The 71,265-nt window shown below is 48.1% G+C and overlaps 1 protein-coding gene, 1 long non-coding RNA gene and 1 pseudogene across 3 annotated transcripts; 1 reads left to right on the top strand and 2 right to left on the bottom strand.

Moving 5' to 3' along the window:
* Positions 1-16,027: 16,027 nt before the first annotated feature.
* PXDC1 (PX domain containing 1) lies at positions 16,028-45,409 on the bottom strand. Its single transcript, XM_002746262.6, has 5 exons — positions 44,831-45,409; positions 31,665-31,756; positions 30,387-30,504; positions 20,891-21,002; positions 16,028-17,139 (listed from the first exon to the last, which is right to left on the bottom strand). The coding sequence occupies exons 1-5, from the start codon at positions 45,084-45,086 to the stop codon at positions 17,022-17,024; spliced, it is 696 nt and encodes a 231-aa protein (XP_002746308.1). The 5' UTR covers positions 45,087-45,409; the 3' UTR covers positions 16,028-17,021.
* A 121-nt stretch (positions 45,410-45,530) lies between these two features.
* On the top strand, positions 45,531-57,721 carry LOC103792313 (FUN14 domain-containing protein 1 pseudogene; annotated as a pseudogene). Its single transcript, XR_618995.6, has 2 exons — positions 45,531-50,071; positions 57,492-57,721. The product of XR_618995.6 is annotated as an FUN14 domain-containing protein 1 pseudogene (transcript).
* A 783-nt stretch (positions 57,722-58,504) lies between these two features.
* Positions 58,505-59,485, bottom strand: LOC103792312 (uncharacterized). Its single transcript, XR_618994.5, has 3 exons — positions 59,360-59,485; positions 58,866-59,030; positions 58,505-58,735 (listed from the first exon to the last, which is right to left on the bottom strand). It is a non-coding gene; the product is annotated as an uncharacterized LOC103792312 (long non-coding RNA).
* Between the last annotated feature and the right edge of the window lie 11,780 nt (positions 59,486-71,265).

Below are 71,265 nucleotides of genomic sequence, written 5' to 3'. Positions count from 1 at the left end.
AAATGTCAGGTGACCATCAGGTGATGGTTTGGCAGTTGCCATACTACCTCTCTAAAAATGAAAATTGGCAGACAGCACCAGGGAAAGGCAATTTCCAGATGGCCCACCGTTGTCACACTAAAGTGATAATTGGTTAGAGGCACTAGGGAGAGGCAATTTTCCAGTATATAAAAGCACTTGAAATTGGGAGTCAGAAGCTTCCAATAAAATCTCAGGAATCAGGCAAGTGAACTTGGGCATGCGCATTAAGAGACATGACCTTTGGGGGCATTCCAGCAGAAAGGGAAGAAAGTCTCAGATAAGCAAGCATACAACTCTAGTCAACACACTGCGCATGCTCACCTCCCAAGCATCAGGAGGGTGCCACACATGCAGGTAGCCCACACTAAAAAAACAAAAATGAAGAAAGGCCGGGCGCAGTGGCTCACGCCTATAATCCCAGCATTTTGGGAGGCCAAGGCAGGCAGATCACAAGGTCAAAAGATAGAGACCATCCTGGCCAACATGGTGAAACATGTCTCTACTAAAAATACAAAAATTAACCAGGTGTGGTGGTGAGTGCTTGTAGTCCCAGCTACTTGGGAGGCTGTGAATCACTTGAACCTGGGAGGTGGAGGTTGCAGTGAGCCTAGATCGTGCCACTGCATACTCCAGCCTGGTAAAAGAGCAATACTCCATATCAAAAAATAAGAAAGAAAGAGAGAGAGAGATGAAAAGAAAGCAAGATGCTGGAAGGAGAGATTACCCTCTAATGGTGTTTACTTTGGGCATCAGAACCTGTCCTTTAATCTTCAATCTCTAGTAGTGTTGACTCAGCCTTTGTCAATTAAACTTTATTGAATAAATGCAAGTCTCACTGGCTGGTGGGGATTGGTGTCTGCTATTTCTTTACAGCACTCTTCAGGGAGTCTGTAAGCAGCCATGAACCCCCAGCCCTCTCATTCACTGTATTCTGTGTGTGAGTGTAGTTTATTCATCTGTTGCTGAGTCAGGGTCTGCAGGACAGACCCCCACAGGTGGTGACCCCGACAGTGGCACCCAATGTGGGGCAACCCCAACAGCTGGCTAGGTGGACCTGCAGCCCAGGGGCTCATTGGCCCTTCACATCAGGGTCTTCTTGCTCCATCTTTGTCTCTCCTTCCACCTACATTGACAGGGAAACAGAAACCCAAGGAGCATACACCATTTCAGATCAAGAAAATGTGGGCTTGGAAGTACTTATGGAACTGCTGGTTTAAAACTCAGTTTCATTCTGATACAATAATCCATAAATTCCCAGAGAAGAAAAATCTGCTCTATTATAGTTTATGAGGCCACCTGTCCCTCACATCCCCAACCAGCCCTGCACAGACTTCTGCTGGGATTCTGCTGTGGCCATGTTTTCCTTTTATGAAACACAATGGGCTGACCAGTTTTCTGGGAGTAAATACATAGACTATGTATCAACCCTGCAGCTCGCTTTAAAACACCTGAGAGACAATTCACCTTTCTACAGACTTGCAGATTCATTGAGTACATATTACATGATCAGGCCCTGTGCTAGATTCAGGAGAACAGCCATGAACCCAAATAGATACAGAACTGATACAATCACATGTAGGTGTAACAGGTAAGCAGACAAGAGACAAAACAATAGATGTATAATTTCACATGTGGTCAGCAGTATGAGGGAAAATAAATAGTGCACTTTGAGAAAGATGAATGAGGACCTACATGACACTGTGTTGACAAGGAAGATGACATAGTTTGGATGCGTATATGTGTCCCCATCCAAATCTCATTCTCTCTCTCTTTTTTCTTTTTTTTTTGAGATGAAGTCTCCCTCTGTTGCCCAGGCTGGAGTGCAGTGGCATTATCTAGGCTCAGTGCAACCTCTGCCTCCTGGGTTCAAGCAATTTTCCTCTCTCAGCCTCCTGAGTAGCTGGGATTACAGGTGCACGCCACCATGCCCAGCTAACTTTTATATTTGCAGTAGAGATGGGGTTTCACCATGTTGGCCAGGCTGGTCTTGAACTCCTGACCTCAAGTGATCCACCCGCTTTGGCCTCCCAAAGTGCTGGGATTACAGGCGTGAGCCACCGCACCCAGCCTCCCATCCAAATCTCATGTTGAAATGTAATCTCCAATGTTGGAGGTGAGGCCTGGTGGGAGGTGACTGGATCATGGGGGCAGTTTCTCATGAATGGTTTGGCACCATCCCTTTGGTGCTGTCCAGCAGTGGAGGGTGAATTCTTGTGAGATCTGATCATTTGAAAGTGTGTGGCACTCCCCTCTCACTGCCTTGCTCCTGCTTTCACCATGTGACACATCTGCTCCCCCTTTGCCTTCCACCATTAGTAAAAGCTCCTAGAGGCTTCCCCAGAAGCAGATGCTGCCATGCTCCCTGTACAGCCTGCAGAACTCTAGGCCAGTTAAACCTCTCTTCCTTATAAATTACCAAGTCTCAAATACTTCTTTATAGTGATGCAAGAATGGACTCATACAGAAGACTTATCTGAAGACGTAAAGGATGAGGAATCAGGGAGGCCCCAGGACGGGGCGAGGGGAAGAGACAGTTTAGGTAGAGGACATGTTTCATGCCAAGTCCCTGAGGCAGAACAGAGCTTGGTGTCTCTGAAGAACTAAGAGAAGGTCAGAGTTGCTGGAGAAAGAAGGAAGGAAGTGATGTTGGAAAACCTGGCAGCAGCCCAGTGAGGCTGGGTGAGGCTGGCCAGGTAGAGGAGTTTGGATTTCACTGCAGATGCAATGGGAAGTGATACAGGATTTTCAGCAGGAGAATTACCTGATTCAGTTTTGGGTTTAGAAGATAACTGTAGCTACCACTTGCAGAATGGAGACGGCAGTGACCAGACGAGGAGGTGGCAGGTGGCAGTGGGGCTGGACAAGTGCATGGATGTGAGATTGGATTTGGCGGTAGAATCCATAGGATATCCTGATGGCATGGATGGAGGGAAGGAGAGGAGAGGAGAGTGTGTGAAGAAGGGCTCTCAAGGTTCCCGATGGAGAAAATTGGTAGATGAAGGTGCTGTTCACCAAGATGGATCATTAAGAAGAAGGAGGTTTAGAGAAGGAAAGAAAGGACGTGCTAAGCCAGACAACATGGAATCAAGGAAAAGACGTGTTAAGCCAGATGATGTGGAATCCAGGGTGGTAGTGGTAGTAAATGTTGTCTCCAGTAGATGAAGAGGTTAATGAAGATGAGACAGGAAACAGCAAAGGGAGTGAAATTCTTTCGAGACTGAGGAGGAATGGATCAGGAGTTCCCTGTAGAGGATTGTGGCAGAGAAATCCTGGCCCACCAAAATGAATGAGCAGATGAAAGCAGATGAATGTAGGTCCATGGCTTGGTAGCAGGCGCTCCCACCAGAGGGCCTCTGTTTTTCCAATGGAGTATGAAGCAAGGTCATCCACTGAGAATAAATGTGGAAGGTTGAGATTTGGAAAACATGAAGAAAGTAAGAATCATTTTTGGAGAGTGGAAACGTCAGTAAGATTGTAGGCCAGTGCTGAGAATTCATTTGTGTTAATAATTATGAATTTATAACGACTCTAGTCTTTCTTGTGTTCTCCATCAATATTTCAATGCCTTAAGAGAACTGGATGAGTTCCTTCCTATGGAGTGCATAGAACTGTGTCTGGTCCCTAACAATCACTTAACCTGGATTAGTTGTTCTTATTACCCTAACAGCAACAGCAGCAGCAATAATAGTAGTAGTTACACATTAGTTCAGGCATCAGAAGGCAGATGGTTGGAACCCAAGCTTGTGTGGTTAAAAGAGGGGCAAGAAAGTTGAGACTGTTTACAAGAAAGCAGTGATAAGGATGGACCATGGAAGAGAATGTAAGAGCATTAATGGTAGAGAGAAATGAGTGAGATCAATAGATTGAAAGAATCCAATTAGACAAAACATTTTGCACGTGGAAAATCTGATCTTAAAATTCATAAGGAATTTCAAGAGACCCTAAATAACCAAGGCAATCATGGGGGGTAAAAATACTCAAAGGGAATGTCTTGGACTTCCTGAGTGCCTACTACAAATCTATATTAGGCAAAACAATGAGGTACTGGCATAAAGACAGACATACAAACCAATGGACTAGAATGGAGTGCCCCAAAATAAACCCTCACATACACAGCAAAATGATTGGCAACAAGGTACCAGACCATTCAATGGGAAGAGGGCAGTCTTTTCACCAAACAATGCTGAGAAGACTGGATATTCTCACACTGAAGAATAAAGTTGAGCCATTTCCTTACATGATATACAAAAATTAACCCAAAACGGATCACAAACGTAAACATTAAAGCTAAAACTATATATATATATATAAAAAAAACTACAGTGTAGTGAAGGCGAAAAGCTTCACTCCACTGGCTTTGGCAGTGATTTCTTGGGTATGAGAACCAAAGTACAAGTGGCAGAAGGCAAAATAGATCACGTGGACTTAAGCAAGATTAAAAACTGTTGTATATCAAAGGATACAGTGGCTGGGCGCAGTGGCTCACGCCTGTAACCCTAGCACTTTGGGAGGCCGAGGCAGGCAGATCACCTGGTCAGGAGTTCGAGACCAGCCTGACAAATGTGGTGAAACCCCATCTCTACTAAAAATACAAAAACTAGCTGGGTGTGGTGGCAGTCGCCTGTAGTCCCAGCTGCTTGGGAGGCTGAGGCAGGGGCATCACTTGAACCCGGGAGGTGGAGGTTGTAGTGAGCCAAGATCATGCCACTGCACTCTAGCCTGGGTGACAAAGTGAGACTCCATCTCACACACACACACACACACACACACACACACACAAAAGGCACAGTGAAAAAGCGACCCATAGAAAGGAACAAAAAACTGCCAACCAAAAATATATGGAGTATTCCCACCATGCAACACAAAAAACCCAAACAACCCAATTCAAAAATGGGCAAAGGACTTGAAAAGACATTTCTCCAAATAAGACAGACAAACTGCCAATAAGCACATGAAAAGAAGCTCCGCATCACTGTCATTAGGGAAATGCAAATCAAAATGCAAGTCAAAGCCACAATAAGCTACCACTTTATACCCATTAGGGTGGCTATTATTTAAGCAGAAACAAACAAAATGGAAAATAGCAAGTGCTGGCGAGGATGTGGAGAAACTGGAACCCTCGCGTGTGGAAAAGGATGCAGTTGCTGAGAAAAACAGTTTGGCAGTTCCTCAAAAGTTAAACAGAGTTACCATGTGAGCCAGCAATTCCACTTCTGGGTATACACCCAAAAGAACTGAAAGCAGGGGCTCGAATAGACAAATAGACACTATAGACACTTCGTTCATAGCATCATTATTCACAACAGCTGAAAAGCGGAAACCCAAGTATTCATCAATGGAGGAGTAGACAAACACAATGTAGTGCATTCATGCGATGGAATATGATTCAGTCTTAAAGAGGAAGGAAATCCCACCACATGCCATGAAAAGAGGGAAACTTAATGATAGTGTGCTAAACAAACCAGTCCCCGAAGAGACAAGTACCATGTGATTCCACTCATAGGAGGTACTCAGAGGAGTCAGACTCACAGAGACAGAAAATAGAAGGGGGATTACCAGGTGCTAGGGGGGGAGAATGGGGAGTTAGCATTTAAGGGGTGCAGAGTTTCAGGTTGGGAAGATGGAAAAAATCTGGAAATGGATGGTAGAAATTGTTGCACAGTGTTATAAATGTACTTAAATGCCACTGAACTATACACTAAAAAATGGTTTAAATGATTAATTTCATGTATATTTTACCACGATTATATGTACAAATGTATGCATGCCTCATATGTGTATACATGTGCACAATACATGTACACACATACATCACACACATGCATGCATGCACCACACATGTGCACCATACATTTACACATTGCATCATACATGTACACACATATGCATTATGCACATGTGCTCACAGAGATACATGTATCTGTGTATATATACTTTGTGTATGTATGCATGTATATATGCACATGCACACATGCACGTACTATACATACAAACACGTACACATAGGCATTTGATTGCAGTTAGAATCAGTGAGACATTGAGCTACAAAGAGCAAGAGGTTGCAGCCAGAGTGGCAGGTTTGGTTTATTCTTTTATAGGTTGCATAGTTTCAGATCATTAGTCCAGCATGTGGCTGTGGGAGTGCATGTCTGAGGGCAGCAGAAGACAGTGTGGTTGGAGAGCTGGAGAGCAAGGTGCTAAGGCTGCACTGTCAGCATGCCTGCAGGTGAGGGGGCACTATGAGGAACTATGAGGCCCTGGATGATGGAATGGAGCGGGGAGGAGCTGGAGCCTCAGACATACTGGTGCTTGTGCGGGACAGAGCTTATGGCCTGCAATTGGTAGTGCGCTAACCTTGGAGGACATGGAAAACTAGCAGCCTTCCCTGGAAGGGTTGAGAGGAAAGTGGGGTCCCCAGAGAGAGCTGGGCTCTGCCAGGGTGAGGAGGTGATATGGGGAAGCAGAAGCGCTCAGAGGCTCCAGAGAGTCTGCTGCCGCCTTCCTGGTGGGACATCTCGACATCCACATTTGTCGGGAGACTGGGTTCCCTCTCCTTGGCTCTGCCGATTTTCAATTTCATGCAGTCCCTGCTGGGATGAGAATTTATGCCAAAGATCTGCTTCATGACCACTAGTGAACACATTTCACAGCAAATGATCAAGAAGCAAACACAAAAGCAACCTTGGCAGAGCCATCATCAATTCAAGACCAACATAGCCTGGCTCAGGAGCCCAGCCACGCCCCGGGGACAGGCCCTAACAACGCTTCTCTTCTGGTCCAGAAGGTGTTAGAGAAGTCACTCCTGAAACCACAGAGCGCAGCCTGGAAGTCAGGGCTAAGTCAGGACTGAAGAAACCCCTCTGCCCAGGCATGCATCAAATTCAATTCAGCAGAGCAGCACGTCTTGTCTCTGCCAAACTGTCCACACGGGCTCTTGTTTTACTGGTGAACCCACGTGCTGCACACCCTAATTCATCAGCTTGAATAATTAATCCATCCATATGAATAATTAAGGCTCAGTGGAGACCGATTGCTGAGAAATCCTATAGTCATTTGGCTTATTCATGCAGTATGAAGAAGAAACCAGTAATTTTTTGACAAAGGTAGGTAACAGTGGAAAATGCACATTCTCCTGGCCAATCCCGCCAAGAACTGGTTGAGGCAGCAGCCATCTACCACCTATTCATTCGCTCAATAACACAATTTCACCTCTTTATCATTCACAGGCCAGTCCTGGGCCATGTGGCGCTTCTGGCTTTCCGGATCCCAACTGCTGCAAAAGCATCTAAATTCCACTCTTTTTAAGAAAAGCAAAGTTCCAGAGGGCTTCAATAAGGAGGAGGTGGACATTCAAAGTCCTTGGACAAAAGAGAAGACCTACTATGAGCCACCCAATGAGGCACTTCACACTGTTCTTTTCAATGCCCTCTTTTTTTTTGTTGTTTAGACAGGGTCTCACACTGTCACCCAGACTGGAGTGCAGTGGTACAACCATAGCTCTTGGCATCCTTGACCTCCCAGGCTTGATCCTCCAGCCTCCTGAGTAGCTAGGACTATACGTGTGTATCACTGTGCCTGGATACTTTTTAAAACGTTTTATAGAGATGGGGGTCCCACTATATTGCCCAGGTTGGTCTCAAACTGTTGGCCTCAAGCCATCCCCTAGCCCTGGCATCCCAAAATACTGGGATTGCAGGCCTGAGCCACTGTGCCCAGACTAATTCACTCTTCTTGAGCAACGTAGGGAAGCAGGTCATAAACTGAAGTGAGACCATGCTTAGGCCAGGCAGGTTCCTTCTTGCCTCAGGCCCTTTGCACACGCTGTTCTCGCTCTGCCTGCCTTCCTCTACGTCTCATCCCCTCACTTATCCTCCTTCTACATTTCAGCACTCAGTTAAGTCACTCACTCATGAAAACCCCCGCAGATCCCCAGCCACATCAGGTCTCTCCATGGTACATGCATTTACCTGGCCACAATTCGTGTTGTAACTAACCATTGCACTGCGTGTCATTCCACCTAGAGTGTAAACCCCCTCAGGGTCAGGACCCTCATCTTGTCTATAACCCCAGAGCCCATGCAGAGTAGCTTCCCTACACCTACTTGTGAGACCAGTGAGTGAATGCAGGCAGGATGGAGGATTTAAACCCATGTCTCTCAGGCTTAAAGTCCAAATACTTTTAACCACATCAAAGTCCAGTAGAAGGAAGACAGTGAAAGAAGTTTCCAGGCCACATAACTCTTAACTCTCAAATATGAGCTGGGAGTGCAGCGCATTCTCAGGAATAAATACGCTGTGAATCCTGCCCGCCCCTGCAACCAGGGGTGGATTTGAAGCTCAAACTCTCAGTAAGCTGATGCTATCTGGAGGCCAACCAGAGACTGAAACCGTCAGGGCCTCTTTGGACAATGGTGAAGAAAATCTTCCAACGCCCTTCCAGGTAGTCGGTCTTGACACCTTCTCACTGCCCTCTTTTGCTATAATTCCTTTTGTTTCTTCTCTTTTTCCTCCTTCCCTATCTGCGCCATCTTCTCCTCTTCCTTCTTGATACTGCTTTTGTGGGATTTCTTACATGCTAGCACATGTCTATTCAGGACTGAGAGAGCATGTTATGCGTCTCTGTATACACAGTGCTTTGTACAGTACCTGGGATACAGTAGGTGCTCAATAAAAGTCACTTCTCTTTCTCCTCCTCTTCCTGCCCTCTGTCAAGGGCTCTCCTTGGTTTCCCAGGCCTGCACGTGGGTGACAACATCATGTCACGGAAGCACTCGTGCCTCAGCGGTTACACAGCCACTGTCACCTCTCCGCCCACACTCTCAGAGGACTAATTTCATGGATTTTATTATAGATTTTTCTCCCCAAAATAGCAGGCTCCTGGGCTGACTCAGTCAACTCAACTCCATTTATGAAATGAAAAATATAAATTAGATGGGAACAAGGGTCAAGAAGACTATTTTCAATGAGTCAACATTTCACTTCAGTCATCTGACTGCCCCAGCATGATTCCAAAAGCTCTGGCTTGGATGTGGTCTGTTTCCACTGAAACACGTTAGCAGTTGAAATCAGCAGAGATCAAATCTGTCCTGCTGGGTTGTATGGAATGCCAGAGGGATACCTGGTCATTAAGCTCCCTTAGAGTGAAGAAAAACCAACTGCTTTGGAAAATAAAAATCTGCTTTTAAAGCCACGAGAGCGAGCCCCATTCGACATCCCACATAGTCCTGCACCCGGTATTCACGGCTCTGTCACCATCATGAGTCATCTCTCTACAGAAGGCAAGAGCTTCACTGTAAGGAAGTTCATACTCCAGAACTGGAACTGTTGTGATCGGTAGCTTCGAGGATCATTGCCACTTCTAGCACAGTCCCTTGCTTTATCAATAAAGGGACTAGAGTGATAACCCAAAATACTTAGGACAGAGAATTAAGATTAGGCCTTTGCGGACCGCCATGGATTGATCACAGTGACGACCTTAATTTGTTCATGCTTCCCTGTATCCACGGCCTTGGGTAGTGTCCTACCACATGGACACTGGACTTGACTTGCTTAAGCCAACGGGATAGCAGGAATGTGATGCAGAGGCTAGAAAAGCACTTGCATGAGAGCATTCGTTCTCTGACTACTCTTGAACCATGAGTTGCCTTGTGAAAAAGCCTAGGCCAGCTAGATGGAGGCTGATTGACCACATGGAGCAGAAAGAAAAAAAACACCCAGCTGAGAGCTCCCATCCTAGCTGTTCCTCAGCAAGCCCAGCTAAGATCAGCCCAGCCCAGTCCCAAAGAGCACCCAGCTAATCCCAACCCATATTGCAGGCCCAAAGAACCAGGAGTTGAATAAACAGCTGTTTAGCAGCCCACTTTGGAGCTTGTCTCATACAGCAAAAGCTAACTGATACAAGGGCTAATTTCCTTCATGTGGTAATGGAAAGAACCCCTGCAAATCAATCAGGATCTCTATTCTGCAAATATGTTCTCATGGATAAGAAATTTTGCATATTCAGGTGTATCCTTTGCTTCTTATTTTGCAATGGCAAAATATCTGAAATAATCTCACTTTCCATCAGTCGAGGCTTACCTGTCTTCACACATGTTGCTGATGGGAATGCAAACAGGTGTGACTCCTGTGGAAATTTGCAACATCGACCAAATTATGAATTAATCTAACCTTGGACCCAGAAAGCCACTTTGGAAGAATTGCCCTATAAATATACCCACAATGTATTGTGAAAAGGTCATTCACTGAAGAATTGTTTTTATAATCATCAATAAAACACTGGAAACAGCCCATATGTCTATTAACAGGGAACTGGTCAGGGTACATCCACAACGAACCATTGTACAGAAGCCAACCAAGAATGAGGAAGCTCTTTAAGAACAGGTAGGTAAAGAGCCTCAGGATAGCTTAGGAAAAACAGCAAAGTATCCAGAAGTATACATAGGATGCTAACTTTTGTATAAAAAAGTAAAGAGTGAGAATATATATTTTCATGTATACTTACATTTGCTTAAAAACTCTTGATGTGTAAATAAGAAATTAATAAAAGTGGTTCCCTGGGTCGGGGTAGGGGTTCTGGGAAATGATGAGATGATTGATAGGAGTGAGAAGGAGAATTTTTACTATACACCTTTTTATTCTAATCATGTCTTTGCTGCCCTCGTCACTCCACTAAAATTGCTCTTGTGAGGGTCGACAGTGACTTCCACTGTGCTCAAATCCAGATCCTCTTCCCATCCTCATTGTATGTATAATAACTCTCTCTTATACACTGATCCTTGGCTGTTCCTTGAAACACTTTCTTCATTCGGTTTCCAGGGCTCCATGTTCTCCTTACTTCTTTCATATTCCCTGGCCCGTCTCACTCTCCTTTTATTATTATTTTACTTATTGATTCATAGGGGTTCTTTGAATAAGAAAGAGGAGTAGGAGTTCTTTGCACGCGAAGGAAATTAGCCCTTGTATCAGTCAGCGTTTGCTGTGTAACACAAGCTCACATGTGCCTCACTCTGCTTCCCTGGCATCTCTTAATGTTAGAGAGCTCCAGGGCTCAGTCCTCAGAACCCTTTTCTATTTATTCTTGCTCTCATAGTGATCAAGTCCAGTCTCATGGCTTTACATAGTTCCTCTTTCATTATGATCCTCCCAAATCTCCACCTCCAGATCTGTTCTCTCTTCTCAGCCCCAGCATTTTGGGAGGCTGAGGCAGGAGGACTGCTTGAGGGGAAGGGTTTAATACTAGCATGGACAACATAGCAAGACCCTGTCTTTTTTAAAATTAAAAAAAATAACCAGGTATTGTGGTACACATCTGTAGTCTCAGCTACTTGAGAGGCTGAGGTAGAAGGATCATTTGGGTCCAGGAGGTCGAGGCTGCAGTGAGCCATGATCACGTCACTGCACTCCAGCTTAGGTGACAGAGTGAGACCCTGTCATTAAAAAAATACAATCATAATAAAAGATTGCCATTTGTACATTATGTTCCAAAACTGACACTTAATTGATTAGAATAAATGATAGGTGTAAATTCTTTTTGAATGGAAAGAATGGATCTTGAATCTTGGCTGTAAGACCTGTCTATATGTACCGAAGCATCTAAGGAAGAATGTGTTGGAGGAAGGGCAGTCAGCCGCAGTAGCGCTGCAGAAGCAAACTTGTTCATTGCCCACCAAGCACCATCTGGTGGAGAGGAAATCTAGACCAACCCAACCAGCTTAGAATGTCTAATCCAGCAGTCAGCCATAGTGGTTCCATCTAAGAGGGCACCATTAGAGCATGGAAACATGAGTGCCCTGTCCTCTACCATCACACTCCTCCTGGAGAAATGTTTCCTTGGTGGGGTGGGACTCTTTAAGACTAGGAGGAGGGTCCTCTCTCCTAACCCACATCTGAACACTCCAGTCACAGCCGCCTATGGGCAAGGCCACTCTGACATGGGAGACTCTATGGCTTAGACTCCATGGGCGAATTCATTCCTGTTGTCTCTTCATTCAGCTCAGGGATTTCCAATAAACTCATTGCTTATGTCGAGTTTTCACTTGTCCACAGTGGGGAAAAAAGCATGGTACAGCCACTTTTTAAAATCGCTTATTTATTGATTTTCTTTTTTTGGTGTGCAAATGCCCTCTGTGAAAACTCCTAAGTCTTGGTCCAATAATATTTTCAGAGGCATTAATCTAATTAATTCCCTCCATTACATTTCCTATGTTGGCAGAGCCAGCTTTAGATCATTACTTGACTTTTCCTACTTATGGGGAGTAAATACTCTGGCAGGACATGATTTCTAAGTATTCTGATTTGGGGGTCAGTTATTTCTACTGTAAATACATAAATGGGCAGCTATTTTGGTGTTAGGACATCTGCCTCAAGACTGTTTAATATGAGTGTGTGCACAGGAAAGAAATTTGCTCTGAAGGTTACTATCTGTAAGACCAAGAGCATCCCCTTGGCCTGTGGCAAATTCACCATCCTTGGGCACCTCCCCACCACCCCTATTCTCACCTCCACCCTCAAAACATACAGCAGTGAATAACAGAAAGTGTAATGCTTTGCCCAGAATTCTAATAAAATTACACTTATTTAAGATATAATGTGCTGCACATCAGCCAAGCCCTTTAGAAAGCAAAACTTACTAAGTTTGAGTAGATCATCTATTTCTGAAGTGCTTCAGATAAATTAGATAGATAGACAGACAAAGATATAGACACAGCTTCAAGCAACGTTGTTATTGACTATAAATGCTAAATTATATAGACTCCAGAGGAATTCTTTCAGCTATTGTCTAAGAAGTGTATGCTTACATTTGTTTGGCATTTGCATGAAGAAATATTGGCAGGATACACCAGAAACTAATCAATTTTGGGAGGTAGAGTAAGGACAGGAAGCAGAGTGATACTTTCTACAAAACCTTTCAAAGCTTTAAAATTTTTGGACCGCAGGAATATATCACCCATTCAAATTTTAAAAAGCAGTGTTTACATCTACACGAAGCCTTGTTCATGTTGGAAGCTCTTCTGCATGAAGCATACAAGCATGCCACGTTTGGTTTTCTCTGTGTTTCCACAAAAAATAAAATCAAACGCCTCCATCAACCAGGGACCCACAGGGATTGGTGCGTGTCATCACCATGGTTTCTGGTTTCTGTAACTGATGCTTTGACATCATGGGGCCATGCTGATCCTGGCTGCCCCTCCAGGAATGATCCAGTTCCTGGAGATATTAAAGGACTCATCTGCTAGTTTGCTTGACACATGCAAACCAATCCATCCAGAGCCCACACCTAACCACCTCTCTTACTGGCTTCCATACTCTGGGTCCCCATCCACCTGCCCTAATCACCACAGGACTAGGCACCAGATAACTAGGAACAGCCCCTAGTTCCAGGAAGCTGCTGAAATTATCAAACTGGCCAGTCTTTAAGTCTGCTTAGTCTGCCTGCCTATCTCCTCCCCACAGTAACCACAGTAAAGTCTCCTGCTATGTCCTCCCTTGATTCTTCATCCTCTTGACCTATCCTGGTCCTTCCTTGCACAGTTCCCCAGGGCATATGTGCCCCCTCGACGTGGGATCTGCCTGTATAACAAACTATCTTTTCAAAGGCAGTCACCTCTTCATCTGCTGGCCTTGCCATCCTGAACAATGATACAATCTGCTTCTTAAGACCTTGGGCCTAGAGGAGAATACTGGTCTGTGGAAGGCACAGAGGACAAGCAATTTTAGTTGCAATAAAAAGAAAATTATAATTTTATAATTTATAAGCTATAATTTCACAGAATGCTTCTTAAATGAAAGCCAAGAATGTGTTCTATCCGCAGCAGGAGAAACTGGTGAAGGTTAGGACACATTGCTCAGGGCAGTTTGGCTGCCAACACCCCCACGTGTACTTCTATTAATAAATGTTAGACCCATGAGAACTGTATGCTCACAAATGAGCCCACAGGCGGCTCTGTTACCGGGTAGCTTGTGCTAGAGAGCATCAATTCTGCAGGAATCATCATGTGATGAGCCTAGGTGACGTTTACATTGTGCATGTGTCACTTTAAGCAGGCCTCATACATGACAATGAGCATTTATCACAAAACGGACAAAGAAGGGATGATTCCACGACCCATAAACCACGTATGCCGAAAGCACTTTTCAAACAGGAAACTTGGGTGACTTAAATGATTTAATTTGGCAACGGGAATTTGTTTGACCTGCCCACCACTTCACAGGAGCCTAAGGTAGTAAATGGAGTTTATGACAGCAGCCTTCACGCAGTTGTCAGTGACTGAGGGCAGTGTCCAAGCCACGGCTGCCAAGCGTCTCTTGGTTGCCAGAGCAGCACAAACAGCATGAGAGCCAAATGAGGAGAAAAGCCAGTCCCCGGAGGACGGTGCAGGCAAGAGTGAAAACTCACACATGAACCTGAACTGCTCTGGTATCGATTTTCTGAAATGACAGTTTAGAGGCTGAAAATTCACAATTCTTTCACTTGATCAAGTTTTCAATCTATTTTTCTTTTTTTGCCAACACTTTGAAATTGGGATATTTCACAAAGAGTCAGATTTCTAGCTTTCATGGAAAAACTAGGAGGTCCAGCCATACCAGGCCCATACTTCCAGGCAAAACCGCCAGCTCAACTGAGCAGTGGTAGCTGCTCCCTGGCTGCGGGGCCTGAGCACTCCTGTTCGCCAGTCCCCACCATGCCATACTGCTCCCAACAGGGCTGCTGAGTGCTGGTAGGCATGTTCATTGCACTAAAGAAACACTCGTTTGTACTCGGGGCTCTTTCGAGTGTGGGAATATGAAAATTGGACTTACATGTTTTTCCAGGAAAAAAAAATGGAAGCCAGAGAATGCTCTGATGTGTTTAATAGGACAACAGATGTCCAGACATCTTACCCCTACCTTCAAGACCTCGCTGTACACCGATTAGGGAGAGTAAAACTTCTTCAGTGAAGGCTGAGCCAGGGGATGAGGCTGGGGAGCCAAATTCAGGTCTTGGCAGAGGAACACAGCCTGAGCAAGGGGATGGCTGAGGAAGATGCGTTGCAGTGACTGCATGGCTGGAAGAAGCGCCTCTCAGACGGAGAATGAGACTAATCAGCGAATCAATCCTTGAAAGTCAGATGGGCAGTAACTGAACATGTTGATCAATTCTAACCTTAGCTACTAAGCAGGAAGCCCCATCCTTGCACAGAACTGAATTAGACCCATCAAGAAAAAGGCAACTGGTCAACCTGAGTCTGCTGCCTACTAGTCTATTTGAAACCAAGATGCTTTAAACAACTCAGCTGGAAGGCAAAGGGAAATGAAAAACCCAAGGAAAGCCCATGTGCTTTGTGTCCGACCTACCCTCTGCGGGAAGACTGAGCTCGTTCGGAAAAAACCGGACCGCAGGCTAGAGGAAATTCCTTAAGTTCAGGCTTTATTGAGAGGAAAGAGCCTCCGGGCAGGCCAGCCGGGACGAAAAGGAAAAATGGCCGCGCCGCTCAGAGGGGCAGGGTTGTTTTATAGGGGGCTGAAGGGCTGGGGGGTGGGGAAGCCAAAAGCCGAGGTGGTGGGCAACTGTTGGTCAGTTTGAACTGCTGGGCGGGAAGCTGGGCGGCGGGAAGCTGGGCGGCGGGAGGGCTAGGGCCGGTATGTAAAGTGAGAGATAAGGGAGCCTCTTTGTGGGGGAGGGAAAGAGAGAGAGATTTTGCGGTAGGGGCAGAGTTTTCCAAACACTTTGCAGCTGGGTCATCGAAGAGATTTCCTGTGGCTGCCAAAAAGAAAAATGGAAGAAAAAACCCTAAGTCAACCCCCTTCTTCTTCCAAAAGAAAACAAGCTGTGTGTTCATTTTGCAATGTGTGCAGATCATTTCCCTAGGGTAAGAACATAACACACTTTCTAACTCATGGAATGTGACAGAGTGGGAGGGGCCAGGCCCAAGGAGTGGGGGTATTTGGTTTCCACCCCGTCCCAAGGCAGGGGACAGAAAGAACCACACCTTTATACTTTATATGCAAACATCTTGGACAGACCAAAATAGAGCACAGATTTTATTTAATTAAAATAGATTAAAAACAGACTGTGTAAAAGAATTAGAATTCTCAATAATTTACTATTATTTACATTAGCAAATGTCGGTCATTAGTAGACACTGCGAGCAGAGATGCTGGAAGAATGGGGATCCTCTCCTATGGGCAAGGAGCCCGGCTTCCCTCCATTCCCGTCCTTTAGGTTCACGATGGCAACTCTGTCAATGAGCACACCAGGGTAGTGTGGCTGCAGCACTGGGACCCTCGCCGAAGGCCCGGAGACCTGGCAGGCCAGGAAGAAATTCCTCTCCTCTGGGAAGAACCACCAAGGCTCGCTCAGTTCAACCTCACACAAGTGTCTGGTCAGAATGCCTTCCCCGCCCTGCAGCCAATACCCCACCGTGCTGGGCCTTCTGCAAACACTCCTACGGTTGACCCAAACCCAGTTTCCAGATAAAAGGTAAAAAGCAACAACAAGAAGCTGCACATCCCAGTTCTCACAGAAACCCTGGATTACTCAACATCCCCTGCCTGTGGCATCTGGAATGGTGACTCGTCAGAATCTCCCTCAGCACGTCTTATGTGTTTGCCGCGGGAGGGAACAGTGGGGAGCCAGGGTGGCCGGGGGCACTACGCCACTTGACCAAGCTGGATGCAGCTCCTAGGAAGCAGTCACAGTGAGAGCGGGCTCACAGGAGCTGTCCCGGACCTGAAGCGCGCAGCCCTGCAAGCACCAAGTGGGGAGTGAAGACCCTCAGAACAAAGGCCCTGTGGCCTCTGGGACGTGGGCTCGGATTGCTGGAGACTCTGCCATCAGCCTGGACCACTAGAAGCCCCCGCTGCTCCACTCGCAGGACACCCCGGTCTCCTAGCGTCAGTGGGGCCTGGGTCGTCTGGGAGGTCCAGGGCTGGGGCAGCAGCTGTGGCCATGGGGGCCAGTACAGTGGACAGCACCGGAGCTGGCAGTGAAGGGCTGAGGCAGGGGAGGCCCCATGGAAAGCCTCAGTCCAAAATGTCTGTCTCGAAGGGGACCAGGTGGTAATAGGACAGGTTGGTGACGTAAGCTGCCGGGTCGTCCCCGTCCTCCAGCTCTGAGGGAAACTCACTGCCGTTCTCAAATCTGAAAATAGAGAAAACAGAGGTGAGGGCTGGCTCATTGCTGGGATCACCACCAAACATCCGCTGGGCCTGTGAGCATGGCTTTCAATGCCCACCAGGAAGTGTGCAAAAAATCATGGCTACAAATTAACCAGTGAGCTGGCTCCTCCTCTGAGACTGCCAGAGCTTGTGGTTTCCACTGCCTTGGAGACGGCCATCTGTATTTGCTTAGACACTCCTTAGCGAGGCCTCCATTCAAGCCTTCATTCATGGGGTGCAGATTTTCACCACTTGTTCCATGCCCAGCAGGCTCTGGGATCAGCTGTGGACAAGGCAGGCAGGGTCTGTCCTCAGGGAAGAGGTGCTTGCCCCGTGCTAAGCCCTGGGGACAGCATGGAAAGAATGGTCACGGGCTCATGGCCTGACCACAGCGGCGATGGCACATGTACCCATAGGAGGCTGCAGAGGGAACAGGAGGCTGGAGAGGAGCTGGCGAGGCCTGTGGAGGTCACGTGGGGAGACACCTTCTAGCGGGGAAGTCTGCATGTGGGCGCGTGTTTCACTCAGGCTCTGGCAGATGAGAAGTATCCAAATGTGGGGGGCTTACATGGGGTGTGGACAACTAAGGGAAGAATACAAACCCCAAACAAGGGGATGTAAAAGCCCCCTATACTGACTCCCCACTCATTGTAACTGCTTCTACTCACTCTCCAGCCCCGGCACGGCCTCCTAAGCTAGTAAGATAATCCAAGTCTTAAAAAGGGCATAACAAAGAGAAAAGCACAAGAACCTTCTCCCCAGGAAGGGGGACGGAGCAGTGCTGCAGTGCTGCATGTGCTATTGCCATTTGCCTCAACCTACGAATCAGCCCAAACCAGGGAGGCCACCCTGCTCTCCTGGGAGCCACCTCAGGGCTGCCTCCTGCGCCACTCCCAGTGCCTGGAGGTGGCCCTGGCCTGTGGACAGTTACAGGAACTCAGCCATATCTGGAAAGCTTTGCTGTGACCAGGAAGACTGCACAGTCTTGGGCTCCTGGCTGGACACAGAAGAAAGCAGGGCCAGCACATGTCCCCTAACTAGGACACTGTGTGAATTCCACTGACCTCAAGGGGGAAGACAGCTTTAAGGCGTTTGGATAGGAGAGGCTGAGGCCGCAGAGGCGGGCCTCCCCGCTGCCTCCATGGCCAGGCCTGGAGTGTGGGGGTCAGCCCCTGCCTCGGTTTCCCTGTGCTCACAGTCCTGGCACTGCGAGGCTGGGGTGGAGGCCATGGCACAGAGAGCCCTAGCTGTGGGTGGGAGAGCTGTGAGAGCTCAGGGGGACAGAGCAGTCTCTCCCACTTCATCCCAGGGAATGAAATCTCTTCCCCAAACCAGGGCTGAACGGAAACCCAAGGGGGAACCTTGGACGTGCTGAAAGGCTCAAGTCAGGTGAGGGGCAGGTCCACAACACCTGCACAGTGTCCCACCACCTGCCTGTCCTCCCTGCCCAGATCACAAGATGCTGGAGACATGAGGACAGAGGGGGACTGGGATGCTCAGGGAAAATGAGTCACGGACTGAAGCCCCTGGAGGTCCCCACAGAACTGCCCAGTGCCTTGGCCCTGGATGACCTCCCAGAAGTCGGGCAATCCCTTCCCCAGCTGAGACTGTCACCTGCAGAGGCCTGGACGTCCCCCCGGCCCCATCTCTATCAGATACAACCATTCCCTGAGCACAGGGCACTGGTGCCCACTCCCCCCTGGGGCCAGACTGGGGGCAGCCTGCTGAGACTCTGCTGTGGAGCCCTGCCCTGGATCTGGCAGCACTGGGCTCACAGGCTCAGGCCAGACGGTCGGCCTCAGGTGCCCATGAGGACAATCAGCCTCGGGTGCCGGCGAGGACAGCTGTGTGGGGAGGTGAGGCCTCCAGCTCTGCAAATGGCATCTCTCTGTGCTGTTAGTCGCTCTCAACCCCCACCCCCCGACAGCAGGTGCAGTGTAGAAACAGATCGTCCCTGAGACACACTGCAGCTGGACCATCAACTCCACTGCACTGCCCGAGATGGAGCAGCCAGAGAGAGGCCCAGAGCCTGAGCCAGAACTCCCTCCAAATGCTCCCCTGAGCCCCATGGCAGGCGCTTCTCTGTTAGGCTTTCCTGGGATCATGGAGACTTTCCCAGCCCTCTCTCCCTGTGAGCCAGGCATCCCAGCACAGGTGGCCGCCTATTCAAGACCTGCCATTCCTGTCCACACACAGCCCGGGCAGGCGCAAGAGCCAGGCCTCCTCCCGGCTTTCTTCCCTCTCCATGTGTTCCTCCCCAGCTCCGGGCTGTTCACAGTTGAGCCTGTCTCTTAAATCTGGCCTCATTCCAGGGTGCCGAGGGCCTCTTGGAGATAGAAAGGGGTGCCTGTGGAAACACTGCAGACTCAGGGCCTGCACAAATGGTGATGAGGAAGGGTCCCCATCTGCCCTCGCCCCCGACAGTCCCTGGCCAGTCACTACCCCTGCCAAGCCAAAGGGCCTCTTTCTTTCATTCATGGTTAACTCCAGCCTCATACTTCCAAGGTGCCAGCCTGCGAGCATGGGGGACCCACAGGAAATGAGGGAATGAGTTATGTTGGGGTCAGGGCAAGGCCGGCACAGCTCCTGCCACCGGCAGCTCATGACCCCATCCACTGGGGAAGATTCTCGAACCGTCTACCCAAGAGACATGCTTAGAACTGAGAACGTGGGGTCTGTTAGTAGGTGCCAGTCACACAAGCCTGACAGGGACTGCCCCTCCATGCTCAGTCACAGAGCAGGGGTCAGCAGAGGAGGCTCAGGCCACTAGCTGGAGCCCAGGCTCAGGCTGGGTTCACATCCCGCAGCCGGCAGGCCTGGATGTGGGTTTTGGCACACATGGCCAGCCTAGTCCTAGTTTCAATCTGCTGCTGTGGAGGGCTAGCAAATGGGTGGGGCTAGACCTGGGCCATCCCCAGCCTATGTCATTCCTGGGCCCACAGGGAGACTCTGCAGCCAGAGCTGCCTCTGTGGGGGTCTCAAGCCGGATGTTTTATACTCATCCTCTGCGGCCTTCAACACAACCCAGCAGAATGGTCCCGTGAAGGTAAGAGGAGCCAGGAGAGGTTAAGTAACTTTTTGAGCTCATGCAACCGAGAAGCAGCCTGGAGTTGGCTGTATCAGGAAAGAGAGGCCAAGCTGTCTGGGGACCTTGGTGCCCCCATAATTCACTAAGAAGATGCCTGGAGGAGGGCCAAAGCTGAGGCTGCTGCGCCTCACAGTGCCCCCAGTGTTGGGCTCTCTGGAGCATGTGTTACAGTCAAATCAGAGAAAGAAAGCGTGGAGAAGACAGTGCTGGCTTTGGCTGTCCAGCCTTAGTAATCAGACACAGCGTACCTTCAGCACAGGGCTGCAGGCCAGGCTCCACCCCATAGCCAGCCAGCCGTGAGGCAAACATGTCCCCGTCCCAGGGAATCAGGACCACTGCGTGTGAGGTATGTGGCCTTCCCGGCCCTGGAGACATCACACCCTTCATGGCTCCACAAAAGCCAGGCCCTCAGCCCCAAAATGTCTCCTAAATGCCCCTCATAGCCGGCAACTCCATCCTCCACAGATTCACTAATCAAGATCTCACCTCCAGGATAAAGGCAAACTTAAAATCAGTGTCCAAATGTACACAGGGACTGCTGGGTGGCTCTGGGTAGCCACTGCCTTCCATAAAAACAGTGAGCCCCATCCTGCAAGACAAACGCTCAGGACAGTCTATGAAACGATACTGAAACCAGCGTACTTACAAGTGCTCTGCCGGGTCCACACCCAGGTGCTGGTCTCTTCCATTTGGTATACTGTGGTCAATTACTATTGTTTCGGTATTTGCTAAACAAAATCCATTGGACCTCATGATTTCTGAAAATGAAAGCAGTAAGGTGAGTCCTCAGGAGGGGATGGTGCTTGAGATTTTGGAGTTTGGGGCTAGCCCCAATCCTCCTCCTTTCTCCTCCACCTGTTCCCCACCTCTCCCACACTGTAAGAGAATACTGTGCACCTGAGACCCATTCAGAGCCCCACTGTGCAAAGTCAGGGCCAAGGTCAAACCCCCCCCCCGCCCCCCGCAGGAGCCAGGCCTGCTGCGTGTCTCTCCCCAGACGAAGGTGCCCTGGCTGTCTGAGCGCTCTCTCCAAACGCCCTTCGCTGTGGGCTTAAAGCTGGAGTACAAAGCAGGAGTACTGGGTTCACATCTGTGAGTTTACGTGGGAGAGCGGATCTATGGCCCAGTGATGCATGGCTCTGCCCAGGGTACCCCACCTTGCTGAGCTCTCCCCATGGCTAAGACAGGAGTAACAATGCCGACTGCCCTGGGTTGCTGTTCTGATTGAATGAGATCAGTGTGCATTTTATTTTACTTTTATTTCAATCGTTTCTGGGGTACAGGTGGGTCTTGGTTACATGGATACGCTCTGTAGTGGTGATTTCTGAGATTCTGGTGGATCCGTCACCCACGCAGTGTACACTATACCTGATGTGTAGTCTTAGTCTTTTACCCCTTCCCCCTCACCCTTCCCTCCAATTCCCCAAATCCCATATCATTCTTATGCCTTTGCATCCTCATAGCTTAGCTCCCACTGGTAAGTGAGAACACATGATATTATTATTAACAGAAGCAACATTCCTGAGTTACTTCTCAGCATGTATTTTAAACCTAAGGGTGATTTTCATTGTTCTGCTTGATATAATTCTGTATGTAAATGAATTATTTTTTCCAAATAAGCACAAATTTGGGTAATTTAGAAAAGCCAACAAAGAAAAATGACTTCCTACGTCCACACTGGCCACATGCATTAGCTAGAGAGGGTGGAAGTCTGTGCTCGTCCTTGGCTAGAAAGGCTGGAATGGAGAATGAGAACCAGGACAATGAGTTCCATGGCATTGGGACTCAGTTTCCTCCACTGGAAAACTTCAAAGGTGTATTAATCTCTGAGGATTCTCCTCACTCTGAAATCCCATGAACTCCTGGATCCCATCACACCATCTGGTCCACCTAAGTATAAAAAGCAAGGGTGGTGGACTCTCAGCTGTAGCGTTCATTTGCATTTTCTGAGGGACAGTGTTTCTGTCCCCTCACTCACAGATGAGATCTGGTAGTGATGGCCAGTTGTTGGCGCTCAAGTCCTCCAGCTGCTCACGAGGCTGCTCATCTCCCAACCTCCCTTCTATGACCAGGACCACCTTTGCCTGTTCTTTTGAATCAGAACCTGTATGCACTCCATCATAAAAGTCATGCCAAAAACAACTCCAAATTCCTGGTGCCTTCTCAAACCCAAGGGAGTATCTTCTTCCCATTTGGGGCACAGCTCCAGCCTTCCCTCTCCCCTGGCACGCCACGCCCAACATGAACACTGTTCACTGCCCCATCGGATGCCTTAGCTGCCTGGGTGACTGTTTTCCTTTATTTTTACTGCAATTCAGACTGGTTTATTCCAGTGTATGGATTTGCTTTTTTTATAACGGAAATGGTCACTTTCTGTTTATTCTTAATCTTTCTAGGTATTTGGTTTTCAGTCCTACTAACTTCTTTCCATGTGAATTAGGGAAATTAACGCAAAAATGAGGAAAGCAAAACAGATTCTCTCCTCACCCCCCATATGATCAAAATGTCGATTCGTCGGTCAGATTTTTCAAGTCATCGCTAAAATTCCGCCTGTCTTTCTGGAGAAGGGGCTGCTGGTGTTTCGCAGGGCCATCAGTCCTCAGCTCTTCCCTGCCCTCCTCCCTGTCCCACCTGGTGGGGCTGCAGGCCCTCAGAAGGAGCTCTGCAAAGCAAAGAGGGGTCAGTGCCCCAACTCTGGGTTCAGCCACACTTCCAGGTACAAAAGGGGCAGAAAGAAGATGCTTACGGAAGCCTCACTGAACAGGCAGACTGTGAAAACTGCTAGATCTGAACAAGACAAACTAAGATTCCCTCACCTCTCTATCTAAAATGGGTGGCAGCACAGAACCACTGCCTTTATTGTTTTCATTAACTCTGACCCAAATCTCTTTCTTGGGAAGCAGATGAAACCTCAGAGCAACCTCCAGGCAGCCAGCTAACAGCCCCTCCCCTCTCTCCCACCCCTTTGCAAAGGGAATTTGGTTGGATGGTGGCCTACAAGTTAAAACAAATGCCACTGCTGCAACTCACTTCTGAAGGAAATTCTGAAGGGTTACCTTGCATGCCTAATCTTTCTCAAATGTGAAATTTGGAGCTCTATAAAATGGAGTCTTTACCAGTCCCCCAAAAAATAGACTTGTAAGAAATTATTCCTTAACCTATGATAAGGAGCTGCATGCATATACATGTGGCTTAATTATTTGCAAGGCTGGCCGGGTCCTGCAAAACACTAAGGTATGTCTGATGCCTCCTGCATGGACCTTGCTGCCTCAGGCCTGGCCCAGAGCGGGGCCTCGCTTAGACTCTTGCCTTTCACTAAAGATAGTTCCTGAGAAGCTCCAGATGCCTCCTAGATCCCACCTCTGCTCTCAGCCCCAGGACCTCAGAAAACTTTGGGGCAAGCCGGGCTACACAGCTCGTAAGTGTGCAGCAACCTCTGGAACATTCATTCCCAACTTGGGTTCAGAAAGGGATGGTTCGCTGAAAAGCAAATTGTCTTAAAACCTAGGGAAATGTGCACAGCTTTCATGTGCCTGTGCTAGCTGAAAATGGAGCATCGTTTCTGCAACAGTTTATATTTTTGTTTATTTGGCCACTTTAACAAAAAAGTCCTAGGAAAAGCTGTACAAATTAGTATAGGTCCACAGTTTTCAAAGAGAAGAAAAAGCACTTAGCTCTAGCAAGCCTCTAACTGTGGGGACCACTGATTTAGGGAGATGATCCTGCTAAGCCTGTAGTCTGTGCCCCATTTCAACCACGGACAGCAGATATTTAAATGGGTGTTGTCCTCCTGGGTCAGTTTTCACAAGAGGATGGTGTAGACCATGAACTTGTACCTTCAAGCAAAAAGCTTCATTGAGATTCATGGCTACGGAACCGGGGAGCCTGACCTGTAACAAGGTCTAGTGGTAACTTGCCATGTGCCTTCGGCCAGAGCATTAGCAAGCATGGAGTGTCTGCAGTGTGGGATGCTGGCTCCTCAGGAGGCACCAGCCGGCTGGAGAGTATGTAGATTGTGCAGCTGGGGACGCTCTGCTACTTATGCCTGGAGAGCAGGTTACCTCTTGCTCAGTTTCTTCATCTGTACAGTGGGAATAACGGTATCCATTCCCAAGTCCACTGTTCAGAGTGAGATGATGTATGTAAAGAATCCAGCAAATGCTGCAGGCTCAGTAAAGAGTCCTGAGTGATCTATCATGACTATTCAGTGCCCTTTTATCAACTGGCTAACTGGGCTACCCCTATACAGTAAAAGTAAGGTTGAGACTATACAGAAGCCACATTAATGAAAAACAATATTCTATTTCCAGGCCCCCTAAACTTGAACGATCAGATTTTGTGGCTGAAATTGATGAGTTCAAGTGACCGTATCAAGGCTGAGATCTGCATTTCCTGACAGCTGTTGGTAATGTCCTTACATCTGTTATGATGTAAATAAAAAAGAAGGGAAGAAAATGTTGTCATTCAAGAAAAATTATAGCATCTGGGCCTCTCTTCAAACATACAACGTGAATGTCTTAGAAGTCAGCTCGGATCTATAGCAAGAAGCTTTGACTGATGTAACCATTTCAATCGTATGCATGACTGATTGCATGAAATAATTCACTTTCGAGCTATTTTTTTACACTCATATTTTTCCACATGAAAAGAGCCCTGCTCTTCCATGGAAACTGACATTGGCACAATATGGTTAACTAAACAAAAGATCTCCTTCACTCGAATTTCAATAGTTTTTCCACCAATGTTCCTCTTTTCCATGCTGACCCTAATGCAGGACCCCCCGTTGCCATGAGTTCCTCTGTCTTGGTCTCCTATGACCTCTGATGGTTCCTCCATCTTCCTTGTCCCTCAAGACCATAACACTTTTAGAGGGCACTGAGCTATAATGGCAAATGTCCCTCCATTTGGGTTTGCTGGCAGTTTCAGAGTGCTTCCATCAAGGTGATGCATTTTTGGCAGGAATCCTATACCTCGAGGCTGCATGAGAGCTGGAGTGGCACATGGGGGTCGGAGGGGAGGTCTGAGTGCCTGGGTGAGGAGGCTTCTGCCAGCTGTCTCCACAGTGAAGCTACCACCTTTCCCTTTGTAATTATTCAGGAAGGATGCCTCGAGGCCATGCAAATCTTGTTTCTCCTCAAAGTCTCACCCCCAATCTTTGCCTCTATCAATCAATGGATCTTTTCTGCAACAATTACCAGTGTGCCTGTCTGCCTCATGGCAACTTTTTGTTTTTTAGATGCAGCCATGTTTTCATGCGCCCCACAAATGCTGCAACCCCTCACACTTCAGTAACTCTATTCCTTTTCTCAGCAGACACACAGTCTCAGCCGTGAAAGAGTCACACCTTTCACCTTCCTCCCTGTCACCTCCTCTCTCCCGCTGTATTTCCAACGCACTCCAGCAGCGCAACAAAACCCAAAGCAGTGCCTTTTGATCATCCGGCTAACTGGGCTACCGCTACAGAGTAAACATAAGGTTGAGACTAGCCAGAAGCCTGATTAATGAAAAATAAAATTGTGATTCATTTCCAGGCCTCTTAAACCTGAATGTTGAGATTTTGTGGCTGATACTGATGAGTCCAAGTTACCAGATCAAAACTGAGGTTTGCATTTCCTTCTATGTTGCACAGCTGCAGCCATGGGACAGAATGCTCCAGATTCTTGCTTTCTTACATTTGATAAGCATTGGGACAAAGAATGATGAAGGCTGCACTGGTCGGAGGCATTATCAAGGGCTGCAGTCCATCCATCCTGACTGTCCTCGCTGTGGCCCCAGGATGTGGACACAGTTCCCATGACTGCTAGCGCCGGGCGCCATCTAGTGGAGTCCCTGTAAACTAAACTGTCCCAGAAAAGCCAAGGCACTTGGCACCTGCGGGCCCCCATCCCCAGCCTACATGATGACTGCAGAGAGGGTCAGTGCCCGTCTCCCATGGCACCGCCTCCATACACGTACGTCAGTGGCATAAGAAACGGAGGAGGAGAGTGGGTGTGGCTCTCGCTATGAATGGATGGAATTAACCAGGACAGGAGAGGACAGGCAGGTTTGCACAAAGGACCCTGCAGGGCTACAGTATATGCAATATCTGGCCAGTCCACTACAGGAGGCCAAGGCTCTGGAGTGGAAGTGACAAAATCAAAAGGCTAGCATGGGCCAGGCTCTGAACACCCAGAATGGCCAAGGACTTGGCTTGATTGTGAGAGTCAGCTTTTAAGACCTCGGAGGTCAGAGTGTTGGGATGACTGGCTCAGTCCCTGGGTTCACGTCCTGGAGAAAGGGGAAGGCATGAGAGAAAGCCGTGTGGACAGTCTCAGGTGACGCCGGGGCTCTGCAGACCCCAAGCCGCAGCCTGGGGACCCATGGATCCAGAAACACATCAAATATGGGACCAAGATGGAGAATATGATGTGCCGATGTGTGAGCCATTTTCTCAAAGGGATGTCGGGGCCATTGTCAATAGTAATTTCATGAAAAGGCATTCCTGATGGGAGGTACCTGGCATGGCATGGGTGAGCACACCACCTCGCCACCAGCCCACACAACTGCTCTAGCTTAGGAAATTTCCTTAGACACGGTGAGGGGCCAGCTAGACTGGGAGCAGAAATCAGAGTGGGTCTGGGAGTTCAGAGGGACAACATCTGACTCAGTGACTGGCAGAGCAGAGGAAGGGGGGAGATACCCAGAGCACTCAGGACCCTCAGCTCTGCAAGGCTGAGAGGCTGTACCGCCTGCCGCCTCCTGCAGTAACACGTCCGGGCCCCCAGCCTTTGCAATGAGACTGTCAGCCACAGGCCAGTGCAGACTCCACGTTAGGCAGCCCCAGATGGCAGAATGTGTTCTGTGCTGAGCCAAAGTCGTCCACAGTTACTTCTACCCACAGGCCCTGTGCCAGCCCCTGCCTGGCCCCTTCCCGTGGCAGCCCGCCAACATCTGAGGGTGGCATTCCTTCCTCGCAGCTGCTCTTCTACATTTCCCCCTATTCTTCTGACCCCTGCCCACCAGACACTCTTCTCTGGATGCAATAATTCATCCTGCTGCATCCCAGGGACAGTCTTGACTTGCACAAGGAGGTCAGGACCCTTCCTAGACCTGGACACTGCACCCCATATCATGCACAGAAGGCCACAGAGAGCAGCGGCTGAAACCTGTTCTCAGCCCTTGCAAAAAGGCAAAGAGAACATACTCCCAATTGCAACATGAGACTACGTTTCTCCCTGTTAAATTTCATCTCACTATGCTCACCCCTTAGGGTACACGTGGGCCATGTGTTCATAAAAGTCACTGATGGAAACAGGAGGCCAAGGCGGGCTGGAGCACTTTTCGGGCACTGAGCAGAAGCTTCTCCAACAGAGAGGCAGCTCCAGGCAGCTCTAATCTATCCCTCTCACTCTAATCTGTCACTCTCACTCGGGGGCCTCAGGGTCGGCTTGAAGCAGCGCCCAGCGTCTCCCTCAAGGCAAGGCTCTAAGAATTCTCTGCTGCTCCTTGCCCTCTCCGCAAGCAAAACAAAGCAAAACAGAGACACGGGTGCTAGGACTCTCCCCGCTCAGATTAAACAACGAGGTTTCCCCATGCTCCACACTACAAAATGCAAAACCCAGAGTAATAGACAATTAGGACTCCAGAGCCTCTGTGAGCCCTATGAGATGAGAATCTGTAGACACTCAGCCAGGATGAAGGACCCAGCCATCTTCACTCTCCATCAAGATTCTGGAGACCCAGTGCCAGCTAAGAAGGGGCTCCTGCATCACTGCTCTTGTCTAAGGACACACAGGAAGCTAACTTATAGAGATATCGAAAGCAGCATACCATGCAAAGTGATCTACATATTCAATGCCATCCCCATCAAAATATGAATGACATTCTTCACAGGAACAGAAAAAAAATCAATCCTAAGCTGGGTGCAGTGACTAACATCTATAATCCCAGCACTTTGGGAAGCCAAGACAGGTGGATCACTTGAGCTCAGGAGTTTAAGACCAGCTTGAGAAACATGGCAAAACCTCACCTCTACAAAAAATATAAAAATTAGCCTGGCATGGAGAGGTGCACCTGTAGTCCTAGCTACTTGGGAGGCTGAGGCAGGAGGATTACTTGAGCTGTAACTGTGCCACTGTACTCCAGCCTGGGCAACAGAGATTGACTCTGTCTTAAAACAAGACAAACAAAACAACAGCAAAAATGAGAAAACAATCCTAAAATGTATATGGAACTATGAAAGATGCCAAATGACCAAACCAATCTTCAGCAAAGCTGGAGGCATCATGCTACACAACTTCAAAATATACGACAGAGCTACAGTAACCAAAATAGCATGGTACTGGCATAAAAAGCACACATAGACCAATAGAACATAAAACAGAACAAAGAAATAAATCCATATACTTACAGCCAACTGATTTTTGACAAAGGTGCCAACAACACACAATGGAAACTACCAAAGTGTCCACCAACCAATGAACAAATAAAGGAAATGTGGTATGTATGTGCAATGGAATACTATTCAGCCATTAAAAAGAATGAAATGCTGTCATTTGCAGCAACATGACTAAGCCTGCAGGCACTATGTTACGTGAAATAAGCCAGACACAGAAAGACACATGCCACAAGATCTCACTCATATGTGGAGTTTTGAGAAGGGGAGATCACAGAAGCAGCAAGTAGAATAGCAGTTACCAGAGGCTGAGGAGGGGCCAGCAGTGGACAGGGAGAGGCTGGTCAGTGGGCACAGAATTATAGTGGGAGGAACAAGCTACTGCACAGCAGGGTGACTAGGGTTAACAGTGCTGCCTTGTATATTCCAAAATAGTTAGAAGAGAGGATTTTGAATGTTCTCACCACAAAGGAAAGATGAATGTTTGAGATAATGAACATACTAAATATTTGATTTTTACACAATGTACACATGTATTGAAACCACTCCTTACCCCATAAATATGTACAATAATTATGTGTCAGTAAAAACAAAAAAGTAAAAAGCAAAACAAAGCAGCAGCCACAGACAGGGTCAGGAGTGCCACCACCCTGCACACACACAATCCTATTAATATCTACAAACCCATCTTCCTCCCAGGTTCCAGAACCTGCCCATCCCACCCCGTTCTCCCAAGCACACAATTCAGAATCCCGCCTATGCTGTGGCCCGTAATCAGCAAGGCCACGTTCACAGCCAACAGCATCTGTCACTCATCCCCATGGTCCTCTGGTCTCCCCAGTTCCTTCTGAGTCAGCCCTGGGCTCAAATCCCCCTCATCTGCTGTTCTTCCTTGACATCCTTCAGAGTCCTCCACCCCTCCTTCCCTCTGCTTCCTCCTCCATTCAGAAACAGGCCCCTGCTCTCCTTCCTGCTGCCCTGCTCTCCTTCCTACAGATCACAGCATCATGGAGGTGCTCTCCTTTGACCAAGCCGTGTCTCCTGAGATTCCCCTCCCTCTCCGTCCACCAGGCAAACCACGGTAAGATCGCATGCAACCGTCACCTCTTACGTCACAAGGCAATTGTCACTTGCTTGGAGAAAACCAGTTCCAGACACTCCCAGGACAGAGCTCTTTTCCCTAGGAAATCCTCCTCGGCAGCCTTTGCCAAAATAGTGCTACAAAAAACAAGTCTAGTGTTCTCACGGCACCTGCAACCCAGACCTTAGTAAGTCACCACACTTGGACTGGCCAAGAAGCCCAGGCTTCCCCTTCCTTCCTTCCTGCACCAGGAGACACAGTCCCACGTCCACACTAAGGAGACCTATGCCTGTGCGTCCCTTTTGTTATGGCTGCCCCTAAAAGTAATAACCAAGTTCAATGCCGCGTGACGGGCTATCTCGCTTCAGCAGGCTGAACTGTGGATTCCAGTAGTTCGCTTCAAATTATATCGTCAGTGTGTTCACGGTTATACCATTTCTGGAATTGCTATCTACATGCCAAACAAACCCCAGTGGACACAGCAGGAGTGAGAGCCGCAGGGGAAACACCCCGCTCAGGGGAAATCAGGAAACAGCCTCTCTCCCTGTGTGTGCATTTCTCTCCGATTGCCTTTCTGGGAAAGTGTGGCCCAGCTGCCAGCCAGCTGAGAGGGTTTCGGTGAAGCCTCAGCCCCCACAGCCCCCACAGCAGTCCCCCTCAACCCCACACCTCCCCCGTGGCTCTTACCTGATATTTTGACTGGACTTTGAAAGCTGGGTTGAATTTTATGTACATTATCATTTTTTAACACCTGATCCAGAGGAGATCTTTCAAAGAAGGTGAGTACAACTTCTGATCTAGAATACTGGGGAAAAATACAGGGATTGCTAAAAATGAACAGCCTCCACACACTGGCCCTGTCTAACAAGAGGTGGCCCTGCTCCTCCGCAGAGGTGGCCCATGTGATGCGAATGCCCCGTGAATGTCTGGATGCCCCATGGCTGACTGCAGGGGTGAGGCTGCCCTCACTGCCCAGCCCTCGTGTTCACAGCCCAGGCGGCAGGAATACAAGTCCTCAGCGACCTGGGCAGTGGAGGGAATCATGGCTCTGATCCATGTGCCAGTTTCACTCATGCCTCCCTCCCTCTATAATAACTGTAGGCTGTGTCCACTCTCCCCATTTGCCAGGAAGAAACGGAAGCTGCCAGGAGTGAAGGAGGTCTGCCTGGTGCTCAAGTCCAGGCTCTTATTTTTTTTTTTTTTTTGAGACAGAGTTTCGCTCTTGTTACCCAGGTTGGAGTGCAATGGCATGATCTCGGCTCATCGCAACCTCTGCCTACGGGGTTCAGGCAATTCTCCTGCCTCAGCCTCCCGAGTAGCTGGGATTACAGGCACACGCTACCACGCCCAGCTAATTTTTTGTATTTTTAGTAGAGACGGGGTTTTACCATGTTGACCAGGATGGTCTCGATCTCTTGACCTCGTGATCCACCTGCCTCGGCCTCCCAAAGTGCTGGGATTACAGGCTTGAGCCACCGCGCCCGGCCAGTCCAGGTTCTCAACCACCACTCACAATGAAGCACACAGGCTGATGTGGAAAGGGAGCTGATGGTCAAATCTGCGCAATGTGCCCTGTTGCACTGATGCCAACGTTCCACGTGGCTTCTACTTGTCTGTTCTAAAATCCCCTCCGCAAGACAGTGGATTCTGAGCCAAGGCAGAAAGCGAAGCCCTCTGCAGCCGAGAGGCCGCATGCCCTTCCTGCTCACGTCTCCTTGTATCCCTCACTTTCACTCTGTCCCCAGGGAGGAAACACCAGGGCCACTGGAGCCCACAAAAGCCTTCTTTTCCTGATTACACCTGCACACCTCCACCCCCATCCCTATCACCTGGTACTTCCAGGGAGGGAACAAACTGGCAAATGAGCCAGAGTGAGTCAACTCTCTGGGGGATGGACACCTTTCATAGGTGCGAGGTACCAGGCCTACCACATCCCCGCCCAGCCTGGGGCCTGACCACACTCACTTTACAGGGCATGCTTATGATCGTCTTCAGCAGCTTCTCCACCTCATTGAGCCTGGTCTCTATGTCGTGGGCTTCCTTTATGGCAACCAGTCCTAGAATTGAGACAGAAATGCCCAAAGTCAGAAAAGCACACCAGGAAATGCGCTCCCAATTCAATCCACAATAGGCGCCCATGAACCATCAGCGTGGTCCTCTGTAATGAATGAGACATCAGACACATGTGCTCAGCCTCATGCAGCTATAGCCCCATCCTGGAAGGCCTGCTCTAAGCTTCATTTGCTATTTCAGCTCCCAGTGAATGGTAAGTCTGTACTGGAGTTGGTGCTGTCAGTCTCAAAGGGGTATGAGAGGCATAAGATCCCTCCAAGTAGGGCAGCCTGGCAGATTCCATAATCACCCTGGTCACAGCCAGAGCTCAGCCCAGGGCAGCCCAGGCCCCATCAGCATGGTGGCTACAGCCAGGGTGCTGGCCCAGGACCAGCCCACCCCCAATGACACAGGGAAGGACTCGCTTTGCTGGCCACGGCTGCTCAGATCGCAGACCCCTGGAAATGGAGCCCCTGTATAGACCAGTCATTTACATGCCACATTCAGAAGGAAAAGAAGTCAGATGTCTGCCTGGAGAAAACCAAAGTGGACATGACTCACGCCGCTCTCCAGGAATCTGAGCCTCTGTGCTTCTTACGGTCACCACATGCCTGAGTGGCTCCTACAGTACTTTATTTTTAAAACACCACAGCTCAAGGCATGAAGATTCAGGTGCTTTTCTAGCTCCCCATGAGAAATGCAGAGAGCAGAAGTCTTCCCATCACAGTTGCTATCCCTCAGCTTCACAGGGATGGGGAAGTAGGTTCCCAAGGATATTGGCCTTTCTCCCACACCAGTGTGACTGAGGCTGATGCCTGTGAGCGGTGATGAAACCACAAAGCCTTAAGTTCTAGAAATATTAATGGCAAAAACCGTGATGACTGCCTTTAATTCTGCACCAACCTAGTATTACCAGTCACAGAGGCTAAGGTTTTCAGAATTTCTGGTCTGATTTTGTTTTACAGGGAAAAGTCTGTTCAGTTTTCAAGTAATTCACTGAATAGGTTTAATAAAAAGAGATAAAAATAATTTCTGCTGGGTGTGGTGGCTCACACCTGTAATCCCAGCACTTTGAAAGGCCGAGGCAGGTGGATCACAAGGTCAGGAGATCAAGAACATCCTGGCTAACATGGTGAAACCCTGTCGCTACTAAAAATACAAAAAAAAAAAAAAAATTAGCTGATCATGGTAGCACACACCTGCAGTCCCAGCTACTCAGGAGGCTGAGGCAGGAGAATCGCTTGAACCCGGGAGGCGGAGGTTGCAATGAGCTGAGTTCACGCCATTGCACTCCAGCCTGGGCGAAAGAGTGAGACTCCATCTCAAAAAAAATAAAAATTAAATATTAAAAAAAATTTCTTATACTTCCTGACTAAAGTTAAGAGGCCCCAGAGCACAGAGCCCATGGAACCTCCCCCCATGGCTCCCCAGACCTAGATCAAAGGTACTCCTGAAAGCATGGGCTACCACTGGGGCATCCTCATAACTGGGGTCTACAGGGGTCAATGGAGGCCAGGAACCTTCTCCTCAATCACGTGCCAGCTGCCCCTTGGTCTGGCTCAGCTGGTGTCCTAGCAGGCATCCCTGCTTGGCAGTGTCTGACCTGCCCCCTCCACTGACCTCAGCCACACAGGCCCAGGCAGCCAGCTGTGCAGGGTCTAAGGGTCTAAGAGGGGCAGGCTCTGTGATCTGTGAGTCACCCACTAGCAAACCCTGGGGCCTCTGTCCACGTGGCCTGTGCCTACACCCAAGCACAATGCCCTGGCTGTCACCAGAGGAAGGGACTGGACCATGCTCTGCCATCTTCCCCAACCTCACCCCACCTCCCTGCATGCCGGGGCGAGCAGCGGGGAGAAGGAAGAAAAACAGAAAACAATAAAAGTAAGAGACTCTCTAGATGCCTCTTCCCCAAACCCTGAAGGCCTTGCATAGAATTTCGAATATTTATATACTGCAATTTACACAGAATTTCAAATATTTATATAGTACAAATTGTGTCTATGCACCACTCTTTCAACCAAAATGCTTTGATCCTCTGCTTGCTACAGGGAAGTCTACCAAGGAAAAGCGAGCCAATTCAAAATTTCGAAAAAGTTGTTTTTAAAGAAAAGACAATTAGACATTCCTACAAAGTGCTTCTTTATTCGAAGACACGCAAAACTACTGTTCTATTTCAACTCTTCTTACAGCTGGAATACTAGTTCTAAGCTGATCAAATGATGACACAGTAGTTGCATTGGGTTTACAAGATCTTGCATAGTCGGTGCATCTCTCATACGTACACTCATTTCATAGGACAGAAAGCCGATCTAACAGTGTGTAAGTATCACAGAGTTTCGTAACGCTTTTATCTTTGCTTGGCTGACATCTCTTGGGCTACATCTTTGATTTGATTCACGTGCAGCTCTTGGTTGGCTTGCTAACCTCCAAGGGTAACACTAGGGAGATAAACACATTCTGTGGTACACTGGTCTCCTTTTAGTATGACCAAATTTAGCAAATCAAACACGGCATGCCTAATTAAATGTGAACTTCAGATAAACAATGAATAATGCAAAAGCAGGGACAGACTTACGCTAAAAACATGCTTGGTGCTTATCTGACATTCAGACCTAACTTCGGATCCTGTATTTTATCTGCCTACACTATCTTCTTTGCGACTCATCTTCCAGACTAAACTACAGACAAGCAAGTGCACTTGCTCGGGCCCCTGGAAACCCTGTTAGTATTTCAGTTGACCATACAGACCCTTCTCGACCTCACCCCAGCCCACCTATCTCACCAACTCTGTGCCCTGTAAAACACACCCTCATGCCAACCCAGAGATACAGGCCCTGGCTGCCCAACAGCCTCCGGGAGAGCTGTCCTCCGGCCTCTCCCACCTCCAGGCTCACAATGGGGCAAATCCACTCGTGCAAAAGCCACCTGCTCTGTGACGATGGGACTGGGTCCTCCTGGTGGGCCCAGAAAGCCCATCCCGCCCTCTACAGCCTCTTGCTCCTCTACGATGACTGTGCTTCACCTGCAGGTCTCCGCAGGGGCTAGTGGGAGCCATAGGGCAGGAGGCGCTTCAGGCTCATCTCCCTGTGACCAGCAACCAGCACAGTGCCTGGCCCACGAAAGGGATGTGATGTTCGCTGGCTGTTTGTTGGCAGATAAACTTGCATCAGATGAGGCAGAAGTGGACAGGTGTTAGTCACTCTCCTGTATGGGTTCCAGCTGCCCTGGGGCAGCACCCCAGTCTGTCTTCTCATCGTTACCCTCTGCCTGACCCCAGGCAGAAATGACCAGCAGCAGGCTCTTAGATCACCAGCCTCAAAGGGGAGACTCGAGGGCCAAGTGGCAGGAAAACTACTGAGCCAAGCTGGTTTTCTTTTATTTGCAGAAATGTGCAGAACCACATTGCTTCCTTTCACCTGTTTTTATGTTTCTGGATGGAAGCCAAATTGTGCTCCTTGAGTATGTAAACATGCTTACTAACCAAACAAAAGCAGCCTGGGGAAATTTAAATGGGGAAAGTGAAGAGCTGGAATCCCTCCCTGCAAGCACAGAAACGACCAGTGCTTACTCCTTCAGCTCTAGGCTTTTTAGTTAGGGCCACTTCCATTAATGAATTCCCTATTCCAGCTGCTTGTGGTGACAAGCTGCCATCTGGATCAGCTTTCTCAGGACACTGTGGTCCCTTCTCCACGGAGACAGTCCACCTGAATGACAGCAAGTGCTGGTCCCTTCGCCAGGAGGGGCCGCAGCTGATTCATGAAGTGATGAATTCTGCTAAACTTACTGAAACCCACCTGATTGACAGCACAGTGGGGCTGCTGCTGCTCGGGCTGCCAGAAGAGCTCCAGAGCACAGCCACAAGAATGCGGTCAGATGCTAACCTGAGCAGAAAAGGCCTCCCCACCCCCAGTCAAGACATGGCCCCAGCAAGAGGCTACAGACAGCCTGGCCTTCTTAAAATGCCAAAGTTCACATGTCCCTACTCCCCTCCTTCAATTGTTTTAAAAATGTTTTAAATACGCCAAACGGATGGGTGTATTTGGTGTGGAAGGAAAATGCTTTTTTAAAAAAACCATGCAGCTGTCCACTGGGACCACCGTGCAGAAATGAAAGAAGACTTCATTTTGCAATTTTGGATGGTTTCACTCTGTTTCACAGCTGAAAACCTCAAATGCCTGCTGCCACCACCCTAAATGACAACTACTCAAATTTATAAAGAAAAAGTTCTGAGCAGAATCCACGTTTAAGACACTGCTTTATTTTCCAGGGACAGATGAGAAGAACTATAAATTTAAGAAGTACTGCTTCCCCCAGAGCAAACTATTGTGTGCATTTGCGTTTCTTTCTATCCTACCTGGTGTACTCTTCCTTCGTAACTCAAATGCTTCGGCTTCCAATGGCTAATGGAACTTTTCCAAATGTCACCTGTTTATCATAAGCAACGATTTGAAAACTTGTTTTCAAAACTGCACTTAAATACAATTAAGATCATCTAAAACTTTTGCTTTTATATTCCGAATATTGTTAATAGCATGACAATTCTGTGGAGTTCTTGTCCGAGTTGGTTTTACTGTCTGAGATCACACAGATAAATAGCAGGCAGGTAAAAGGGCTGCCTGTTCTCTTAAGAGAACCGTAAAACAGAAGCAGAGCCGCTTGAGTCGGCTTTCAGGACTGGCCAGATGGGGGCGCGCGCACTCTGCAGAAAACGCAAGGCGGCGTTCACTGCAATGCACGCTTAAGAAAGTTTTCCAGCACTTTGAGGGGCTGAGGAGGGTGGATCACGAGGTCAAGAGATCGAGACCAGCCTGGTCAACAAGGTGAAACCCCGTCTCTACTAAAAACACAAAAATTAGTTGGGCATGGTGGTGCGCGCCTGTAGTCCCATCTACTCCGGAGGCTGAGGCAGGAGAATTGCTTGAACCCAGGAGGCGGAAGTTGCGGTGAGGAGAGATCGTGCCATTGCACTCCAGCCTGGGTAACAACAGCGAAACTCCATCTCAAAAAAAAAGAACGTTTTAAGCTCACAGCCCCCGGAAACTTCCAATTTCTGATAAAGTATAGTCACTAACATGACCTCAACTTTTAAAACGTCATCCTACACAATTTGTGACATGAGAATTTCATCCAGATGTAGCCAAACAGTTCAGAATTTGAAACCAAAAAACTAGTAACACAACCGTACATAAACACCAGTGGGCCGACTGGACACGCATTTGGGGGCTGCGCATCAGCAGGAGGCAGCGGGCTGACTTTTCCTTCTAAAGGAGTTTGGCCTGGGCAGTTGAAACACAGCATGGTGTCTGTCGGTTTGGGATTCGCTGCTTTCTGCAAACACAAGCACCTGATTTGTTCTTGGAAGACAGAACTGAACGCGCTATCTGACAGTGAGAGCCAACATGAACAAAGGCGGCTTCCGAGTCTCAGAAACCCGGGTCCAGAGTCGCACTTTTTTGGGAAGTGGAGGCTTTGGGCTCCACACTTGTGGTAACTGGCCCAGCTTCCTCAAGGAGGCCCTTGGCCATCTGACTCTAGCGGGAGGGCGTCCTGCTCCCGCAATTCTGAAACTCCAAGACGGAGGCTGCTCGGGGGCGCTGGGAGGTCACGCATGAAGGAGCGTCCACTACCCAAAAACAGGCCTCTCTGAGCGCTCCGAGGACGCTTTCCCACACGCACACAACAGACAGCCCCGGGGAAATGCTCTTCGAAGTGAACTTTCAGACTAAATCATAAATTACATTTCCATTGTGTCCTTTCCATTTAACAAACGTGCCCATCAGCACACTACACAGATGCGGAAGTGAAGGGGGGATGGAGCCTCATCTCGTGTCTGGATAGGAGACAGACACTCTTTAAAGGTGGAGTATAATACGCATTTTGGAAAATAAATATCTAAAATGTTTCAGGAAAACCTTTAAAACTTCCTAAGTACCTGTCTTCTAAACAGGCAGTCAATACTTAGAAGCAGCCAGTTAAGAACTCATTAGCTGGTGATTTGATGGATAACAAAGCACCCCAAGGAAGTTCTAACTCCCCAGGAACCTGGAGCTGCTCTTTGCTCTCTGAGACTCTCCCGCTTCCACCTACGCCAGGACAGAAGGCCTGCCCCCACACCTCCACCCTGCAATGCACCAGGGGCGCCCAGCAGCTGGTCCACAGCCAGCCCCACCCGCCGCCCTACATCTTATCAGGAGAGAAGAGCTGAGCTGAGAACACAGGAGGAAGAGAAGGAAGGGGTGGAGGAAACAGAGAACAACCAGAGGACCCAAGCCGGGGCCTGAGGGAAGCCTCCCTTCCTTCCACTGCAGCAGCTACTGCCTCCTGCACCTGGGACCAGGCTCCTGGAGTGAGTGGGAAAGAAGTGTCGGACTTAACCTTACTGAGCTCTGCTCTTCCCATAATCCTGCCTTCTCTAGGCCTTTTCATTTTTCTCCCCACTAAAAGTCAAATCCCCTGCCTAAATTTTACACTCAACATTTTCCAGCAGCCATCCACTTAAGCCAGTCAGGCTTGCAGCAACACAGGTACCCAGGGGAGTGGCCCAACCAGGCGGAAAGGAAGCACTTGGCTAGTGCTGGGATTACAGGCATGAGTCTGTAACCACATCCAACAATTCTTTCTTAGGATCACAGGTACCCTGGCCCCGGGATGCCATGGTAATCCAAGCCTGGCCCACACCCAGCACCAATTCTAGTTTCTGGACCAGCAAGGCCACAGGCCCAGTCCTAGGGATCCCACTGAAGTTGATGATGACCCCCTTTGTGGGCTCTCTCTCTTTAGCGAGGGCAGGGGTGTTCTCCTAGGGAGGACGGGGAGGCCACACCCGGAAAGGGGGTAGGGACATGAGTGAGCCGGTCCTGCCAAGAGCTAGCCCCAGCACTCTCCCGCAGACCACTGTCATCAAGGGAATGCAGCACATGCCAGGGCAAAGGGCAGACGGTCCCAAAGCCAGCAGCCTGCATGCATCCAGCCTAGTGCTGGGCGCTCTGCGGATACCACTGCTTTTGGTGCTCACAACTGCCCTGCGTACAGATGTTATTACTGCTATAGCATCAACAACGCATCCGAGGCTTGAGGAACTGAGACACTTGCCTGGAGTGACGTGTAGGTGGCAAAGCCAGCATCCAACCCCACCTGTCTGGGTCCAAAGCCAGTACTTTCAGTCTGAGCCTGACCCCTCCTATGAAGGCCTGGCTGTGTCCCCAGGTGGGAGATCCCTGAACCTGACCCTTCTCACTGTAACTGAGCTGTGTCCCAGGTGGCTAAGCCATGGGCTGAGCCCTCTCACCATGGCCCAGCTGTGTCCCAGGTAGGTGACCCAGAAATCTGGCAGGCCTCAATCTTCTGTGGTGAGACTGAGAGCTGGCACCTGTCAAAGTCTGAACTGCAAGCTCTGCCCTCCCCCTCTGCGCCCCGTCCAACGGCTGCCCTCCTTGTGTTTTCATCTAACACATAAGCAGTTTCTTGAAAATGGGAAGAAACCCTGCAGGTGTAAGTTGGCAAAAGAGCTGCATGGTCTGCCTGATGTCCCCACTCCCTGTGGGGCAGGGCAAGAGGGGGCACACCTAGAGGTGTCTGTCTGGAGAAGAATGTCACCACATGTGGTGTGCGCTCAGCTCCTCTCACCACCAAGCAGGGAGCTTGGATCAAGGTGCTCCTGAGCTGAGTCCTGGCTGCTCCGTGAGGAAGCTGCGGCTTTTCAGCACCAACCGCCACTGTGAAAGGCAGTAGCCCTGGAGGCAGGTCCGTTTGTGGAAGTGCCCGGTCTCCAGCTGGGAGGCGAGCTCAGGTGTCACCTGGGGTCCAGGAGCTCAATCTGAGATGTCAGGGGCCGCAAACCAAACGCAGCCCAGTGGTCCTTTACAGAAAAGGAAGAGGATCCCAGGTACAGCAGGATGGGGGAAGCAGAGTGGAAGGCAGGGTTTGGGCTTGGGAAAGAAGAGCCAGACAGAAGGAAGAGAGAGGAAGAGGAGGCTGCGTGAAGGTGGGTGGTCCCACGGGAGCCCCGGTAGGGCACCCCCAGTGCATGGTGACTTGGCCAGGTCAAGAGAGTCAAAAATAGGTCTGTGAGTCAGAAAAGAACATCCAAGTCCCCTGAGAAGTGAAACTACCCCTGCTGGGTGGGGCCGAAGGACACAGGTGAAGTTCTGCATGGGGGCAGGGCTGTGGCTGGAGGCAAAGGGTAGGCTCACCCAGCACCCCAATTGCAAGGGCCCACCGGCTGGGCCAGAGATGGCGCCTCTGTGCCCCTGCTCTGCTGCCTGGGACTGGTGTGGCCCATGATCATTTTTTAGCCACTGTCACTAAGAAAGTAAATTCTCTGGCTTTGCAGTTGGCCCCTCAGGTGGGAGTCTCCCTTGTGTTTCAGGGTAACACAGAGCTTCCCCCGTCATTGTCCACCTGAGAACAGCATGAGCAGGTTCAGGCCCTGGATCGAAGCACACATCTTCCTAGAGCTGTCACGGTTGTGGGACTCAGGCGGTCACACCTGTGCCCAGCCCTTTTCTGGTAATGTCCCGGATGCTAGTTCCCTGGTACACAAGTCTGAAAGTCTCCTAGCATGTGGGTAGATGAATGTCCTTGGTGATGAAGGTGAGCACAGACAGGTACATTAGCACCACAGGGGCTCACGATCATGGGCCTTACTAAGAAAAAATGCTAAAATGCCACCTCCCAAGCTGCCCTCCTGAGCCACCTGTCACCTCATGCCAGCTCCTTCCGTAAACTCCTTCATGGCAATCCTGCCAGTCCTGCACCTCAGGCTGAAAACACTGGGGTCATCCACACACTCCTCTGCATCCCACGTCTGGCATCGCAGCGCCCCTGTGGCTCTCCCTCAATGCAAATCAGCATTTGCCCACTTCTCCCACCTGCTTTACTGCACCACGCCCCAGCACCTGCCTCCCTTGGTCTTTCTCAGGACAGCAGCCTGAGTTTGAGTCAGGCCACATCACTTCTCTGCTCAGAGCCCTCTCTGAATCAAAGAGCCCAAATGTGACCACAACATGCCCCTCTCCCTCCCTTCCTGACCAACACTCTCCACACCAGCCATTGCACCTCCTCACTCCCCAACCCCACCAGGCACACGCCGGCCTCAGGGCCTTTGCACTGCTCTTCCCACTGCCTAGAATCCTCTTCCCCAGGTACCCACTGGCTTGCTCCTTCCTTTCCTTCAGGTCTCTATTCAAAGGTCACTTGTCCCTGATCTCCCTGTCTAAAAGCAAAACCCCTTCCCTGCTCCTGCAAGTCACAGCTCCTTTCTTTGCTTACTTTTTTCTTTTGAACATTATCAGTATCTCTTATATTTTGTTACTTGTTTACCTTGTTTATTATTGGATTTCCCCCAACCAGAATATAAGAATCACAAAGGCAGGGATGTTCTTGGTCTCCTGTTCACTGCTGTGCCACCCTCACCTAGACACATGGTAGGCACTGTGCAGACATCTGATGGAATGAATGAATGTAAAACCAAAAGTGGATTGTACAGCTGCTAAGAATCAAAGATCACCTGACTACTCGGGAATACAATTCGTTGCTGCAGGGGTGACCTGGTTGGCTCAGACATGACAAAGCCTGAAACTATGAAAACAATGACCAAAAAAGTCTAGGAGCCTCAAACTGCCGATAAGGAAATCCAGCATGTTAATGTTTTAAAGCCTAAACCTTCCTACATGTGAGAGATGTAAATAAAGGGTAACCCTGAACCATGTTAGGTATCGCACAGAGGGCGTTTAAATGAAAGACTTGGGTCCACTGGTGTTGAGTTTGGAAAACACAAGAATGGAACACCTTGGTAACCCAGCGCTAATATCCCCAGGAAACAGCTAGCTCCCTCCCCTAGGGCTGGGAGACAAGAAAGGGAGACGGGGCATATCCGATACAAATGAAGAAGGTCAGGTGGGAGAACGCGAGTGCAAAGAAGTGCTAGAGAACAGAAGCTGGGCAAGTTCCGAGGACAGCCTGGTCCAACCTCACGCAAACAGAAGGCCAGCAGGGTGCGCCAGTGAGCACTGTGCCTCTACCCCAGGCAAGGGTTGAGGTATCCCAGCAGATGTGAAACATACAATGCCCAAGGATGGCCTCCAAGCACCACTCCACAGTGTGTGTGCAGAGGGAAAAAGCACTTTCTTTCCCACTGCAAAACTCAAGGGACCAAAAAAAGGGCTCAGCATCCCTTTAATTGCTAGCAGATTCAAAGCTACAAATAGGGCCAAGGTTCCCACACCCTCCAAGGGTGTGCAGTCAGACACTTCCAAGAGCCAGCAGAAGCTCAGAAACCCAGATTTCCTCACGAAGCTCTTAAATGGAACTAGAGGATGAAAATCTAACCCAGCCCAGAAACAGTTCAATATATGTAAACTGGGGAATCTGAGAGGGAATTATGTAGAGAAAAGCTGGCATTGTCAATACAGCGCAGCAGAGCACACACATCTGGCTGCCTTTTGTGTTTATAGTTCATATATCCAGACAATCTTTTTATGCAAATAATAAATGCATGGAAATAAGGTGCAATCTGCTTTTACATGACTGGGATATATTTTTCTTAGCAAATAATTTCCCTGGACTTAAAAGGATCAAAGAAAAGGAAAGGACTTCCCTGGCGCCGCACAACAAAACCCACGTGGCGCTGGGCAGGGACCAGCTAACTGCCTCGAGGAAAACCAAGGACTAGAATGGAGGCAGGACTTATGGTTCCCACTCTGCTCCCAGGCTCCCTTCTTCACCCCCTCCATGGGGTGCCAGACTGGCCCTTGCAGGAGTCTCCACCACCAGGACTCAACAGAGGCAGCAGCTTCAACAGTTCCATGGTGAGCTGTTAGAAAGTCCTTTTCTTGGGAGGCTGACACGGGTGGATCACGAGGTCAGGAGATCAAGACCATTCTGGCTAACATGATGAAACTCTGTCTCTACTAAAAATACAAAAAATTAGCCAGGCATGGTGGCAGAAGCCTGTAGTCCCAGCTACTCTGGAGGCTGAGGCAGGAGAATCACTTGAACCCAGGAGAAGGAGGTTGCAATGAGCCAAGATGGCACCACTGCACTCCAGCCTGGGCAATAGAGAGAAACTCCGTTCCCCCACCCCCTAAAAAAAAAAATCCTTTACACCCAGCCACTGGGCCTCACACTTACCACCCACCAACCCTGCCACCATCCTCTGACCCCTATTTCTGATTCGAGTTCCCCTTGAGGTACTTGGAGGTAGCTCTCATATCCCTTCAGAGTCTTTTCTCCATGGAGGTAATCATGCACGTCTTCAACCTTTCTTCACTCTTTGGAGACACTCTTGCATGTCCACACACCTGGTGACCATGTAAGGGTCCCAGCACAATTCACAATTCACATGAGTGCAAAAGAGGTGGAGCCAGGGAGTGTGCAGGGCAAGTCTAGTTCCACACACGCCCTCCCTGCTGCTCCAGGTCAGGCATTCCCACCTGCGTGGAGGCGACTGAAACCACACCCTCTTTGCACCGTCTGGCCCAACCCCAGCCAGGAGCAGCTGATGCGGGTGGTAACAATGACAACTGGCATTTATGAAAAACCCGCTCTTGTCAGACCCTCCGACGTGCCTTTCAGTCCTCACAAACGTCAGAAGCCACAGGTACAAAGTTAACAGGGGAGGAGCCCCACGGGGAGCCTACTGCAACCAGCCTGCCTGGGGTCACGGAGCTAGGACGCCTGACCACAGCCAGGCTCAGGGATTCCATGTGTTTAAGCCTCGTTCCAGGAAAGGTCATTGAATAAATCGCTTTTCCTTCACGATGCTTTCCTGATTTGGGCATTGATTTGTTAAATTTAAAATATCATAACAAATAGCAAATCCAAGGAAAACTGCTTCGATGCTTGAAATAACAACAAACTGTCTGGAGAACAGCTATAAATGTGAGGCTCTAGGGAGCAGAGGGAGGCCTGAAAGGCGTGCCTTCTCACTCGGGGCCCCAACTGGCTGGCTGTGGGAGCCCTTCCAAGGGATGCGTCATGAGAACCCAGCTAATTATCCACGCAATTCACACACTGGGGTGGGGGCCATCGCCAGGGGAAAGCCGAGGCTATCTCAAGACGGCAGCCAGACAGACAGGAGGCTGGGGAGACTTGCATGGGTGACCCTCTGCTTTAATAACTTGACCCCAAGCTTCCGGGGGGGGGGGTCTCTGCTTAGAGGACCGCTGTCACAATGATCTGAGCTACAGGTGGTCACACACTGGGGAGTAGGGGGAGGCCTGGCTCGGAAGTCCTCTTGTCTTCCCACCCCTTCTCCTGTTCTGGCCCTCACAGGCAGCTCCTCTCCCCAGCCTCCCCCTGCACCCCGCAATTCCTCCCGTCTCAACTCCAGCACCTCTCTCTTTCGACCTCCCTGCCTCCAGCCCCCTCTCAGCTCTGCCTCCAAAAGGAAGTTCGGGCAGAGCCGTAGGAAAAGGGAAGCTACCACGGTTTCTGAAAACAACAATTCCCGCGGGCCAGGACGGTCACAAGGTCGGGGAGGAAGCGGCGCAGCTGATCGAATGCGAGTGGGACTAGCCCCCTGGGGTGGGGTGGGGGGACCCTGGTTGTCTGCGGCAGCCGCTGGCGGGGCGGCCCCTCCGAAGAGGGAGGGAAGGGCTGCGTGGCACCCTCGCACTCAAAGAGCGGGGGCGCGCCCTCCGCGGGGAGAACTCTGGGGTGGCTGCTAGACCCGACGCGACTCCTGGCTTCGAACCCCGCAGTTAACTGCTCCCAGACGCTTTTCCAGAGCGCCCGCCGGCCGGCCCTTCCGAGGTACCCAGCAGGGAGCTGAGGCCTGGCCGACACTGGGAACGGCTCAGCACCCGGCGCCCCCGCCCTCCTCGGAAGTGACTAGTCCTCGGGACGGTGCGCCGCCCGCCCTGGCGGTCTCGACCCTTTCCCGACCCATTTCGCTCCTCCACCGGGGCCGCCCCCAAGCTCAGCAGGCCCCCGTCCCCCTGCCCGCCGTCCAGGCACCGCTAGTCTGCGGGCAGGAGGGAGAAGTCGTAATCTCGGGTGAAGTCTCTTCCCCGCCTCCTCCGTGCACTTCCAGGCGGCCTCGGCCCCGCGCCCTCGGCTCCGCGCCCCCGGCCCCACACCTTGCCGCAGCGGCCCCCGCGCCAGCTCGGGCCGGTCTTCGGGGAAGGCGTCGCGCAGCCGCTGCCAGAGGCGGCCCAGGTCGGCGAGGCTGCGGTGCAGGTAGAGCACGCTGCGGTCCGACCACTCCGTGCGGATCTCGAAGAACTCCTCCTCGTCGCCGCGCCGGCTGACGATGAGCCTGCGAATGCCGTTCACCCAGCAGCCGCGCACGAACATGTTCACGAGAGACGTGCCCTCAAACACCGCCGAGGCCATGCCGCGCGCATGCCCCCGTCAAGGGCGCCCCGGCCCCGCCGCCCGCACGCCCGCTCGCTCGCTCGCTCGCCCGCAGGAGGCGCGCCCCGGTCGGGGTGGTCCCGGGTCGGGCCGGGGTAGGGATCGTCCGGGGCGTGTCCGGGGCGTGTCCGGGGCCGGGGTCTGGGTCGTCCGGAGTCAGTCCGGCCGGAGTCGTCCCGGGTCGGTCCGGGGCCGGGGCCGGGGTCGTCCGGAGCGCGCCCGGGGCCGGGGTCGTCCGAGGTCGGCCCGGCACTCCAGGAGGCTGCGTGCGGCCCGCGCTCGGGGTGGCGCGGCGGCAAGTGGCTCGGGCCGGCCGGGCGCGGCTTTATAAGGCGCTTCCCATCGCGGGCGGCGCGGTCGTCGACGTCGAGGCCCGGCCGCGTCCGCCTCCCGCCCGCCTCCCGGGAAACGGGCGCCGCGGGCAGCACTGGAAGGGAAGAGGTCTGGCCGGCCGCGCCCCCGCCGCCTCCGCAGAGCCCTTGCTGCTGCGGCCGCGGGAACCCCCGGATCCGAGCCCCGAGCGCTCGCCCCCGCCTCGCGCTTAGCGGCCCCCGCGCCTCCTCCCTCGCAGCCCCGGAGCCGCAGGTCGGTGACTGGACCAGCCGGGAAGGGAGGCGGGGCGGGCCCTGCTGGCCAAGCTCTCGGCGCAGACTTTTTTCTCTTTCCGTTTCGCGATCCTGGGGACTTCCCAGGGCTGAGAGCTGCGCGCCCCACCCGGCCCGCGAGGGCATGGCAACTGCCCGGGGTCCGGAGGCGGGCCGCGAATGTCTGGGCGGGGGGCGCAGGCCGGGCCGAGCGCCGCCCCCACACGCCCCGAGGAGGGCCTGGGCTCCGGCCGGCCCTCGGTGTCCCTCGTCCCCGCGCCCCTTGGTGCCCCGCGTCCCCTCCTTGCCCCGCGTCCCTGCCCTGCGTCCTCCCGCGCATTCCGCTAGTGCCTTAGCCGCGCCAAGGCCCGGACTGCGGCCGGACAGACCGCTGGGCAGCCCTCGGAGAAGTGGGAAGAGAGGAGATAACAGTGGCAAAAAGAAGGTTTCCCGGGAAAGAGCTCCCTGGGGAGCCGGACGCCGTGGGTGCTCTTGAGGGGCCTCGGGAGTGGACCTGGGGAAACGGCCGGCCTTGAAAACGGACTCAGCTGCGCGTTACTGAGGCCGTTCCTACTGGGAAGAGACTTAATGGCGCTTGTTTAAGAATTACAAGCTCCAGAAATGACTCGAGTGACCTCACAGCGTGCAGGAAGGGGTGGGAGAGCCCCTCACCCCACCCCACCCCCGTCCCCGCCCCCGCGGCGCTCTGAAAAGCCTTGAAAGCCCAGCGCAGCACCGAAATGTTGGAGGCCCAAGGCAGGTGGCCTGCCTCGAGTCACTCCCGACCCAGATGTCCCCCACCACCATGACCAGCTTTTGTTATGACTGTGCCAGTGACTTGCAGATAGCCTAGCTTCACAGTTCTTCACCTGGTCTGGGGCAGTGAACAGGTCAAGATGGAGAGCGCCAGGAGGGACTTTTCTTTGTCTGTATTCTTCCATACACTTGTTCATTAAATAAACGCATATGTTTCCTGTGTCATTTTGTATATGGAAACAGGGGCCGTGGGAACTGGAAGTACATAGCCAGTGCGCCAGCAGCACTTGACTCTAGGTGGTGGGGATAAGTGCTCTTGTAACGACGGGACTAGCCCAAATGGGCCTACTCTGTTTATAACAAAATGTTGAGCTACCCTACAGGTATAGCAGAGCCAAAAACTCTAAGTCACAAAGCCCTAGGCATGCACAATAGAAAAAGATTTGACCTATCAACACCCGGCACCAACTATTCCTCTCCTTGGAACGAAGAGACTGGGACATGACTGGAACCCGAAAATGCGAACTCTCAGAAGGGAAGGGTCTCTGGGCCCAGAAGATAGGGACTAAAATCCACCTCAACATACCATACCATAAATGGCCAAATTTGAAGGCCTTCAAACAGACCCTGCCAAGCCAACATTCCTACGTCCTTTCCTTTGCCCTCTGCTTCATTAAAACTTACCCCAGACCCCAAATCAGGGAGAAAGATTTGAACCTGCCTCCTTTCTCCTTGCCACCTGGTCTTGCAATAAAGCCTTTCTTTTCTCAAAAGCCAGTACCATGGTATTGGCTTCTGTGTACATCGGGCAGTGAGCCTGAGGCAGGAAAATAGGGTTGGGAGGCCGGGAACATAAGACCAATTCACACTTCAGCTATAACAGGAAAATATCCTCTCCAAAGGGCATACGCTGTAAAAGACTTAACTTTATCCTATCCATTTACATAGGGTGTAAGCGAAGTAACCAATGGAATCCTCTAGGGGGTATTTAAACTCCCCAAAATTCTGTAAGGGGGCCTTTGAGCCCCTATGCTCGGGCTGCTCCCACACTGTGGAGTGTATTTTCATTTTCAATCAATCTCTTTCATTCCTTCCTTGCTTTGTGTGTTTTGTTCAATTCTTTGTTCAAGTCTCTGAGAACCTGGACACCCTCCACCGGTGACAAGCCCATTTGCTTAATAAGGCTATTCATATTTTCTTCTCGGTATTTTTTTGTTACTTATTTTCTGAAAGTGCCAGGAAGAGGAGGGCAGGCAGGGGCCACCCCAAAATAGGCCACCCGTGGTATCATGGTGACTTCTAACCCCAGTCCCCAAGAATTTGAAAGTGGTGACGACCGTTACGAAGTGTTGGATTTAACTAAGTATGCAAGAAGACATCGCGGTAGAACTGAGTATTTGACCCCAGTTCGGGCCCTATGGTGTTACAGAAAAATACTCAGTAGCGCCGGGCGAGGTGGCTCACATCTGTAATCCTAGCACTTTGGGAGGCCGAGGTGGGTGGATCACGAAGTTAGGTGTTCGATACCAGCCTGACCAACATGGTGAAAGCCCATCTCTACTAAAAATACAAAAATTAGCTGGGTGTGTTACTGCGAGCCTGTAATCCCAGCTACACTCAGGAGGCTGAGGCAGGATAATCGCTTGAACCTGGGAGGCAGAGGTTGCAGTGAGCCCAGATCATGCCACTGCACTCCAGCCTGGGCAACAGAAGGAGACTCCATCTCAAAAAAAAGAAAGAAAAATATTCAGTAGCTACCCAGATTGGAATGTGTGGTGTGAATGGCTGGTATGCAGAATTTTTGCTCCCAAAAAAGTTGGGAAGCTTGAAGCAACTGCAGTGACTTCCAGACTGACTGGAAGAAAATTAAAAAAGACATAAACAAAGCAAAAAGACCAAGAAATGAGCAAATAAAGCAGCACCTGAAATCAACCATACAACTGAAGGAGCAACAGAGTGGATTAAACAGAACATTGTGGTCTCCAGTGGATTTGTGGGAGGCTTTTTGCTAAGACTTGCATCTTAAGAACATGAATGGTCTACCATAGCAGACTCAGCTATGAGAAGTGGCGGCAACACGGCGTCCTCTCTCAATAGTACATGTTGCTGGGTCTCAGAAAAACAACTAGCTGGACACTACTGAACTCACAACTTAGGATTTTGCCATCTGGAGCCTGGCAAACTGGTATCTGCTGTAAAACAACTTACATGGTCGGTGAACAGTAGTATTTCTGAACAAAACGTGGCTTTTATCATTTGAAAAGTGCTTCTCTTTAGAAATTAGCCTATAAAGTATCATCATTGGTTGTAGATATGGAAAGATAAGAAATCTGCTGCATTTATTGCCCTGTGAAATATAAATCCCCTTTTTACTTAGATAAGATTTTATGGCCGGGCACGGTACTTTGGGAGGACAAGGTGGGTGGATCACCTGAGGTCAGGAGTTCAAGACCAGCCTGGCCAAAATGGTGAAACCCTGTCTCTACTAAAACTACAAAAAAACAACCCGAGCGTGGTGGAGGGTGCCTGTAATCCCAGCTACTCGGGAGGCTGAGGCACAAGAATCTCTTGAACCCAGAAGGCGAAGGTTGCAATGAGCCGAGGTTGTGCCACTGTACTCCAGCATGGGTGAAAGAGTTGAGACCCTGTCTCAAATAAATAAATAAGATGTTCTTCATCATGCTTTACAGTATAATGCCAGTAATTTTAAAATTTGTTTTATAGGCAGGCGTGGGGGCTCATGCCTGTAATCCCAGCACTTTGGGAGGCCAAGGAGGGTGAATCACCTGAGGTTGGGAGTTCGAGACCAGCCTGACCAACTTGGAGAATCCCTGTCTCTACTAAAAATACAGAATTAGCCGGGCGTGGTGGCACATACCTGTGATCCCAGATACTCAGAAGGCTGAGGCAGGAGAATCACTTGAACCTGGGAGGCGAAGGTTGTGGTGAGCCAAGATCGAGCCATTGCTCTCCAGCCTGGGCAACAAGAGTGAAACTGTCTCAAAAAAAAAAAAAAAGAAAAGAAAATAGAAAATTTGTATTATAGCTTGAATATAAGGGCCGACTTCTTTAAAAAAAGATATGTTTGCAGTAAATTGAAGAACTCTAATGCCCCTTTGTGGAAGAAAGCTTTAGAAATGATATAATTCTTAAAGATATTAAGTAGACAAAAATGATTTCAAATAATGATGATGCTCAAAGAATCTCTGAAGTGAGTATTAAAACTTCTGACTGCTTCTAACTATTGGTCCTACCCAGCCACTGATTAAGTCCAATCGAGTAGTCTAAACTGCTCACTTGATGTGTCTTTTCCTCCATTTGCTTTTCCATGAAATGGGAATTTAAAACAAAAATGAAAAGCCCATGACTGTTGTGAGGACAAATAAAATGATATATGCCGAAAGGGTGCGGGGCCACCTTTGAGGACTTGTGTTATATAAACGTCAATAACAGATACAGAGGAGGCGGAGCGGTTTCGGGTTGTAAATCCAGCTGATTAGCTGGGAACGTTACATAATAGAATCTGCCGATGGAGAACAAAGAGGAGCTCTCAGGGTCACCCGCCCATCTTCCAAGCCTGGTTTACAATTACAAAGGTGTAGCCAAGGAGGAGCCCTGTTGTAGGTAAGAGCTTTGGAAACCAGATACTTCAATCCGATTAATACGAGAAGGTAATGAGAAGACTTTATGAAACTCTCAAGGCCTTTCTTCTGAGGGGTGTTGGGGTGTCCTGTTTATTTTCTTTGGTGGTGGTTTTGTTTGGATTTAGATTTTCTTTTATTAAGTTCTATCTGTTCTCCCTGGCCCTCAAAGTGAAGAGGAAGACAATGCAAAGGCAGGGAGGCATCCCTCCAGGTTTCCCTCTGTGACCCATTCATCTGGCAGCTGACAACACAATAGGCGGCCCCATGCTACCCGGAGTCTGAAAAATAAGATTAACTTCTAGAGCCAGAAGTGAGCAGTGAGTGTGGGATGGGAGAGGAGATGCTGGCCTGGGGTTCCCTAACCCCACAGGGTCCACTATATGTAACCCCCATTCCACCCCACCCAACCCCTGAAGGGAGAGCTAAAGAGGGTTTTGGTTTTTTTTAATCCCTATCTGTGTTTGCGAAGAGTTTGGAGCCTTATGTGATTGACAAGCTGTTCATAAAAGCGCCATGATTTGCATGTTCAGTTCTGCCTCACCGGTCAGTTGTTCTAGACACAGTAAGATAGTTCAGTGAACATCCCGCAAAACTGCAGCTCTTGGCCTCACACCTGTAATCCCAGCACTTTGGAAGGCTGAGGCAGGCGGATCACAAGGTCAAGAGATTGAGACCATCCTGGCCAACATGGGGAAACCCCATGTTTCACCAAACAGAAAATACAAAAATTAGCTGGGCATGGTGGCACACACCTGTAGGCCTGTAGTCTTGTAGTCCCAGCTACTTGGGAGGCTGAGGCAGGAGAATCGCTCGAACCCAGGAGGTGGAGATTGCAGTGAGCCAAGATCATGCCACTGCACTCCAGCCTGGTGACAGAGCTAGACTCTGGCTCAAAAAACAGCAAGAACAACAAAAACTGCAACTCTCCTGTTTCTTTTCAAAACCAAAGGAATGCGACCTCAGAATTGTGAATGTTTTCAGATACAGTAACCAAGTTGATCCTCACAACAGCCCAAGGGGGCAGGAAGAGATCCTGGTTCCTTAGCAATTGAGGAAACAAGCCTCCTCCAAGAGGGTCTGGAGAAGCCCCAGGTGGCAGGCTAGCCCTACATGAAGACCCTGCTTGACCCAGCTCCTGCAGATTCACCTCCTGATCTGGCCAGGGTTCCAGCACACTGGTGTTCATGGTCTCCAAAGGCCCTGTGCCTTCCCGGGGGAGCTGCTCACAGGCCCTCAGCATGGAATGCCTCCTGCCCCTGCCCTGGGCTGCTCATCCCTACTCTTGCTTTAGACCAGGGCTTTTCAAACCCTCCAGGGCCTGTGAATTTCCCAGGAACTTGTTACAAAGTAAATTCTGATTAAGGAGGCCTGGGCAGAGCCTGCTATTCTGCATTTCTGACAGGCTGCCAGAGCTCACGACAGTCTGCCGGCCATGCTGAACAGCAAGGCTGATCCTAGCATAGGCCTGGCTTGGTCTGGGATATGTCAAGAGACACAATTGTACCATCTCCTGGTGGCCTGCCTTGGTTCATAATCATAATGAGTGTTTGTTGTGTTTTCCTGCCTGAAGTGTAATCTCCATGAAGACAAGGACTAGAACTCACTCATTCCTATTTGTATTGACACTGCCTAGCACACTACCCGACACATGATAAATGATCACTAAATAGCTATCAAATGGATAAGTGGATGAAAGACAAGAACCAACACTGGTTTTCCCACAGGAACAATGCTGTCCCTTGATCTTGTGAAGGGCCAACAATGGGACATTGGGGAAAATTTCACAACCTATCATCAAGTCTAGGTTTTACTGGAGGCTCATTCATATCCCAGACCAGAACCATCTTAAAAGGAGTCAAACTAAAGTGTTCATGGTGATCATCTCTCAAGAGTGGGATTACTGACTTTTATTTTTCCTTGTGCATTTTTTTGTGTTTTCCAAATTTAACGCAATGAACAAGCACTAGTGCAGTAATTTGAAAGTTCGTCTAAGCAAATTATTGTTTGAATTATCTCCAAGGTCACTTCTCCTTTGTCACTGCAGTTGAACTATCTATGTGGCCACGGCCCATCACTCATACTCATCCTGTCTCTGTTCCTCAAATACAAAGAAAGGGGGGCTACAGATGATCACCGAGACTCTCCGCAGTGTGAATTCTCTATGAATCTTTTATCTGTGTATTCCTTCTCAGCCTAGCTATTCCAAAGCAGTCCCAGCCTCATTCCTGACTATCTCATTTCTGCAAGTTCCTGCCAGTGTGAATTATGTTTCATGCTGCTGGCTTTCTAAGGATGGAATTTGTGACTCAAGGCCTAAGCTGCCACTGAGCTATTTGCTAAATTTAAGTTGCCATTTTTGAACACCCAGACTCCTAAGAATCGATGAAAACTCAAGATGATTAGCATTAGTCACAGCACTAAATAATCCTATGGATCGGGGCAGAGTGGGGCGGGGCACTGGAGTTTTATGCTTTTCACATACTGGCATTCCAGTAAACATTCCTAAAATAAATACTTAAGCTGTGAGGTTATTCAGGAAACAGCCTATGGACAGTTTGTACCTCCTCCACAACCCACTGTATTTTCCCTAATGGTGTGAATGCATTCATACGTTAAGTGATTTGACATTATTTTGGGAGTTGAAGCTAAACTATTTGTTTTACATTTATTAACTCATTGAGACATTCACTCAGCCTACCTTCTATAGGCTAGCATGAGCAGAGTTAGTGAGCCTGTTTGTGGAAATTATGTAGGAAAAATAAGGAAAGTTTGAAGTTCAAATCTGAAATATTTTGAAATCAACATTGACTTGAGACATAGTGACATAATGTTTGCCCATAATATTTATGCTGGCACTGTCTATTACATCACGACAAACATGGGAATCTCTTTATATGGTTAGATTAAATAAGAGATCATTGCTACACTTTATTCAGCATTTTCTTATATTCTGAATAAAAATAAAATTTCTGCGCCTGAACTTTGTTCTGATTCTGTTTTGAGCAGACATCAGTCTCCATATTAACCAGTAATATAAGCCGCAAACAAGTAATGTAACTTTTGAATTTTTACTACATGGATAGATAGAAACATAGATATAAATATGTACATACAGATGTGTCTTATTTGATTCCATAAAAGATTTAAGATGACTTGCCAAAATATACATACAATAAAAAATGCATAAATTAGGATTTAAAGCCTGGGAAAACGTAGAAGGCAAAAAGGAGCAGAGGAAAATTGGTCCACAGATAAGCAGGCCATCAAAGTCCATTCAGTTACTAAATGTGGGTTGCGAATGGCTTCCCTCTAATGCTTCAAAGTTAAACTCCGCAGCCTTAGCCTGACCTGCAAGGCTTCTACATGGCCTGTGCCTCACACTGTCCCCCCAGCCTTTCGTCGTATCCCTCACACTCCTGTATTCTCTAGTACATTTCTCGTAAATATGCCCTGCGGGTCCCTGGTATATCTAGCGCTTTGTAGTCGCTGCTGCACCAGCCTGAAACTCTGCCCTGCGTCCTCCCAAATGGCTCCCTCCCTGATATCTGCTTGAATTCACCACCGACTCAGAGAGGCCCTTTTTGGCCACTCACCTGGAAGAGCTCACTCCGTCCTCTGCCCATCATTCTGTCTCAGTGTGTTTTGTGCTTCTTCGGAGTGTACAGCATGCAGATATTATGACCTGTCTCCTCACTAGCATGTAAATTCTGTGAGAGGAGGGCCCTTTCTGTTCTGTAGACTGCTGTGTCCTGAGAGCAGCAAATGGTGAAGGTTGTGTTCTCAGCCCAGGGGCAGTGCAGGTATCCTGTCTTCTTGGCTGAGGGTGTACCCACATGCTTTTTTTTCTGAAACGGAGTCTGGCTGGAGTGCAGTGGCATGATCTCGGCTTACTGCAACCCTCCCTGGGTTCAAGCAATTCTCCTGCCTCAGCCTCCCAAGTAGCTGGGACTATAGATGCCCACCACCAGGCCCAGCTAATTTTTGTGTTTTTAGTAGAGATGGGGTTTTACCATATTGGTCAGGCTGGTCTCGAACTCCTGACCTCAGGTGATCTGTCTGCCTCAGCCCCCTAAAGTGCTGGGATTACAGGTATGAGCCACCACACCCAGCCTCCACGTGCTTTTAAAAGTAGATCTGAGCACTGGGATTGTAGGATGGACATCTTTTCATGTAGAAATTCCTATCTGGGTCTGATAATCCTCACAACAACATTTGAGGAACCTCTTAAGTCTATTTGGTGATGAAATGAGGAGACTGCAATGGAAATTTCCAGCAGACTGGGAGCTCTCCTACCGCATGAACAGCGGAACATCAAGACCCCAGCCTCATCTGCCATAAAGTGCTCCGTGGTGATTTGGACCTGGGAAAATTTCAAAATAACATTTGCTAATTGTTGGCTACATGGCTATACATACAGACGGTTCACCAACGTAGATTTCTAGTGATCCTGCCAGGTAATCTTTGTTATCAGATAAAATGCCCCCAAGTAACTGGTTTTAGGGGTGCATTTACCAATATGCTAATTTCAGTATTAGATTAGCCTCTCAAGTACTGCTTTCTGACGTCAGAGTGAAGCCAACTGTCAATGAAGTCACTCCTAGTACATAAAAATGAAACTCTCTCATAAGCACAGAGAATAATTCTTAGACCACTGGGAAAACTTAAATATAAACAGGATGCAAATGATATCTCAGAAGTTTTGTTTCTTTTCTTTTCTTTTTTTTTTTTTTTTTTTTGGAGACAGGGTTTCACCATGTTGGGCAGGCTGGTCTCAAACTCCTGACCTCAGGTGATCCGCCCGCCTCAGCCTCCCAAAGTGCTGGGCCCGGCCTTTGTTTATTTTAAGTGCAGTAAAAGTATTTTGCAATGGCAGTGTTCTTGTTTTAGGCTTTGCATGCTGAAGTACTCAGTAACAAAGTATTGTGATGTTAAAAACTGTCTTTCAACTGGCTTCACAATACATAAGTAAACCATTCAGTAGGTAAATCTAGGAAGCATATATAGCAAAACGTGAATAATTGCTGTATCTAAGAGAAGGGATTTAGGCCTTTATTATACTGTTCTATTCTATTAACTTTTCTGAATATTTGAAAAATTTTCAAAGAAAAGGTTGGAGAGAGAGGGTAATATTTACATTTCTACTCCTTTTAATATACAGATAATCTAAACATGGTTTCAAGGACCTGGTGTCTGCCTTGAGAAACCATTTATTTCTACTGACATTCTCTTTTTTTTGAGACAAGAGTCTCGCTCTGTTACCCACGCTGGAGTGCAGTGGCATGATCTCGACTCACTGCAACCTCCGCCTCCCAGGTTCAAGCGTTTCTCCTGCCTCAGCCTTCCAAGTAGCTGGGATTACAGGTGCACAGCACCATAGCTGGAATTACAGATGTGCGGGACCACACCTGGCTAATTTTTGTATTTTTAGTAGAGACTGGTTTTTACCATGTTGGTCAGGCTGGCGTTGAACTCCTGACCTCGTGATTCACCCGCCTCGGCCTCCCAAAGTGCTGGGATTACAGATGTGAGCCACCATGCCCAGCTTATTTCTACTGACATTCTCACGGTGACATTAAGGCTCAGATACTATTTAAGCATTCATGACTATGATTTTTTTATCAAGCACATTAAAATTAGTCCCAAACTGGTTATTATTCACTGAGTCAAAGATCAAGAAAAAGAACCAAAATCAATCAACACTGTGTCTTGTATGTAGTACGAATTCATAGAGCCATGAACTTGTAATACAGCTTCATAGACGTATCCACAGGATGATGACGAGTGAGGCAGCAGCTGTTTTTAAAGCCCCTTTATTCCTGAGAAGCCCTGGCTTGTCACACGCCACTCACCAAAACACACAACAGCCCCTCCCAGCAAATTAGGTCCAGAATATTGAATTTTACACCCGAATGCCCCCAGATAGATATTCAACTAAACTTTAGCAGCAACATTTAACATTCTCACTGATGAGGACTTTAGTGAAAAGGACTTTTGTGATCATTTAACTATAGTGAATGTTGGTTGTAAAATCATGAATGCCCGGCAGGGCGGAGATGTTGTCCTGACTGCATCTGCATGAGTAGCATCATGTAACAGAGAGACTTTCTAGACTGGTACCCAGTCATGCTTTTATTCTATGAGGGAGTAAAAAGGGGATTGAGATCCTTTAGTCTCATTCAAGGACTTGCAGAGGCGGTTTTGGATTGAGTCTACCTCATTTGGTATCTGCTTATATCTATGTGTCCAGCATTTTGTTCATTTTCTGCAGCCTCAATCTAATCACACGGTCATCCACTTAGGACTAGGTGAGCAAGAGCTCTTGGTTCAGAAAGCCAAGGCTCAATGCCATTGTCCCTTACCTGATGGAGTAGACAGGCTCCTGGAAATATATGGTTTGACTAAATGTCTATATATTTATTTGAATGGACATGAATGTGTAGCAGATGGCATATTTCACCACTTAGCTTCACCCACAAACAGGTGTGGACAGGTGGGTACTCTTGGAGGTCCTGGCCCAATGAGGACAGGACAAGCAGCTTCTCACCACTTGCAATGCACAATTCACAGACATGGCTTGGCTTCCATGAGGTGGTGGTGTATGCTGGCTGCCATTCCGAAGTCCCTCGTGCCTGCCACCATGTTCCCGTCCACACCCTGCAGGTGACTTTAGGCTCTTCCTGTCCTCTCTTTCCAGGCAAACTTCTTGTCCCCTCCCTCTGTGGCCTTTCTGTTAGAATCTCAAGAGCATTACTCTGATATACAAGACAAGAAGTTTTCCCATACAGGATGGGAAACCCTGGTTTATTTCTCTTTGTGTTGCTGACACGATTTTAATTCTTCTTGAAGGCTAGTCTAAGTAACTGGGGGAAAGTTTACATCAAGATGATGTTTGAAGAGATCTTACTACAAGCCAAGAGAACATTAGAGTCCCACGTCACCCTCCTTTCTAAAACAAATAGTCACATCCTGATTCCCTTTTGGCTTTTTTGTGTATTTATATTTTCACCCAGGTTTGCTGAATACAGACAAGGGTATTTCAATGAAAGCCTCTATTTTACCCTTCTCTCCTTCTCTCTAGTTAGCCAGACTATTTGCTTCCAAGCGCAGCCCAAGTACTTACCTTAGGTGTCTGCACCTCCCAAATATTTTAGCTAATTGTCAAATTTCTGCTACTCATTGTCTTATGACTGTGTATACCTCATCCACGGGGCTTAAATTCTGCCCAAGCAAAAAGGGTTTGGTGAACTGAAACCAGAAAGAAGCTCAAGGCAATGGAACGAATGCCCAGGTCTTGATTCAAGGAGCAACTTTTACAGAATTACGTGCATTCGTAGCAGTTGTTAGGATGAATTGTTCTGACACTCATCCAGACAGAAAAATAATTGAAGTTTCTTTTCCAGGGTTCTCTAACTCAGACCATTCAAAACGACCTGACCTCAGTTAGCTGAGCAGAAGGTACAAGACCAAGATTTAAAAAATAAGTAAATACATGTATAAGGAGATACAGACTGCTATCCAAAAACATCCAATTTAGGCCAATGAGTGAAGAAGAACTAAGAATAACTGGAACATTTGCTTTTTACTTATTTTACAAATAATTAAAGTTACTTATAATGCTTATATTATCTGAGCGAGTGTGTGTGTGTGTGTGTGTAAGTTTATGCTTGAGGATCTTTATGCTATTCCTACTCCTGTCCCCCTGTTTATATTCTAGGAACCAGTGCTAGTTCTGATGAGCAACTCTAGGCTAAACCACAGCCATAGTTTAGAAGCTATGCAATCGCAGACTACTCTGCAGCTTTTGCTTTTTGTTAATAACCTATTTTAAAGTTCAGCAGACTGGCATCTCTTTTGATGCTGATTACACTCCTTCTAGAACTCCACTCCAAGTTCAGCGTCAGCAAATCCCGGTCTGACAGTAAGTTAGATTTCTCAGTTTGCCAGTGCACTGCCTTTCAGAGGCAGGCTCAACCCCAAAGTCGCTGCCGTGGCAGAGCCCACACCACGCCTTTCAGACCGCAGTGACAGATGGTTTTGCTTAAAGGCAATCCCTGTGAGATAGTTGGGCTACCCAGGCAGCCGCGAGGGCATGCTTCGGGCATGCAGCCAGCAATCACATGCTATTCACGTATTTCACATCCATAACCACACCCGCATATAGTTGAAGCACTGTCTGGTCTTCAGAGGCCTTTTTGTAACTTTATATTCAATGAAAACAGCCCTTGGTGGTTAATTTTGCTGCTTCTGGCCCCTTTCAGGAAAATAGGTTTGACACATAGACTGTATTTTTCAAAGTGAGAGAAAATGGAATTGAAAAGAGTATTTTCTAATGAATTAATTACAACGATTTTTGAGTCCAACATTAGAAGAAATGTAATTCCTCCTAGAATGCAACTGTACACATACTGCTCAATTATGTATAATAACTATTTTTATTCCAAAAAGGATTTGAAGAGGCTTCCAAAAAAATGAATGACATTAACAACTCTGGATATTGGGCAGAAACTGGGCATAGCCAATGGATTTCACTTCCCTTTGGCTGTGGCTGTTCATTTTCCCTCATGAGGTATAAGAAAAGAGGAAGGGAGACTGGCCAGGGGAAAATGACACCAAATCTGGGAATACCCTCCTTCAAATCACAGACCTACAGGGAAACAGACAGGGCACCACACATTATTCAGGCTGTTCTCAAACGTTTAACTGTTTCACATAAATATCAAGTTAAACACATTTTAGTAAGGTGGGTAAACATATTTGCCCATATCCCAAATTACCCCAAATCAGATTCTCCACTGTACAGGAAGCAGACAGTGTCTTCTACCACCGCCTGCTTCACAAGGTTTACTCCTTAATAGCGGGACTCGTCCTCTGTTCTTGGCTCTGAGTGGTTAGGACAGACAGTGTTTTCAAACAAAAGGCATTTCCAGGAACTCTTCTGTCTGAGGAAGGATGAACACATGTTTCTCTTAGTTGGGGAGCGTGGGAGGGAGGGAGGCAAAGGTGTGGGGGACTTTGGTATCCTCTCTTCTTAACCCAGTACCTGGTGGGTATTCTCCCAGGCCATTCATTGGGACAACAAAATGACCAGAAAACAACACTTTAACAAAGTTTCTGGCCAGGTGCCATGGATCATGCCTGTAATCCCAGCACTTTGGGTGGCCAAGGTGGGCAAATCACGAGGTCAGGAGTTCAAGACCAGTCTGACCAACATGGTGAAACCCCATCTCAACTAAAAGAACAATAATTAACTGGGTGCTGTGGCACATACCTGTAATCCCAGCTACTCAGGAGGCTGAGGCAGGAGAATCGCTTGAACCCGGGAGACAGGTTGTAGTGAGCTGAGATCATGCCACTGCACTCCAGCCTGGGCGACAGAGTGAGACTCTTGCTGATCAAAAAAAAAGTTTCTAGACAACATGTTATCAACAAGCACACTTCCTAAGGAAATGAAACTTCTGAATGCATTGGTAACTTTACTGGTGATCTGGAAGTTGTCTTTTTTTTTTCAGTTTGCTAATTATAAATCCAGATGCAAAACCAATGGCTACCCAATTAAGCAGTTGCTTTTTACATGTAGTTTTTAAGTTTGAATTTTTTAAAAATATATTTATCCAACTGTAATAAAAATATATTCTGTAAGTGTAACAAAAATATATTCTTTCCCTGTAAAAGTTCCTCTTTGCCCACATTTTTCCATGCTTTCTTCACTCATTCCTTCAACATATTTTTATTACCAGGTAGCAAATAGAGTAAGAGCAGCATCAATATGAGCAGAGAATTCTTCTGTACTCTGTTTCTTAAATTAAGATAAACAGGCCAGGTGTGGTGGCTCATGCCTGTAATCCCAGCACTTTGAGAAGCCAAAGAGAGTAGATGGCCTGAGGTCAGGAGTTCAAGACCAGCCTGGCCAACATGGTGAAATCCCCATCTCTACTAAAAATACAAAAATTAGCTGGGGGTGGTCGTGGGCACCTAAAATCCCAGCTACTCGGGAGGCTGAGGCAGGAGAAGTGCTTGAACCCTGGGAGGCAGAGGTTGCAGTGAGCCAAGATCGTGTCAACACACTCCAACCTGGGTGACAGAGCAACTCTGTCTCAAAAAAAAAAAAAAAAAAAAGATAAACAAGTACTCAGTGCTTTGGGAAGTAACTAAGTGGTCAGGGTTTCTATTATCTTTTTCAAATTTCGATTTATTAGTCTAAGAGATCATTAATCATCAGTCCTTTAGGGACTGCGGGAAAGGAAACACGATATTCTAGAAACTGATCATCTGGTACCACTGATAAGTTCACACATCAATTTTTAATTCCACCACAGTTTTATTTCCAAGTAGAAGAAGTTTTTATAGGTTGGTGCAAAAGTAGCCTATATAGTTACTGAGGTCTGCACAGTGTCGCCTAACACTTAGTAAGTGGCCATGGCCTCTATCCCTTCTAGAGAATGCTACCTGGAAAATAAGGTTTGGGGTCACACCTAGACATCAGACCATTTGTTATTTTCCCCATTTTCTCACCTTTTTTTTTTTTCAATCTTGCCTTGTCACCCAGGCTGGAATGCAGTGGCATGATATCGGCTCACTGCAACCTCCGCCTCCCAGTGATTCTCATGCCTCAGCCTCCCAACTAGCTGGGATTACAGGCATGCACCACCACGCCTGGATAATTTTAGTATTTTTAGTAGAGTCAGGGTTTCATCGTGTTGGCCAGGCTGCTCTCAAACTCCCAAGCTCCAGTGATCCGTCTGCTTCAGCCTCCCAAAGTGCTGGGATTACAGGCATGAGCCACTGCTCCCCGCCTCACCCATTTAAAAGGAAACTTTCTCCATGGTAATGAGCTCACTTACAGATTGAGTTCATAATACTAAAAACATTTTTTTAGAGATAAGTTCTCCCTGTGTTGCCCAGACTGGAGTGCGATGGTTATTTCCAGACCTGTTGAGAGTGCACTGTGGCCTCACACACCTGGCCTCAAACAATCCTCCTTCCTCAGCCTCCTGAGTAACCGGGACTACAGACTTGCACCACCAAACCCAGGTGAGTTCACGATTTGAAAGGCACTGGCTTTAGACCTTTCTAGTAAATTTTAAATGGCACATTGGATTTGCTGTAGCAGATGATTCATGTTCTTCTTATAAAATTCACTTACAACTTTCTTGCGCTGGATTTTAGTCGGACTATAGACTGAGAGAAAAAAATCATCAAGGAGAGAACCGATGGATATGTAACTTTATGAACAGGAATGTCCCCAACTCCCAATTTCATTCTTCTGATACAAAGAATTATCACCATGCAGCATCATTCTGCTGTAGGAATTGCTGCTGGAATATGCGAATTATTTTAAGCAGCCATGAGCATTGTGTCTGAAAGGCAAGTAGAGATAGGGAAACACAATCAACTCTAACAATAGACTGAGAGGAACCACGTCTGACCACAGGGGATAAAGATGAAAATCGCCGTTTCATTCTTTCCCCTCCTTTTGACTTTATTGCTGCAGTTCAGTTTGCATCTTGAGCACCCTGGTGGCCCAGCAGCCAGGCGGGGTTCATTTTCATGTGTCTTCCCAGGCCTTCCCCTTCAGCCTCTGCAAAGCCTGCCACACAGAGAGGAGGCAGAAGCGGCCTTGCAGGGGAGCAATTCAGAAACAGCCACATCTCTTTAAGGAAAAGGGAGGTTTCAAGATTACTTTCTATTTTTTATCACTTCTCTAATATATGCACACTGTATTTGCATAACATCTATTTGCACTGGGAGCCCATCCCTGGCTTCCTGAAAGATACAGGAGGGCATTTGAATATATGTTTTATTCCCGGTGATGTCTGAGAGTTCAGCCTCTAATCTCATTACCAGCTAGTATGCTTCCAGTGAGTTACTCTATGGTCTTTAGAATTGTACCTCCAATTTGTAAGCCTAACAATTGTATTTTCATTGTGGAAAGATGTTAAATAAAAGATTGCTTTCAGTGAGAATTAAATCAAAGGTCTCAGCATGTGCAGCTCCCAACCCCCCACCTAGCATCTTTGCTCACTTCATGGAGGCTGGCAACATAAAACCCCCTTTCTCTAGCGCACTCATCTTCCCTGAGAAAATCTTGCAGAAACTATGTTAAAAACACAGCATTGTCTAGCCTTATTCACTAAATGCTCTAACTTAACCACCTCAAAGAATAATAATTTCCAGGCTTAGAGAGAATGTTTAATTATTGAAGGACCAGCCAAGTAAAATGACATGGGATCCCAGACTGGTGGGATTTATGAAGAAATTGTTCATCCCTAAAAGAAAAGGAAAGTTTCACAAAATATAATCATTTCACTAAGACAGGTCAAGGACAGCCCAAATCATTCTTCAGAACCATTCTCTGCCTCTTTGGGGGTTCTCAGTTTATGTTTAGCTGCTTTGGGTTTAAATGCTTTGCCTAGATGATTTTATTTAATCCTTACAGCAATCTGAGAACATTGATTTTTTTTTAAAATCCCCATTATAAAGACAAGGAACCTGAGGTCAGTAACTTTCCCAAGGTTACATAACAGGAGGCACATCAGAGATAAGTATTTGGGTCTACTGCATTCCGTCTTTAAGCCTCACCCAATCCGCCGTTCATCCCTTTTGGCTCTTCCTGCCTTTACCCCAGCTTTCTAGGATCTTCCAGGGTAGGACTACACTCAGATCTGACCTCCTTCTACTCAGCCCATTCCTCCCCCTGCCAACAAACATGATATTCTGGCTTCTTTCTGCCCCGGGGACCTGCTTTCTAACAAGATGGGTGTTTCCCACATCAGGTTCATCATCAGAATCATCTGGGGTGCTTATTAAAAACAGAGGGGGCCTGGCATTTCTCTTGGATGCTCTGTTTTCTGGTTTTGGGTGGGAACCCAAAGTCTCTGTTTAACAAGTTACTGCATGAGTCCAATAACCGAGTTAAAGAAAAGAAGCTGTTAGGAGGCTGAGGCAGGTGGATCACGAGGTCAGGAACATAAGACCAGCCTGGCCAACATGGTGAAACCCCATCTCTACTAAAAATACAAAAGTTAGCTGGGCACGGTGGCAGGCACCTGTAATTCCAGCTACTCGGGAGGCTAAGGCAGGAAAATCACTTGAACCTGGGAGGTGGAGGTTGCAGTGAGCCGAGATCGCACCATTGCACCCCAGACAGCGAGACTCCATCTCAAAAAAAAAAAGAAAAGAAAAAAGAAAAAGATGCTGTTTCCCAAAAGTATTTGGCCTACAAACCTCTTTCACATAATGTATAATATGAAAATCACCTTTAAAATAAAATGTATTATTTTTACATGCCATTGAGCACACAGTATCTTAATGTTAGTGTCTTATTTTAGATCACTATGTTGAAGGATGTTTTACAAAGTGTTTTGAATGTAATATTAATGATGACCCTGATTTGTTTGATGCATTCTCTCTTTTCTCATTTAATGGGTGGCTTGTGCTATTTAACATGCTTTAATTTTATATGAGTGTGAGCCTGAATAACAGGAAGATTCTCCAAAGACAACGAGTTTATTTAGGAATGGGCATCACAGTGCTGAATATGTGTGCCATAGCAAACTATGGGCATATTGAGGGAGGCATGGGAAGACAAGTGTTTTTAAAGGTAAAATGAGGAGGGTTACATAAGTTGTGTTGAAACAATTATCCTTGGTTATGCGGATCAATAACAAGTGTGGCATCAGTCCAAGGCAGTTGCTGGGCAGACTTTCTTGCAGAAATATTTTTGTGTATTTTTGCAGTGGTCTGGTTTGGGCAGAGTTTTCTGTGTCTTACTCAGCTGCATTTTGTCAACGTTTGACCCAAGTGACTCCATTTTGATTCTGACAAATTTCACCTTATTTTTTCTTTTTTCTTTTTTCTTTTTTTTTGAGACAGAGTCTCACTCTGTCACCCAGGCTGGAGTACAGTGGTGCGATCTCAGTTCACTGCAACCTCCACCTCCTGGCTTCAAGACATTCTCCCACCTCAGCCTCCTGAGTAGCTGGGACTATAGGCACATGCCACCACACCCAGCTAATTTAATATTTTTTAGCAGAGATGGGGTTTCATCATGTTGGCCAGGCTGGTCTCAAACTCCTGACCTCAAGTGATCCAAGTGCTGGGATTACAGGTATGAGCCACTGTGCCCAGCTTCATTTTTTTTTTTTTTAAAGACAGGATCTGGTTCTGTCATCCAGGCTAGAGTACAGTGGCGCGAGCATAGCTCACTGCAGCCTGAAACTCCTGAGCTCAAGTGATCCTCCTGCCTCAGCCTCCTGAGTAGCTACAACCACATCTGGCTAATGTTTTGTTTTCAATTTTTTGTAGTCTCGCTATGTTGCCCAGGCTGGTCGCCAACTCCTAGGCTCAAGTGATCCTTCCACCTTTGCATCCCAAAGTGCTGGGATTCAGGCGTGAGCCACCATGCCTCACTTTCACATGAGAAAGCACAATTTATTGACAAACCATTCTTAAAATGACCTATTATGCTGTGTTTGATTTGAGCAAACAGCAAATGGTACAATGCAAGTTGAAGTGAATCACCCTTAGGGCGTCAAGAGTGGATCATGAACTCAATTCTCTAAAATGTTTACATTTTGTCTGAAAATGTTTTTTTTTTTAATTTTTTATTGCATTTTAGGTTTTGGGGTACATGAGCAGAACATGCATGACAGTTGCGTAGGTACACACATGGCAGTGTGTTTTGCTTCCTTTCTCCCCTTCACCCACATTTAGCATTTCTCCCCAGGCTATCCCTCCCCACCTCCCCCTCCCACTGGCCCTCCTCTTTTCCCCCCAGTAGACCCCAGTGTTTAGTACTCCCCTCCCTGTGTCCATGTGTTCTCATTTTCCATCACCCGCCTATGGGTGAGAATATGCGGTGTTTCATTTTCTGTTCTTGTGTCAGTTTGCTGAGAATGATGTTCTCCAGATTCATCCATGTCCCTACAAACGACACAAACTCATCATTTCTGATTGCTGCATAATATTCCATGGTGTATATGTGCCACATTTTTCCAATCCAGTCTATCATCGATGGGCATTTGGGTTGATTCCAGGTCTTTGCTATTGTAAACAGTGCTGCAATGAACATTCGTGTGCATGTGTCCTTGTAGTAGAACGATTTATAGTCTTTTGGATATATACCCAGTAATGGGATTGCTGGGTCAAATGGAATTTCTATTTGAAAATGTTAAGAAAGAAGATGTCTCCTTTGTTGAGTTTTATGTTTAATAAACAGATAAGAAATTAGACAAAAGAATCACTATATTTTCTCTCTTCTAGACAAGATTTGTGAGACACCAGAGACTGTTGTCCTTTAAGGGTTTCAATTCAATGAATGTAATTGGTAAAATATTTGAGGAATACTTAATATAATCAGAAAATACCATAATCATTATTTTCTTCATGAAAGTATATTTAAATGCCAGTGCTTCAAATACCCTATTTATTTAGTCAATGTCCATTTTGTGTGTAAATTAATCCGTATAAAACTAAAATTAAGAATAATGTCTGGAGGCTGAGCTAGGATGATCACTTAAGGCCAGGAGTTCAAGACCAGATGAGTCCCCGGTGTCAGAAAGAAAGAAGGAAGGGAGGGAGGGAGGGAAGGAGGGAGGGAGAGAGGGAGGGAGGGAGGGAGGGAGGGAGGGAGGGAGGGAGGGAGGGAGGGAGGGAGGGAGGGAGGGAGGAAAGAAAGAAAAATTCTGTGGCTGTCAGAAGTACCCACCTGGCTGTACTCAGGAAACTGAATGGCAAAATCTGAGCCTTCCTCTGCTGAGGGCCACATGGGCTCACTCCTCAGCACTAACAGGTAGCAAGCTCTAAGGGGACAATTTTGAAATAATTGCCGCATACATTTCTTATTTTAAAATGAAAATGGAAGCAGGTACCATTGGCAGCTCAGTAACAGTAACTCTTTTGAAACAATCTCATGAATGCCAGTCAGAAGCATAAAGAGGACCTGCTGCTTTGTGGCTCCTGGCGTGTCAGTGAGGGGTCTCAATCCTGACCACCCCTTAGAATCATCTGGAGAGCTTTTAAAGAACTGATGCCAGGCCCTACCCCAGACCATAGAACTGAAACCTTTGGTGGAAGCTTCGAGCATCCAGCTTGAGCTTTGCAGGTGATTCTAAGGTATAGCCAGGGCTGACAGCCACAACCAGAGGGAGGATTTCACATGTGATGACAGGTTTAGTAGGGGAAGATATTTTGGGAACAACCAGGCCTTTCTAAGACTGTAAATTCCATCACAAGATTCCAGCCATCTCCCCTATGCCGGCCCCTGCTTCAGTGTCTCCAAGGAGTCCATAGTGCTGTGGAATGGTTTAAGGAGCACCCCCATGCCCAAAAAGCATTTTGCCTGAAGTGTTTTGGAAGCTTACTAAAAGTTACTTTTAGGAGCTATTTGCAAATGCAGGCTTATGGAGGTTCGCACCCAAATTACTAAGAACCATGACCCCACGCCACTCCCCATTCCATCCCCTGGTATAGGACAGCTCTCAGATCCTGGTTCTGTATAGATTATAAGGGTTTCAAGCCCAGCTCACACTCTGCACTGACCACCCATGCAGATGAAGACGTGCCCCCTGCCCTGGAAGAATCTTCATTCAGTCACCGACATATAAATTGGGGATTACAGCTGCTGTGATGAGTTGTAACCAAGATGCCAACTGTGAGCTAGTAGGTCTGCTGCATCGGCATCTAGATTCTGTGGGAACTTCACCCTACCTCCATTCCAAAGTAGCAAGGGCAGAGAGCCTGCCCTTGAACAAGAGCCCCGTCTCTCCATACACAAATGTTTTAAACTTCTTATGTGCGTGTATATGTGTATGTGTGTGCACGTATGTGTACATGCCTGCATATGTGTATATATGTATGTGTGCATGCATGTATATGTATACGTGCCCATGTGTATGTATATGTGTGTGCATATGCATGTGTATGTGTGTATATGTGTGCATATGTGTGTGTATGTGTATATGTACATACATGTATGTGCGTATGTGTGTATATGTTTTGTTGTCACCTACAGAACAGATAAACACAACCACAAAATATTCCACTGAAAATTCTTTTGACTGCAAGTGATAGTTTATTTCAAATAGTGCCTAAATGCATGATCTTTGGAGAGAGTTGGGAGAGAAAGTGGAGAGAAGCCGGCTGGAGTAATCTGTGGCAGGCTTTGTTCATCAGGCTGGGATGGCTTACAGGTGTTATCCTGAACATCATGAAAGGCCAACAGGAGCTTGTATCTGTGTTTGTATGTTGTCTGTGTGTTGGTTGTGTGTGTCTTGAAATCTTGCGTGTATGTGTTGTGTGTGTCTCATATGTGTTGTGTGTTATGTGTTGGGGTGTGTGTTATTGAGTATGGTGTGTATTTGTTGGGTGTATTGTGGGTACTATGTGTGTTGGGGATGTATGTGTTATGTGTGTATTGGGTGTGTGTGCTATGTTTGTTGAGTATATTGTGTGTTGTGTATTTTGGGAAATGTGTGTGTTGTGTGTGTATTGTGTATGTGTATGTTGCAGGTGTGTGTTGGGTGTAATGTGTGTGTTGGATATGTGTGTGTATGTTGTGTTCCTGCTGTGTGGTGTGTGTGTGTGTATTGGAGTGCGCATGTTGGGATGTGGGGTATGTTTGTGAGTGGTGAGTTTGTTGTGTGTTGGGTGTATGTTGTGTATGTGTTGTGTGTTGGGTATGTATGTAGTATGTGTGTGTTGAATATGTGTGTTGAGTGTGTTGTGGGTGTGTGTTGGGTATGTTTTGTGTGTGCTGGGCATGTTTGTTTTGGGTATGTGCTGGGTGTGTGTGTTGGGTATGTGTTGTATGATGTGTGTTGTGTGTATTGGCTGTGTTGTATGTATGTTGGGTATGTGTTATGTGATGTGTGTTGTGTGTATTATCTGTGTTTGTTGGGTATGTGTTGTGGGTGTGTGTTGGTTGTGTGATGTGTGTTGGGTATGTATTGTGTGATGTGTGTTGTATGTGTTTGGGTGTGTGTGTTGTGTGTGTTGGCTGTGTTGTGTTTGTTGGGTATGTATGTTGGGTATGTGCTGTGTGTGTTGAGTGTCTGGGTTGTGGGTGTGTGTTGTGATGTGTGTTGGGTGTGTTGTCTGATGTGCGTTGTATGTGTGTTGTATGTGTTGTGTGTGTATTGGGTGTGTGTTATTGTGTGAGTTGTGTGTGTTGGATATGTGTTGTGTGATCTGTGTCGGTTGGGTTGTGTGTGATGGCTGTATTGTGTGTATGTATTGGGTATGTGTTGTTGGGTATGGTGTGTGATTGTTGTGTGTATTGTATGTGTGTTGTGTGTGGATGTCTATGTTGGGTTGTTGAGTGTGTGTTATGTTTGTTGAGTGTGTGTTGCATGTTAGGGTGTGTGTTGTTGGTTATGGTGTGTGCTGGGTATATTGTGAGTTGTGTATGTGTTGGGTAGGTGTGTTGTGGGTGTGTTGTGTGTGTATTGGGTGTATGTGTGCACACTCACTCTCTTTTGGGATGGGGTGGCAGCGGTGGACAGTTGGCAGTGGTGTGGAGGAGGCACTGCTGGGACAGTCTCTGGCTGGGGCAGGAGGGTGGGCAGAGGCTGTGTACTCAGGGCATGTCACTGGAAACAGAGGAGAGGGGCCAGGATAGGGAACAGGAAGATAAATGCAGGGACCTGGGGGAAGACCACAGTCAGGGGCTGTGAGATTGACTCGCCACTGTGCCGACATCTCTAACGCAAGTAGGGATTGTAGGAAGGGATGCAGGAGACATCAGTGAGTTTGTTTTTTGCCTCTGCAGAGTTTGAAACACCAAATATTTTTGCTCAGGGGAACTTGAAACTCAAGACTTTATTTAATTGTTTAGTTTAAAAAAATTTTTTTTAAATGCTAGTTAAAATATCATCTAAGAGAGAGGAATAGGAGGAAGAAATGTTTCAGAGGGACAGGAAGGAGTGACAGCATGGAGTGGCCTCCCCAACTGTGGGTCCCTGGTGGAGGTTTCTCTGTAGCGGTGCAAACCCCCAGAGAAGCTGAGCTAAGCCTGAGAGAAATGCATTATGCCCGGGCCTTTCCTTCCTGGAGACACGCTGCCGGGCACTGAGGCCACTGGGTGGCTGATGCTTCTATTCATGGGCCTGCGGGGTGGTCGTTGTGAAGGACAGCGAGTGCAGGGCCGTCCTTTAATGGAATTCTGCATCTCTCCGTGTGCTGCTTTGTTCTATGTACAGAATTTCAGAGAGAGCCTTTTGTGTCAGCTCTTTTCTCCTCCAAATAAATAGATCCATAAGTGGCAATTGCCAGTCACAGGAGAAATGGTTTCCGACTCCACAGCACCCCTCACTACTGACAGCTAGTCAAGAAAAGCCGCTTTTTTGTTGTTGTTTTCTTTTTCCCACCACTGACATGTAATTTTCATGCAGCAGCTTGAAGTCCCTTCCAGGAAAACAAAATGAGATGAACTCAGCAAGGATGTGTAACTGCATGTATGACTGAATGCTGACAGACATGTGCCAAGCGTTCGTTCATCTCATCCAAGGCTGCCTACTTGTGATGGAAATGTAGCTCCTTCCTTATTGCAAAAGCATTATTTGTTTAAGTTAACCCACTTCAGCCAACAGGAAAAAAATTTAACTCATAACTGAACTCATCTGCTTTTGAAGCCATATTCACATCAATTTATTCATGCAATTTTTACACAATATCAGAGCATGTGCCTCTCATAAAGTGTGTGTGTGTGTGTGTGTGTGTGTGTGTGAGTTGTATTCCTTATTCAACCAAGGATATTTTATCTCTTTTTCTTTTTTGAGACGCAGTTTTGTTCTTGTTGCTCAGGCAGGAGTGCAGTGGCACGATCTTGGCTCACTGCAACCTCTGCCTCCTGGGTTCAAGCAATTCTCCTGCCTCAGCCTCCCAAGTAGCTCTAGGATTACAGGTGCCTGCCACCACTCCTGGCTAAGTTTTGTGTTTTTAGTAGAGACAGGATTCCACCATGTTGGTCAGGCTGGCCTCGAACTCCTGACCTCAGGTGAACCACCCGCCTCAGCCTCTCAAAGTGCTGAGACTACAGGCATGAGCCACTGCGCCTGGCCTACTTGATCTCTTGAACTTTCCACAGCTGTGGACACCAGCAGTCCTGTCCTGCCAAACCTGGTGAGATTTGGACAATCAATATAAGGCCTCCAAAAGCATCTGCCCAGGACTGTAGCACTGATCATCAGACTATGATGTTATTCCTCTCTTCCTAGCGACGGGACACTGAGCACTGGTCCCCACCAGCCCCTGATGGTCTCTGCCATTTAAAAATTAGCATGAAAGGCAATATTACAGTGTCTAACAAATTGCACTGATTCATGTCATAATTAATTCTATAAACTGTTTTGCTGTGCTCTGCTTCAAATCCTGCATGTCTAAACCAGCCTGAAATTACTCAGGATGTCTGCATTTGAAGGTAAACAGCAACGATTCCCTTCTTAAAGCACTAAGTAGGAATCCTTTGTGCCCTGCTTGGAAACAGCTCTCAGCTTTGGCATGACCTGGAAAAATGCTGCATGTGATGTGCTGGCCTCTCTGCAGGGTGCTCAGTAGGGGCAACAGCCTGCCCTTTGATTGATGGTGGGCTCCTTCCAATGCTCCTTTGCTCTGAGTCCAGACCACTCTTGTCCAAACTGCCCTGGAGGAGAGGAGGTGTTAGGTAGAAAGCTTTCCTCCCCAACTGTCATGGACCTGGTGTGCTTCTGTGCCCAGGAGGCTGCTGCCCACCATTTTTGCTTATTGCCAGAGCTGCCTCACTGTTGCCATAGGGGTGCTGTGCATCTGCATCTCATCTGCCTGGGCACCAGGGCTGACTTGGCCCAGAAAGGGCCAAGAGGCACAGGTTGCTGTGCGCTGGCCCTGGGGATTTTTGTGGTAATGATTCTGTTTGTTCTTATCTGAAACTGTCAACACAAATAGAACTTATACCACAAAATATTTAACAACATGCCAGGCATGTGCACTGAAGGATTAGACTGGCCGTTTGCTGAGATGCTGGGGCAGGTCCCCAAGTTCTCTGCTGTGCCAAGGTCACCCATTAAATGTGAGCCTGTGGAGGGATCTAGGGGTGCTGGGGAGGGGCTGGGTGGTCAGGGCACAGTATCAACCAGCATGATCACATGAAATGTTTTCACTGTCTCCATGGCCTTACTGGGAGGGACATGGGAAATTTCA

The sequence above is a fragment of the Callithrix jacchus genome, chromosome 4, assembly GCF_049354715.1.
Source record: "Callithrix jacchus isolate 240 chromosome 4, calJac240_pri, whole genome shotgun sequence".
NCBI classification, from domain to species: Eukaryota; Metazoa; Chordata; class Mammalia; order Primates; family Cebidae; genus Callithrix; species Callithrix jacchus.
The sequence above is the reverse complement of the archived record's forward strand: the minus strand, read 5'-3'. Positions and strand labels throughout refer to the sequence as shown.

Excerpts from the sequence above, each read along its gene's own strand:
- PXDC1 (XM_002746262.6), bottom strand. The coding sequence starts at position 45,086 with ATGGCCTCGGCGGTGTTTGAGGGCACGTCTCTCGTGAACATGTTCGTG. Across the intron at positions 31,757-44,830 it reads GCGGGGGCCGCTGCGGCAAG|GACTGGTTGCCATAAAGGAA; the intron begins GTGTGGGGCCGG and ends TCTCAATTCTAG. Across the intron at positions 30,505-31,664 it reads TCATAAGCATGCCCTGTAAA|TATTCTAGATCAGAAGTTGT; the intron begins GTGAGTGTGGTC and ends ATTTTTCCCCAG.